The sequence below is a fragment of the Cryptomeria japonica genome, chromosome 2 (genome assembly GCF_030272615.1).
Source record: "Cryptomeria japonica chromosome 2, Sugi_1.0, whole genome shotgun sequence".
NCBI classification, from domain to species: Eukaryota; Viridiplantae; Streptophyta; class Pinopsida; order Cupressales; family Cupressaceae; genus Cryptomeria; species Cryptomeria japonica.
The window spans coordinates 68,381,712-68,453,800 of NC_081406.1; the positions used below are offsets into that span (position 1 = coordinate 68,381,712).

At 36.8% G+C, this 72,089-nt stretch overlaps 1 protein-coding gene across 1 annotated transcript; it reads right to left on the reverse strand.

Moving 5' to 3' along the window:
- Window positions 1-3,331: 3,331 nt before the first annotated feature.
- LOC131060537 (dolichol-phosphate mannose synthase subunit 3) lies at window positions 3,332-58,208 on the reverse strand. Its single transcript, XM_057993788.2, has 4 exons — window positions 57,904-58,208; window positions 29,706-30,149; window positions 29,470-29,577; window positions 3,332-3,706 (listed from the first exon to the last, which is right to left on the reverse strand). Exons 2-4 carry the CDS (start codon window positions 29,805-29,807, stop codon window positions 3,641-3,643), a joined length of 276 nt encoding a protein of 91 aa, XP_057849771.1. The 5' UTR covers window positions 29,808-30,149; window positions 57,904-58,208; the 3' UTR covers window positions 3,332-3,640.
- Window positions 58,209-72,089: the final 13,881 nt, after the last annotated feature.

The following is a 72,089-nucleotide window of genomic DNA, read 5'->3' on the forward strand; positions in this document are numbered from 1 at the left end:
TCTATAGTGCCTATATTATTAGAGATCTATTTAGTAAAGAATTTAGTGGATATAGGAAATTCTATCATATATAGTTGCATATTGACATGTGAATCGGATATTATGTGCATGTTGATGATATACTTTTTAATGCAAGCATTTAGATAATCTTAATTAATGAATTTTATTATGGCTTGATCACCATCATGTTTCTTACACTTTATTAAAGAATCTTGTGTATACTTTCAAGGAACATTTTACTTTAATCCCTAATTAGTTTCAAGATGATACTAGTCTTTTAGCTTTGAGTAATTATAGTGAAGTTTCATATACTTACCATATCATCCAACATGAGCGACAATATAAGCATCATGTTCATACACTCTGATAATGATATTCACCATGGGCACTTAGATTGGGATAGCCTCCACATATAATATTGAAACATATTTTTCAAGTCCTTAACAAGTTGTTTCCCACAAAGCCCATTGATAAATTTAGAGAAGTCCAAAGAAATCTAATGTTGACTACTTCTATAACTATTATCGAATACGTGGACATAATACGAGTAGATGGATTTTAATAAAGCATAAATTCAAGATCTTGTTGATAAGAAGGTAAAACATGTTGACGATATGTATAGTTTTGGACACAATCTTTCACACCTCATTGTGATAGGAAGGATTCCTCCAAGGCTAGAGACAAAACTAAAAGTTGTGTGAACAATATGACATCTACATCTAGCACATCATATGCCACACATAAAGATGACCAAGACAAGGTATATGTAGAGGAACAACTAAATGGAACAATTTATAGTGGTATACTTACATTCAAAACAAAAGAACATAATGAGAATCAAAATGAGGAAAGACTACAAAATTAACATCTCCATATATATTTCCAAAGCAAGAAAAGGAGATCTGTCTAAAGACTGCATTAAAAGTGTCATCACTACATAACATCTTTATTCATAGATAAATATTAGCATATGACATTTCACTTACATTTAATGCATAAAAAATGGTGGTCTTATTGAAAGTAACATCTCAAATGACAGATCTTGTGTTTCCCTCTAACATAAAATTCTTTCAATTTCTTACCACGTGCATTATTTGATGTTTTTTTGTCCTTTTCACTTGACCTTATCCCTTGAAGCACAAGGTTGTTGATTACTTTTTGTAGGATGCATGCATTCATTTGTTCTAATTGGGAGAAAAGGTGGGGGCGTTTTCACCTTTCATTTACAGCCATGATGATCATACACAAGTACCTTAGATATGCATCTTTGTTTTATTGCATCTGATTTTCTTATTTATATTCAAAAATTTCATACTTAGTATATCAAGCTCATTATTAATTTTTTATACTTAGAACATCACATTTGTACTCAATTTAAGTTAGAAAATCATGTCCATACTCTATCATGTGCTTATGCTCAACATTTTATAAACATTATCATGTTCTATTTTTTATTATTTTTTCTTTCCTTAATTTATGTACACCTTGTTGCAAGACACACAATCAAGGGGTTATATGATTACTAATTACACTCTCAAATAATAAGCAATTCACAAGTTCACTATCAATTATTACCTTTATAAAATCATAATTCAATTTTGCTTGCTTTTCTTTCAGTTTGGCATCCTTGCTCATGTAGATTCACATGGATACTAAGGGGGACAAAATGTAAATGCATCCATTTTCACTTTTCACTTTTCACCTTCATTTTACACCATTATGTGTGGCTATCATAAATAAATTGCCCTTGCACGTGATTAAGACTAACACAATTCTCCCACTAACAACAAACCTTGATTTGCATTAAGGAACAACATTTAATCTCTCATCATAACATTCCCCACTCATAGTTTTATATTATAGGTGCAAACTTCACCCACTTTATTTCAACCATCTTTAATCAACCCCTATATGAAAAGGTTTAAATTATGCACCTTGCACATGTATAAAAGGAAATCACCTTTAAATCAATCGTATACAATTACTAAAAGACCACCCTCAATGCACTGAAATACCTAAATTCTGTCACAACCCAAATTTGCATCATCAAATTGCATTAGTTCTTATACTAAGATATACAATGCACTGAAATACCTAAATTCTGTCACAACCCAAATTTGCATCATCAAATTGCATTAGTTCTTATACTAAGATATACAAAACTTGCACTAGGTAATTCTAATATTGATTACATTATTCATCGTATATAGTCTCAAACTTTCATTATCATTGTATCACATTATTGCTAATTACTCATGCATTTCTTGTATACATTGTAGCGTGTCTTCCAACTCTTCACAAAATTGTTGGATCATTCACTAAAGTTTGACCAAAGCAAAAGGGGAAATTTGGTACACTTCACACTCTAGCTTACCAAACTTCAACAATATTTCTCGACAAGGTTTTCATTTTTAAGTGCAAGTACATGTAAACATTTATCACGGGTGCCAAAGTTTTGAGGATTCAAGGTTCAGTGTTGCATATATAGTTCGATATCAATCTATTTGGGTCAAGGTTGTAGATCTAAAGACCAAGGTCACAAGCGCAAGTTTGATCCAAGTTTACATAGAATTCCATATTTCATACAGCGTAATTATCATAGTTCAATCATTCTAAATACAATCTTAAATTCAAATACTAGGCCTCTATCATAACCAATTCAATCTCCTTTCGGATATCAAAATACATTTTTTTTTATAATTTAATTTCTGTTTCAATTTCTTAGCCGAATATGCATGTCAAGATTTAACTCATCGTTATCAAAATTAATAGTAATACTGACTGTTCTATAAATCTATTTTTATTTCCTTACACGGTTAGAATTCTACGCTATATGCCCTGCAATATTCTTGTATATTCTTTAAATGTTACGAGTGAAGCTTGCCATATTAATGGTCTTTATTTTCTCAACAATGAGATTGTGTAGGGATTTGCCCAAAAAAAAAACCATCTTAAAACATGCTAGCATTTGCATTATGAATAGAATGGAACCTCCCTTCTTGTTTCTTAATTACAATTCGGCTCATTCTAGTTAAGCACGTGAAAGCGATCTGTAAAAAGTAAGTCGAGCTTCTAATGAAGATGAACCCTCTTCAGCCCTACTGCCTAATTCATTGCACTCTTCGCCAATGCTTTAAAAAATCGCATCATACTGACTGAACAAAGCACACACACCCTAATAATAAAAGTATCCTTTAAGGTTCCAAAATTTCATAATGTCATCAAGAAAGATAGTGATCAATGCTACCAAATATTTAAGCATCTTGGACCCTTGTTAAGCATGATAGCAACTCACTAAAAACGAAAATTTCAATAAGCAATTATATAATGGTTGATTCAAACATAAGGAACGACTTTAGATTAAGGAAAAACTGTTTATCGATTCAGATGCATCAAGCAATAAGCAAGCTTGACCACCCAGCCTAAATATTTGGGTAGCTAAAAGAATAAACAAAATTCTAGTCCCGAGTAGAAAAGTCAAAGATGTGCTATACAAAAACGACATAATGAAATTGAAGTCTTATTGTCAATCAATAATCACATCTTCCTCCTGCTCACTCATCAATATAGAAACAGTACTTTTGTTATATGAAATCACATCAACTCTCATTTTAACATGATATCTGTTGTTGTGGCTTTGTCAACTGTCGGAAGAACTAACATCAACTCCTTGTTGCTCTAAAAATGCCTTGGCCTCAGCAATATCCTATATTTGATGCACAAAACATACAAATAGAAAAATAAAATAAGTAGGATTACAGAAAAAAATGTAATTTATATCACGTGCACATCTATGATAAACTGTGAACAGCTCCAATGGTAGAAAATTCGTAAAATCAAAAGCTTTATCATCTCTTGCCATGCAAACCACGCTAGTTTTCACCCTACACAACTTCAACCTTCAATAATCATGAGGCAAGGAATAAATGCGTTTGTGCACAAAAAGAACTAAATATTATGAAATAATGCAAACAATTAAGCATTAAAGGGAATTCAAGCGAAAAATATCCTATCTCTCAAACATAAAAAAGGCTCTCACTTGTTATTGAAATACACAAGGATACGTATTATGTGTCAATGAACATCAACCAACTAACATCAACATGGATATCCTTGATGTATAGTTCCCTGAACAGGAGTTTCAGAGGAGACTTGCAACACTTCTTTTGTAAATCAGTAATTAGTTGTACTAACATTTACTCTTACGTTAACCTGTGAAAATCTAAAATCTTTAATTAACATGAATTGTTTAGCAGTGAACATCAACATTTTATGTGCTTGTGAACATCGGCATATGACATCACACTTGTCATTCATAGAAATCAGCAACAATTTATATTACAATCTTTGCAGAATGGAGCTTTCACAAATATTTTTAACAGGAAACTCCTTAAACAGTTGATTAGTTAGAAATATTATATATTAAATATAACAAAATATATCAGAAATTGTGAACATGTCATTCATTCAGCATAATATAGCAAGGTCGAAACCCTATCGTGATACTGACTCTGTAGCTTCCCCTCCCCTGTTCTTCAAAAGCAATACCAAATTTTGCACTTCAGATCTAGCTCTTGCTCTTCCTTCTCTTTCCTCCTGACTGCTGCTGTTGAGCCCAATACTGTCTTTGGAGGGCAATAAGATAGAAAGTGATGCTGCATGTTCAGAATCTGGCACTTAAATCTGTGAATTTAATGGATTCAGGCCCCACTTTGCAGATTTCGGAAGATGGATCTCTGCCAAATAAAATACATATTGCAACAGGCATTATGGGCTGCTCCGTGATTTGTTCACTGTTGCATTTGATTTTCCAGAATTCTGAGCACCGAAAGGACCTTGAATTCTGATAATCCTCCATCCTCCCGTGAAAGCAATTTCTATGCCAATGAAAAAGGGAGAAGCCAACAAAGGCATGGATGTTAAAAGTGCAACGAATACCAAGGCTATAAGCTAAAATTGCTGATTCTCAAACAAGTCTCCAGGACAGTTTTTCCCACTGGCTCCACAAAGAGATGTCAACTTTGAACTTAAGTTTTTCAAATTTATTTGATTTTTATCCAAAGACACTCTTTCAACAACCATGGATGACAGAAGCTTAAAGTCTCTGGCTTTGATCCTGTTCAGAATAAATTTGAGCCAAAACTAGAAACTGCGGATTTGAAGATCTTGGATGGTGATACAATCCCAATGACCTGCACTGGCGGTTCTGCTTTGAAGCCCATAAAATGTATCCCTCCTTTCTTACATGGATCTTATGAAGAAATGCAATAAAGAGAATACAGAAAAGCTAATGTTTCTCCAAGTTTCTGGAATGGGAAGGTTGAGGGACATGAGGGCAGTAAAAAGTTTCCTAAATTCTCGGGACAGCAAGGAGGCAGCTACTTATAATTTTTCTCAAAGTTAATTGTTTGATAAAGGCCTTGCATCTATCACACACAGGAGGAATCAATCTGGCAACATACAGCTGCTGGGCAAAATGAATTTGTGATAGAACTTTACAATCGTGTTAAATCTGTATGCATTACACAATCAGCTATGTGCCCAAAAGGGGTCAATCTTGCGACATTCAAATCTGCACACATCAAATAAAATTGCATTCCACCTTTACGATTCTCACACCAGCAAAAAGGAATTTATCCTAGACTAAAATTTAGGTCCTATATATCAAATCAATATACATGGAATTGACAGATTTTTTCTCTGAAATTAACCATGTAAGCTGTGCTAGAAATCATCAACCTCTCTGCAAAGAGTGAGGTATTGCTTGTATCATACCTAAATTCCTTGTGCACCTCCACCAGCAGCTCGGTATAGGGGATGATATAAACAAGTATGGGAACCACATAATTAATTTTAACAATCCCAGAAATATAATGTCTAAAACTATATATCAGAGTCTCTATAAGAACCTTATGGACTCCAAGGGTTTTTGATTTGAAGTTGTTCAAGGGTTTTTCATTTCTCTTGACCGTTCATATAATTGGTTTCTGTCATACCCCGTCACATATGGATAATACATAAGAATATATATATATGGGCTGCCAGATTATACCATCCTAATAGGCAATTTATCTTGAGGATATTGTAATATCCGTCATGACCTGCCAAAGTCTTTCAAAATGCAGTAATTGGCAATAAATTAACCCAGCAAAGGAGATGACAATTAGGTGTTAAACATGCCATCCCCTAACATACCCAGGGACATTTTAGTTACTTTTTACAAAAATATTACTAAATTAATTGCAGTATTCCAAGTTAATTGCTTGTGCTACTAAATTATAGTAATGCCTGATTTGCATTTGCAACTTTTTCTTTTAGTAACAAAGTATAGAATACGGGAATTCTCAATAGGTATTAAAATTTACAAAAAAATGCCTTTAAGATTATCCATCCATTGTCAAGGCAATCAAAGATTCAAAAGTATCCCCCCATTGTTGACAATATAGATTAAGATTGTCCAATACAATGAAGAAAGAGCATAATATTAAATAATTAATTTTAACAATCCCAGAAATATAATGTCTAAAACTATGGATCAGAGTTTCTCCAAGAACCTTGTGGATTCCGAGGGATTTTGATTTGAAGTTGTTCAAGGGTTTTTCATTTCTCTTGACCATTCATAATTCATATAATTAGTTTCTGTCATGCCCCGTCACATATGGATAATAAATAATATATATATATATATAGGCTGCCAGATTATACCATCCTAATCAGCAATTTATCTTGAGGAAATATCCGTCATGAACTGCCATAGTCTTTCAAAATGGAGTAATTGGTAATTAATTAACCCAGCAAAGGAGATGACAATTAGGTGTTAAACATGAATAATGATTCTTCAAAGAAAGGGTGTGTAACTTTCAAAGTAGAATTAAGGAGGCAACGATTGGTATGGTAGCAATTTGCATGAAAGGAAGGAACACATCACTTGAGGGAGATGTATCCTTTGTAAAGAATCCCGACTCCTCATCCTTTCATGAGGGATATAAAAAAGAGTGGGTTCATTGATTGAGAACATCAGGCAGAGAATGGAAAATAAGAAATGGGTATACATAAGAAATTGGTATACATATAACTTCCATATACGAGGAAAATAGAAATATAAGGAAGAAATCTAATGAGACCGGATATGCAGAAAATTGTCTTATCAATAAGACTTGACAATTTTCTATGATCAAGCAATCATTTCAAAAGAAAGTCAATCGATCAAGGACAGATCTGATATAAGTGAATCAGATTCAGGCATACGGCCATTGTGCATTATACAAGTGATTGAATGAAGTCTAGACTCTAAATGTTTTATACAATCAATCTTCCTATATGTATTCATAGACATTGATTAGAATAAGAGTGATATTATATTTCTTCAAATAAATAGATCATATATGTATATATATTTATCCCATAATCAACCAGATGTAAAGTTAGGGGAAATAAGCTAGGGAGATGTGGTTTACCACCTCCCCCCAACTAAGTAGACCACCCCAAGGGATGGAACTGATCATAGATGGATGTTCCTGCTGCTTGTGGGCCGAGGGGTGAGTTGCCATAATTGGATGCTGCGCACTCTCAAGCTTAGTTAGGCTGGGCAGTTTACTGGCACCCTTTCGAGTTTTCCTACCAGACTAAACTATGATTGACTATGAGGTAGTGAGATAGTTATAATGTTTAACATTCCATATGATATACTTATCCACTAATCTATGTAATTGATCATTATTTCTTAGGTTACTAATGATTGAATGAATTTAATTTAATATGTTATTATTAAGAATAAATTATATTGTTGGAATTGTTAATTTTGGGCACAAATAGGTTAATCCCAATTTGGGGACATTAGAGTTTCCTAAATTATAACTTATTTTGAATTTTGAATTTTCAGCGATGAGTAACTACAGGTTGTGTTGTGATTGTCACAATTTTACAGCTTTTTGTCCTGGATTTGCCTTGAGATTACCCCCTAAAAGTCATTAGGACATGTTAAAAATTTTGCCTAAGTCTAAAGTCCTAAACCCTTTGTCTTTGCATTGTAACATAAATATTTCCTCGTTGACTTGTCTACTCGATAGAACCCCTGTTAAGTCATGTCCCGTGGGGGGTGACCCTTAATTGTCTTGATCCCTGCGGGATGGCGGGGTGACAACTAAAAGCTAAGGGAAGAAAGGACTGGTGTAAGCAAATAAGTTAGACCGTGAGATGGCAAGGTGTTGTGACCATTTCACACATCGCCCCATCGCAAATGGGGACCCCCTCTTTTTGCTCGTTTTTCGCTCGCTTTTGCTTTCGTTTTTTAGGGTTTTGTTAGTCGGTTAGTCGTCTGGATTTAGGGTCAAGCCTTAGGGTTTTAATTTTTGTCTTTTCAGGCCAAAATCCAATCGTTTTTGAGAGCTTTTGAGCTTCCTTTTCTAGGATGCAAATTTTGAATGCAATGAATTCGCCAAATTGGTCTAATTTTCAATTGGAATGTTAATGCAGAGCTTAAATTTGTCTAAGTATTGAAGGTGAAATGTGAATTTTTTGTCCGATTGAATATTTTGACCAAATTTTGACTTTTTTTTTATTTTGATCCTGGGCATTGGAATTGATTTGTTTCCACCTCGTGAAGTGTTAGAATGTGAAAAATCATGTTATTTTGGCCTGTAGGAGCAAAATCGCTCCTGTCCCTCAGTGAAGGACGGGAGCTCATTTTCAAATATCTCATCATCCCTGCAAAGTCCAGACAAATTTCAAGTTGGAAGTGATGGAGAACGGCGATATCTTTCCATTGAATATAAATTGAAGATTTTCATGAGCACAGAAATGCCTCCAGGAGGAAAATCGCTCCTGTCCCTCAGTGAAGGACCGGAGCTACAATTCAAATTTCGCCTTGTCCTTGCAAGATTTTGAAAACTTAACAATTTGAAACGGTCCGAAGGAAGATGCTTTGCCAAATGAATATAATTTGAGATGCAAAAACGAAGGAGAATGACCTATATTGACTAAATCGCTCCTGTCCCTCTCCAAGGGACCAGGGCGAGGTACCTTGTAGCTCTCGTCCCTCTCCAAGGGACCAGAGCGATTTCCTTCATTATGCAAAATCCAGACAAAGGTCAAGGCAAGTTTACGTTCAAAAACAAGGGAAAACATGAGATAAATGCGTTGAATATAAATTGAAGATTTTTGGGACGTCCATAACAGTGTTAAATGCCTAGTTCGCTCCTGTCCCTCAGGAAGGGACCAGAGCGATTTTTGATATAATTGCTTTTCTTGCAAAGTTACAGATGATGTCAAGGCATGGACGAATAGAGTGAAGAGGGACGAGTCCGTTGAATATAAACTTGGAACCTGGCAAAGTGAGATAGTGGCCACAAGGGAAGGATCGCTCCTGTCCCTCTCCAAGGGACCAGGGCGATACAATGGTGATGATACGTCCTACGCAAGTTCAAGGTCGTTCCTCCAAAGTTCAAGGTCGACACAAGTCAAGACAAGGTGGCGAGGGACATTTCAAGGCGTCTTCATCATGCGCAAACACTCAAAGGACGTTAAAATGAAGAGATTGACACCCTATAGCCTAGTTCGCTCCTGTCCCTCAGGAAGGGACCAGGGCGATGTTGAATGCATTGGTCATTTCATGCAAAATTTACGTAAGGACAAGATGTTGCAATGTTTTAGAGGGTCCATGGTATGATAAAAGGATGATATACAAGGGTTTTGAACGTAAAATGATCATCATTTTGAGCATGGAGACTATATCGCTCCTGTCCCTCTCCAAGGGACCAGGGCGATTTGCTTCGGATTCCTCGTTTTGCTTCAAATTCAAACTAAGTCAAGACGTCATAAGATAGCATATGGTCCAAGGCATCGTTTGAAGATAATTCGCAAGAGTGTTGAACGTCCAAACATGGCCAATCAAGGTAAAAGCTCACATCGCTCCTGTCCTTTGGGCAAGGACCAGGGCGATATCATCAAAAGCACGCATATTCTTTCAAAAACGAGGCAAGGCGAGGTTAAGCAAGGTAAGGGACATCGTTTGGAAGACATCACAACGAAGATTGAAGTTTAAACTTGCCAAGGTTAAGGAGAAAACGTGGATCGCTCCTGTCCCTCTCCAAGGGACAAGGGCGATGATCCCTTTAATGCATCCAAACACATAATGAAGACAAATGGAATAAGCGCAAAAGACACGAACAAAGGATGGTATTCGCCAATAATGAAAGATCGAGGAACAAAGATGCAGATGGACGTGGAAACAAGAAGATCGCTCATGTCCTTTGGACAAGGACCAGGGCGATGAGCATTAAAGAGGCCCTTAAGCACACATGCAAGATGATCAAATTCGAAGAACCTATCATGATGATCAATATTGAACGTGGAGATGAAGGAGTTAGACGTAAAAAATGCAAAAATCCAGACCAAATAATGGATCGCTCCTGTCCCTCTCCAAGGGACCAGGGCGATGAGGTACGTCCCCTTTGTTTTCATAGTTTTGGCGCCAAGTAAGCAATTCGAACTTTCCTCAAATGCTAAATCAATTTAAAATTTGAATATCCATTTTATTTAGCATTTAATATGGCGTTATCTTTTATTAATTATTTTTTGCCTTTATTTAAAATCGAAATTAACATTTAAAAAACGCAAGGCATTAATAATTAATTAATTAATTAATATAAAATCGATTTGGAGCGCCCAATTAAGCAAGTCGGCCTTGTTATTTTATTGCAAATCATTTAAAAAATGGTTTTATTAAGCAAGTCGGCCTAAGGGGTGAAAGGATGAGCGCGCTATATATGAAGGGTGAAAGATTTCATTTTCACATAATCATTTTTACCTTTCTTCATGCGAATTAAGAGGAGGCGAATATAGTGCGAAGTGTGTTCAAAGGTGTTGCGATTTCAAACCAAAGGTGGCGCTAATATCATCTTGTGTGGAGTGCGAATTACGTTGAAGACCAAGGGTGGCGCTTAGTTATCAAGGGTAATGCGAATTTGAAGACCACATCAAATGCGAACTTGAGGATACATTAAGACGAATTTGCTAAAGACTTGGAGGATTTGTTTGAGCGATTTGTCAAAGGCAAATTTGAAGATCATTTAAGACCACGTCTAAGGCGATACTTGAAGATCACGTTCACTCCAGAGGTGGCAAAGTCAATTTTGAGGAGACCACATTGAAGACTATTTTATACCTCAAATTTTGCCTAGGCGAATTTTGTTTTTGCATTCTAGAGTTAGCTCTCTATTGAGGTATGGCGATTTATTATTATTGCTTTATTTATTCATCGTCATATTCCAAATTTTGAAATTTTGAATTTTGAATCTCTTAGCTCAATCGTTGTTTTTAGGAAATGATAACTCTAGAGACTTATCATGAGGTTTCCTAAAAACTTTGTCTCTCTTATTCACCGTTATTTATTGCAAAATCTATTTCTTATAATGAAACGTTGTGTAGGTATGGCGACCCCAAAGGCGGGAGCATCCACCAGCCGCTCAGCTCTCATGAAAGAAGATCAGAAGACCGAAGAAGTGGAGACCAAGATCGTGTCCAAGTGGAGCAACATTGGAGATACCAACTTGGGGAACTTTAGCACGAAGAAGTTTCGAGAGGTCCCTTACATTGGCAAGCCATCACCTGTCGCCCGGAGAATTATAGAGAGTGGCATCATCAAGGCGGCCGGTTTTCCTCCAGCTATTCAGTGCCACGAGTTGATGATCGAGTGTGCCCGTCACTACAATCCACAGTCCAGGACAATTGTGTCCAATGAGGGAAACACTTTGGCGTACCTTTCAGAGGAAGCTATAAGTGAAGCCTTCCATCTTCCAGAGCACAGGGACATGATATACAAGAGCATTGAAGGAGCCAGATCAGTGTACGATGATGATCCAGATGCTTGCCTAAGCATAATCAACAAGAACTGGCTACTCAAGAGTCGTCCCCGTCTGAGCAAAGTACCGAACACACCGCACCGGATTGATTTCCAGGAGGAATACAGAGATTTGATTACCATGCTCAACAGAGTTACAGGAGCACCTCATGCTTTCTATTTTGAGAAGTGGATGTTTTACTTCATCCAGGTGATTGTTCAAGGAAAGGGTACAATACATTGGGCTAGAATAATTAGCCATTGCTTAGACGTACAGTTGAGAAGACTCAGGGCTACTAAGTCCTTCCACATGAGTTCATACGTCATCTATGCCTTAATCAGGAGCGTTGAGTACGCAGGACTACCCCACAGAGGAGTGATTGGAAGAGGACCCGGCGAGGTCAGAGCTTGTGAATCCTATACCTACTTGCATCATCCACCAGGGAAGAACTACAAGTTAGTCAATGATACTTTCACGATGAACATCACAAGGACGTTGCAAGGAGGGATTCACATCAGATTATCTCAGGATGCCCAGGAGTTCATCAAGAGGTATGGTGCTTGGTTCATTCAGTTTCCCAAGTTCACTTACATTAGAGTGCATGGATGTCCTTTACCTCCATACATGTTGCCGAGGTACCCGACAGACAGAATTGTGTTACTTGAAGTAACAAGGCAGTTGGCAGCATATGTGAAGGCATTCAGACACAGACATCAGAATGGAGTCCAGGTACCTATTATTTTGGGTAATTCGGTTGAGGTATGTCCTAATGTCTTAGCCATGGATGACGCAGAGAAGGAGTTAGCCTTGTATTCTTTTTCATCTTTTGCTTGGAGGAATAGTTTTGATCCACATGGACATTTAGAGGAGACGGTCGGTAGAAGATTTAAACATGAGCACCAAATTGAAGATTTTGTGATGAACCTCTTAGATGATCTCGAAGTGAAACAAAAGATACATTCTAGATTGCCTTTGGATTTCATCAGGAAATGCAGGATTTACAGAGTGGCCGACCAAGCTCAGGACAATGGCAGGCACATCCAGTCTTCACATGATAGAGAAAGCAAAACAATAAGTTTAAATTGGAATGAGCCCGAGGCCGTGGATTTAGATGATTTGATGGCACCGGTCTTGTCTTGTACTCGCAGATGGGTAGACGTTCAGCATCAGAAGTTGAGGGAACAAGGCATAGCTATGTCTTTTACTTTGGAAGAGAAACCAGCCGAAGGTGGAGCAAGTGTTAGTGAAGGCAATCCTAATCCTAGGAATTCAGGTGAAGGTAACCTTCGATGTGCCAGTGAGGGCAATCTCCATTCAAGAGGTTCGAAGAGAAAGGAAAGATCGGAAAAGAAAGAGTCTTCCAAGAAAAAGCAAGGTGCCAACAAAGATCAAGCACCAGGTACTTCTTCCAGACCAGAGAATAGAACAGTTCGAGTGGAAGAGTCCATGGAGTCGATGGTACAGAATGACAGACAGGAAGAAGGACAGGCACAGCATGTTTCGTCAGATGGATCTCTCCAAGACTATGATTTAGAAGAAGATAATGAAGTAACATCTCCTCCCAGACAAGAAGAAATAGTACATAAAGAAATTCAAGTTCAAGAGACAAGATCGAATATCCCAGATTGGTTGAAGGAAAGATTGACTAGGGTGATCGTAATTGAGGACGAGGACAGTGCAATTGATTTAGAGAGCCTTGTTGGACGTTCACATATGACAACAGAGAAGAAGAAGGCTACAAAGATGTCCAAGATGATTCGAGATGAGACTGGATCTAGAAAACTGCAGATAGCTACACCGGCAGCAGACAAATATGAGGGTGAGATCCTAGCAGAAGACTATCATATACAGACTATTGAGTTAGGACCATCCACAGCAGAGCAGACTTTAGATGATGCCACCGACACATTTGAGGCATTGAAGGACAAGCTTAGAGAAGAGGTAGAAAAGAATAGAAAGCTTGAGAGAGAGGTCGGTGCATGGAGGACTTATTTCAGTCACATCAATGAACCTTTGGGACGTCAGGATCCAGTTAGATCACCAGTGCAAGCATTGCCCCTTCAATCGATCAATGAAGCAGAAAGATTCAGGAACCTGGTCCAGCGTACATGTAGTTGGATGGATAGATCTCATACAATGGCCATAGAGTTTGTTACAAGGATGTCGAAGATCATTCATCAGGCTATCCAAGTTTTTGAGATTATTCACAGATTGATGGCAACAGTAGCTGCATTTGCCCATACCAAGGACGTTGTCATCCCTGTCTTGAAGGTAATAAGACACACATCCAGAAGAATTTTAACGCAGGAGAGGATCTTAGAAGGTGATTCTCACAGTTTGTTTCAGTGGTCAACCTTACTTCATATAAAGAGTGTTCTCTTCGAGGACATCAGTGTTAGATGTGGTCAAGTTGAGGAGGTGATCAATCCGATCCAGGACAGAGTATTTGAGGTACTTCGTACCATTCTTGGCAGAAGGATCGAGGTCGAGACAGATGTAGATATACAAGAATTTGAGGATAGAATCAAGATCATCTTTCGCAAAGACGCAGATGTTACAGATGAACAGTATGATCAGATGTATGCCACCATGCTCCTGATTGATAGAACGAAGGAACTTGAACCTACTTGGGACGCAGCTCTTCTAGATGCATTCGATCAGGTCATCCACTTAGAAGAGAGTATCAAGAATCTTCCCGAGATTCCAATCACAGAAATCGAAGGAATCGTGACAAAATTCATTGCATATGCTAAGAAAGAGAATTGGAAAGGGAATAAGATTCTAGATGAAAGGTTGTTACAGATGACATGACATCTTATTTCTCATTGGTTGATACCTCCTAGATTTTTGTGCCGAATTTAATATTTGGCTATGTATTTAATATTGTTCAGTAAAAAGGAGGTCATTTGTAACAAACCCTAATTAGGGTTTAGGTGTCATGATCTTGTCCGTTGATTTACTTTCAATCTGGACCTTTCATTGTAACTGGGGATGCTATTTATACCCCCATTTTTCATTTCATTTGGTAATAGTTAATAGTCGAATAGTCAGATAAGAGTGAAATAGAGAGATTAAAGTTAGAAGTAATTCTTATTTTGTAGCAAGATTGAGTCTTGAAGAGAGAAACTCAAGCAATTGTTGTATATGATGACTTGGAAATCAATAAAATATTGAAGTTATGGTGTTTTGTTGCAAATTTCTTAAGTTATCTTCATGGTTGTTGGATGTACTTGAATCACGCTCAATCAAAGTAGTTTGTTAATTTGAAAGACTAAGTGTGAGATTTGATATTTGGTAAGATTCGCAATCCAAACCACTAGCTTCTTGCTGATTGTAGGAAAGCCTTGCGTGGTCGACTGGAGAACATTTTGAGTCTTTAACCTTCAAGCATTGTCGTATCTAGGATATGTACCTTCGTAGTAGTGTCCTTGGTCTTTGATGCATTGAACATTATTATTACCTTAGAAGATCGCACTAATTTCAATTGAGTTGTTATCTTATGGCAAAATTGAAGTTGGTTGAGTCTTGCCAAATCTCATTCATGCTAAGTCGTTCATAGGGTTAGGCTAGATTAGACCTCTTAAACCCTATCTTTTGCTTTTTTTGAAAGTTCCTTTAGTTTAGTAAAATCTTCGAGCTTTGAATACGTAAGACCCCTTGGAGGAAACAGCAAATCACATCATACCACTAAAAAGCTTGTCCACACGTGGAGACCCCACTAAAAGAACCTTGGAGTCCATCTAACTGATCCTTTTTGCAGATCTTCAGCAGTTAGAGACTATTTTCTCAAGAGAGGATAAGATGCCTAATGGTATTTTATTCTGTGTATGATTGTGTATAAAATACACGTCAACACAAGGCCATGAAGGAAAGGCATAGTGTAAGCTGCCTCACTGTCTCGAAGGCTAGTGGTCGATGTTTGAGGTAGACTGTGGGATAGTGGGGTAGCCACAAAAGTTGGTGAGCCTGATGGTTTCAAAGGAAAGTCACACCTCACAGCCCCACGAGGGTAGTGACTAAGACAAGGAGTGGACCACGGGATAGAGGAGTGGTGCCACGTATGTGCGTGGGCCCAGCCGTAGACGAAGAAGGGTGCCCCACAGCCCCGCAAGGAGAACCATGTGCGACCCAACTTGCCTGCAAGCTTACAGGGTAAGCTAAAATGTAAAAAGTATTGCCAACTCATTCAATCAAATAGGGGATGACCAATCTCTGTCGTTCACTATTAAAAGATCAACGGTCAAGATTTGAAGTTATGCATGGTTATTCAATTCAAACTTTCGCATGACTTCAAAGTTAATGTGACAAGAAAAGGTTATACTAGCATATCAAGGCTCATTGCATTCATCAAATTCAAGTGAAGGAGCTCTGCAACAGCGAAGGTGTTCAAGCGACCAGTTAGGGTTTTTAATAGCAAAAATTCAGTAAGTCTACACTACTTTTATGTCAGAAATATAAGAAAATTGTGGGTGTTCCTTTGTGCTCTATTACAATTGTAACTAAATTTTCAAGAATTTGCAAGCAAACCCCTAGTTCTTCTTGAGTAAAATAATTAAGTAATCATGCCGCCAAAGAAGGGTGAATCCTCAATAAAGAAGGGGGAATCCTCTAGAGCTAAAGAAAAGAAACCTAGAGGACTACATCAAGACATGTTAAATATCATACCAGGTTCTGCAATGGAGAATAGCCTCAAGAATACTTTCCAGGGTTCTTGTGCAAATTGTAGAGATGCTATAATTCCAATTTCAGGGTGAGAATTGTTTTCATTCTTTTATGGCAATAGAGATAAGCCTATCTGAACATCAAACCCTCGGTTCTTTGATGTGGGTAGATTGATTGTCCCTAATGTATTTGTAGAGGTGTACTTAATTAGGGTTTTGGTTAAATGGTTTGAACCCATAAGCAAAACAATCAAGAGAATTGATGGTTTTGTCCTAGTAGATATAAGTGTATATGCAATCATTGATCGCTTTGACCTAAATAGGCAAGCCCTAGCAGCCATTGATTTTGATTAGCTTGAAGAAGACTACAAGGCGCATAGGCAAACCTTAAGATGCAATGAAGTCCCTAGATACAAGAAAAAGATTTTCAAAAATAGAATAACTAGGATTTCAAACTTTGAATGGTAACCCTTAGAGCTCACATCTTTTGAAGGTTATTTTGTCAAGTCATATTATGCCTTGTGTCAAATATTGGGAAAGGATGCTAACACAAAAAATGCCAATTAACATGATGATGATAGCTATACATATTCAGAACCCTAATGTTAATGTTGAGTAAAACTTCGCCTCATACATCTTCACTGAAATCTATGAAGGGTTGATAAGGGTTAGAGAGTTTGACAATGTAATTAATTTCAGATATTATTCTCTCGTGTTAATCTTATTTCAAAATAAGTCCAGTTGGTATAAGAGAATGAGATTGGAAATGGTGGATAAATTTGGAAAGCCGCAACCTATACAATGTTGGACTTATGTGTGAGACAGACAATGTATCAATTCAAATTATCTAGTGTTTCATGAGCACTTTGTGTTGAGGATAATGGGGTGGTTTGGATCGTCTTTCACTAGATTGCCACCAAAAATCATACATTTGTGGAGAGCAAGAGATGAAAGGCCAAAGGACAAGGGACCTAATGATGGTCGTAATCACAATTTTGGTGATTGGTCTTCTTCTCAGATTACACTATTATCAGTAAGATTAGCTTGCTAAGGGTTGTATCCCCAAGATTAATCTAGAGTTTATGCGGCAATTTATGTGTATGGAAAAAGAGCTTATGGAAAAGGACAGAAAAGGCTCACACATGCCACGGTGCACAAAGTTTATTGATTTTACAATTGGATGTGACACACTTGAACAGGTCCAGCAACACATTAAGACCATGTATAATTTGAGATGTGCCAAATTGAGGCCTTTTGACCCTGAAAAATATATTGATACGTTAAAGAATGACAAGCTGAAAAGGGGACACTATTTTCATGAAATGCATTATGAGGATGTGGTTAGAAATTGCCGTAACACATCAGAGGCATCGCAAAGGAGAAAGAAAAGGGCAATGCTTCTAAGGATTGAGGAAGAAAGGAAGAAGTTAAACCACATTTCCCTGGTTACTTTTATGAGGAGAAAGATGAAATCAAAAGGATGAATCTTATGTTTGATATCTTTGAAAAGGTATATGGAAAAGCTCGAGCTACAACACCTCAACCTTCAAGTCTGCAAGCTCCTAAAGCAAAAGGAATTAAAATTGTTGAACCAGCAACTCAACCAGCACGGGAGCCACCACATAAGAGGCAAAGGGTTGGTGATCAGCCTCCCTTAGTGCCATATGAGGAAACTGGAGAGCAGGTGGGAGATGCGGAGGAAGTTGCACAGATAAAGTATGATCGATTTTGACAAAGAAGTTGATCAACCTCTGCCATCACCTCATAGAGAGGATATTATTGCACAAATGCCACAAGACTTGGTAGATATGCACAAAACTACCCCTATTGATCAAGTAGATGATGAAAGAATGATAGCAGCCTGCCAATTCATGGAGGATGATGATTTTATCAAAAGTCTAGAGTTTAAGGGCTTTTGGTTAAAAATGAAGATGAATGAGTCTGAGTATGAAGAAATGGCTGCCTCTACTCTCAATGAAGTGAACCTGGATAACATTGATATAAGCCCGGATGAGGCACGAAGAATGGTTCAAGAGAGTGGCATGTTACTAGTTCCAAACTGGGATTTGAAGGAAATTTTCTTACTTGACAGATCAAGAAACAAGATGACCCAATGTTTGTTGCAGAATTTGATAACGAGCATGGTGTTAGAGAAACAGGGTATCACCCTAGGCTTAAATCATAAGCTCAATGGGCCAAAGCTCCAAGGACAGATAAGCCTACGTTGCTACATTGTGTAGAAGAAACGAAGGCTAATACAATTGTCTAAACACTGAAAAATACATCAGCTTTGGAGGCTAGTACCATCAGTTTGCATTCAGCAATGTTTGCCAAAGCTGTAGCAAAGAGCCAACAACAAGAGTTGGATTAAATAAAGAAAGAACAAGTTGTATCAAATGATGCATACAACAAGTTGTATATGGAATATTTGAGGTTAAAAAAAGGGAATGACAAATCCTCCCCCAATTCCCTCAGGTGCAATGATTGTCTGTCAGCCCTATATTGCCACAAGAGATGTTTCCCCTGCAGATGAAATAGCAAAGCTTAAGGCAAAAATTGAAGACTATGCAGGAAGACTGGAATCTTCAGAAGAGTTTCTAATCAGGGCTAGAGCAATGGCCAAGGATAAAGCTTTGGAGGTCATGCAGATTACTCTTAAGAACATGCTAAAAGAGGTTATAAATAAGATAGATAATGTTTACGATTGCTACCAATCCTTGTTACAGGCTGCCCAACAATGTAAAGACATCTTGCCTATTTTGAAAACTATGTATGATAGGTGGCAGCCACAGGCTCATACATTCCAAACATTGCTTCTAGCTACACAACACTTAAAATGCTCCCCCTTCAATCAAACCCATAGGGAAAATGATCAAGATGTTGATTAAATTAAGTTCAATTTGTAGAAGCGAAGGAGCAGGCAATCAAAGGAAGAATTGATTCTTTCCACACATTGCAGCATTGGTCAATTCCTGACTTATTTAATAAGCAAAATGAAATGAAAAGCTTAGAGGAATGGAAAGAGGAATTTGATATGAGTGTGCCTATAATTCTGCTAGCAATTGATGATGGTAATAAATTGCAGATGGCAACATACCATGTTGTCCTGGACAATATTATTGCAAATAATATTGGATATGGCAAATTTACAATGGATGCTAGGGCTGTACTAGATAGTAAATGCAGAGAAAGTCTAGACCATGTGCAACAATTGCAGACATACAAACAGCCATTAGATCTTTCCATAGCATAGTGGCAGGAGGAGTATTGTTGTATTTATGATTAGAACAGGCACTTCATGGTAGGAGAGGAACGACTACAATTTCAATTACATTTCAGTCATCTACATAAGGGCCTTGCCAGATCTAGGATACGATCACAGGTACCTTAAAGTTAATAAATAGAACTGAATGTATTTTGATGTGTAGATCAATCGGTCATCATATTTCAATGCCTTGGTGGTTCCCAGCCATTCACTACCACCTGTCAATTTGTTTCTTTGCTATATTCTCTGGAAAAGTTCAGTTTGAAAACTTTCCACATCGTCCAAGCAGTTGAAGGGAGAAGAGTCATCATCAAATATCGTGCTTCAAAGCTTCAAAATGATTCTTCCCCAACCATTTCAGTTAATGATTATGCAGCATCAACCTCGAAGTCTATGATTCTCATACAGTTTCAAACTCCTTTTGGTTCCTTCAGGCAGTGCTCCTTTTTTGTCTCATATGGTTATCAAAGATGTCTTTAGGCATATTCTTCAGTTGTAAAGGTTTGTCAAATAAAAATGTGACATGTACATTGATGTGAAGCTTGTTTTGCTCCCTTGTTTCTATAAAAGAGAATTCAGGATCATTTGCATGGGTTTTGAAATTTTGATCTGAGTGGGTAGACATAATCGGTGTTTAGCTTTGAGTCTTAGAGAATAGTTGCAAAAATTAGTGTACCTATGTAATAGCTTCAGTCATTTTGAATAGAAATGGACATACTACAAAATTGTCTCCAAATTGTACTCACATTTCTCATATGAATCAAAATATCAAGCATATCTTGATTTGTCATTCCAATTTATTTGTAACTGTTTAACGTGTTCATGGGTTTCTTTTAATGAAATAATTAAATTTTGCTAACAAATTATTGTGGTTTTGTGAGAGCAATTAGGATCGGTAAGTAGAATTTTGTCGTTAAAATTGCTGACACATTTATGTAATGCATAAATGAAAAGGGTCAAATGATTTGAGTTTATGCTATTATGTGGATATGTTTCTAATTTGCGTATGGACTCCATTTCCCAAGGATTCAGGCACCAATCATGTTTAAAAGTTAATTTCATGTTCAAAAACATTCAAAATCAAAATACCTTTTAATTTCCTATTTGTAGGAGTAGGTTTACCTTAAAATTTGTTCCCAATTGCTGAGTGAATTGAAAATACCAAGAATATAGCCAGATTCAAGGTTTGATAGACTTTCCTTGGTATATTTCATTGGGAAATTTCTACTATAAATTGCAATGTCTGTGCATATTTTGAAATAAGTCTTTAGGCATTGTAAAAGGAGACCCACCTTGGTTTTGCAGAGCCAAAAGCGCAGAGGACTTCAACAAATAGCTGAATCTTGTTTGTTGGTCACTGACCTTAGAACCTATAGATTGAAAGATTGGTTAATTCATAGGTGTTCTAGGACAATCAGTTGAAATAACCAACAGGTTGAAGAGTTTCTAAACTATGCTCATGACACATTTTAAATACATTTTCCAGTGTAGATATACAAAAGCTTGTTTTCAACCTAAATACAAACCAGGATTGTAAATATAAAATTAAATTAAACAAAAAAACAAAAACTAGTGATGACTTCCATAAAAGGATGCCAAAAGGGAACTCCATCTACTTGGACTTACAAGACACTTTGTAAGAATTATCCTTCAAAGAGTTGCTTTCTTAACATTGAATTAGAAGAGTTCAAAATGCTTTTGCTACCATCTTTTAGAACATCCAAATTATGAAAGCACTTATCTATAAAAGCTAAGGAGAAGTGAGGGGTTGTATGACCTTATCGAGGACAAATATGGCTACTTTTGCTACTGCCTCTTGTGGGAAATACCAGTAACCTGATTGCCCTAGGACTTTAGATTATGTGATCAAATTAGAGTTTAATGTGTTGTTATCAATTCATCTAGAAACATTACGGATGAACATGGAATTTACACACGAACAACACAACACATGAGACATGGAGTTTAACCTAGGAAACCCTTTCAAGGGAAAAAACAACAAAAGAGAGCCAACAATTGTATTCATCTGTAAACACATAATCCAAATACAATACAGTCATCCCCTTATGTTGCCTTCCTCAATCTACATACAACTAGCATATAGCCTCTATGCTTTTGCACTTCACAAATCACTTTCTCATCAATCAAGCATCAACCTATCCTTCCATGTTGCAGATTAGATGTATATCATCTTGGTTCCCAAAATCCCAACAAACTCCACATTCTAATTATGCCATATTTGCCACATGTCACTCCCACAAGGAATCTCCAAAGAAACAAAACATTCATCATTCTGGATACTCCCACAAATGATCCAAGTCATCAATTGATGACCAAATACCCAATATATAGAAGAATAGTAATTGTCTTTTGCAATACTGCCAAGACCATTCCCATAGCTTACACTAGCAAAGACAACAGTCTCATGAATTGCACTTATCCAAAGCATCTTCCAAAATATTCACCTGTCCTCTACTATTGATGCATGCACACCAAAAATGACACACATACACCAACTATGTTGCACATACTCCAACAATGTACTTTATAACAAATGTAGTAACCATAACACAACCAAACCTCAAGCAATTGCTAACATCGCTTCAGTAAGGTATAAGACACCTCCAAACCAAACCACAATGTCTAACTCCTACAGCAATTTACCACAAAAGCAAATAACACTTTTCTGTTGTCTGCAATAATCCTCTGCATAATAGGAACACTTTGCAAGGGAATAGCACACCAAATACCCAAAATTATCCCACTTGCTAATTAAACTGAGAAAAAACTAGGCACAAGAAAGGGATAAACTTATTGCACCCTAATCAGATAAACAAACTTTGTTCTTCTGATACAATCATGAAAACAAAATCTGAAAGACAAACAAATAGTACTACTAGCTTTCTTATCTAGTTTAACCTAGTCCTCATCTAACATAACAAAAGATTTTGTTGGCAAAAATATCAGTCTGCTGATCTCTCTCCACCAAGAGATCTTCAACTTCCACAATTCTAAATTCTAACAAGTGGATCTTTTAATATCAGATCTCAATGTGCGAGACATGAATCCAATGACATGAAGTTTGAACTCTCACATAATCACCAAAAGATCGTAGTACAACAAAAAACACACAATGACTAGAAAAGGTGTCCTCTTTCCATCTAACAAACCCTCAACATCTACCACAATCCCTCAAACATTTGGTTCTAACACTAAAAGACATACAACTCTGATGCCAAATATGGGAAATATCAGTAACACAATTGCCCTATAACTCTAGATTATGTCATCAAATTACAGTTTTATGCATTGTTGTCAATTCATCTAGCAAATCATTATGAAAGAACATTAAATTCAAACACAATCCACGAAGCACATAAGACACAAGATTTAACTTGGGAAACCCTTTTGAGAAAAAACCCAACAACAAAAGAGAGACAAATATTGTATTAATCTGTAAACACATAATCCAAATACAGTATAGTCATCTCCTTATGTTGCCTTCCTCAATCTGCAAACATCCAGTGTACAGCCTCTGTGCATATCCACTTCACAAATCACTTTATCATCAATCAAGCATCACTCAAGCATCAACCTATTCCTTCCCTATCACAAACTAGATTTAGACAGAATCGTTTCCAGGAATCACAAGTGACTCCACATTCTAACTGCATGTGGAATGTCAACTGTCATGAACTGGGACCTTACAGTCACACTATAGCTACCACATGTCACTCCCACAAGGAATCTCTGAATGAACAAAATAATAATTACTTTGGATATTCTCGCAATTGTTCGGAGTCATGAATTGTTTCCAAGCATCCACGGTATAGAAGAATAGTGCAATGTACCTTCTGCAGTACTGCCAAGACCATTCTCATGGCTTGTGGTAGCAAAGACAACACTCTCATGAGCTATGGTATTTCAAAGCACCTTTCAAAATATCTACCTATCCTTTGTTGTCACCACATGCACTCTAGCAATGTTGCATGTAATTCAGCAATGTACTCAGTACAAGATGCGGTAAACATAACACAGCCAAACCTCATGTTATTGCTATCATGGCTTCAATAAGGTATGAGATACCTCCATACCAAACCACCAAGTCTAACTCCCAACGAATTTTACCCCACAGGGAAATAATACCATTCTATTGCCTGTGATCAAACCTCTGCATAACAGGAACTCTCTGCAGGCAAATAGCAGATCAAAGTCCCAACACCTCTCAAGGAGTAATTTAGCATTTCCTTACCATTTTAAAAACCTATTGAGAAATGTATTTAACTATGCAGAAGTTGGAGAGATGTACAATTGAAATGTACAATTGAGAAAGTAAAACATAGAAAATTTGTAACCAAATGTAAACCCTAGTCTAAATTTACATTTTATAGCAGAGGTTCAAACTCTTGATTGTTGCGTATTAAAAAGGAAAAATGCATTTTTCACTCTCAATTTATTTCTTCCATCTTGTAATTTGCATATGTTTTATTGTATTGTTGAACTTCGTAGTCCTGAGTGCCTTCCATGATGTATATTATATTTGCTATAGCTTGCAGGAAGGACGATGTCACAGCTGGAGTTCAAAACTTATGTTTTGTATACAATGATTTGAATGCCTGTCATTTATCGCTCTGTAGGGTTGTGAAAATAAGAACTTCTGTGCTTTAAATTGATTTTTATTTCTAATATTATCAATTCCTGCTGTAGGAAAAAGGGAACGAGCATATTAAGATGGGAAGAAGCATCATGCTGATGCAATTGATTGCTACTCCAAGGCAATCAACCAGAAGATATCAGACTACATTGAGTATAGAATTGTTTTGGCAAACAGGGTCCATGCCAATCTTTTTGGAAACTACAGGCATGCATTTGGTGGATGCTGAAGACACAATGAAGATTAATCCAAAAAATATTAAGGTTGCCAGGAATGATAGGTGCTTATATGTTTATGAATTTAGTTAGATCCTATGAGTTCAATTTATTCATGTTTTAAGCAAAGAAAGATACTAATGTTAGACAGATGGTTTAGGATTCAGATGTAAGGGACATAATTTTTATTTTTTTTTCTTTCTTCTTATTCAATTATTTTAGGCACATTATTTTGGTTTTTTCATTTCTTCTTTTCATTTAAATATTTGGAGAGAATTAATTTTTACTCGGAATTTATTTGTCTATTCACCTTAAGCTATAGATTTTGAATAATTTCAAATTTTCCTTTACAATTATTGTTGCACAATGCAAAAAATTGTTCTAATGTGCTGATCTATGATTGTTATATTGACATCATAGACCCTTTATCTGTTTACTTATGTAACTGTTTAACTAGGCCTATTATTGAGGGGCAAAAGCTGCTCTTGCTTTAGAATTATTCACAGAAGCAGGGAGGTTTTGCATAACTGGCCTTGAACATTTTCAGTCTAATGATGAACTCAAAAAAGTTAAGATGAGCAAGTTAATGTTAAGGAGGAGGAAATTGATGAGCAAGTTAATGTGAAGGAGGCAGAAATTGACAATCTTAAGCTTCAAGCATCATAAGCATTATCTACTGCATAGGTTGGTAAAGTACAGATTGAAAAGATGCTAGAATTTATCTTTAATTCAATTGGTGTAAAGTTATATTCACTGGGATCTTACGGGATATCCTTTCTGGAATTTCACAGGCTCTTGTTTTTGCATTAGACAGTGTAGGTTTGCAGCTGAGAGAGGCCATGTATATGGAGCTTATTGGAGTAACGAAGCCTAGGTTGGATGAAACTGGCCAGTTCTCTTCCTTTATGGAGAGGTTATGTCTAGTGACTTTATTGATGTCTTCTGTGAGATTGACATGTTCACATTACATCTTGATATGATATCCTTGCAAATCATTTTTCTCTGCCTGCAAATTTACTTTGTGCTATTCATGTTGCCCACAAACATGTGAATAATTACAAGTTGCCTTGTCCTTAGCTTACTGTTTTGGAAAAGATGCACCTCAGCTGCCATGGTATGAACCCATGCATACAGTCATGTAGCAATAGAACTCTACCATCAGGTACATTTTTACAAATGAATCCAATCTTTTTATTTCTAAGTTTGGAGGGAAAATTAAAGATAAATGTATAGGCTCCAAGAGAAGAAATTGTAGCAAAAGTGAAACACTTTCATGATTTTTATGTTTAGACTAAATGGAAACAAACTAATGTATAACTAAGATTGATTCAAGGGTGCCCTCAATGTTTCCTCTCATGGTTTAGGTCATATTCAGATTAAACTTGTAATCTGATCGGTAGCCACCTTCAATAGAAAATGAAATAATAATAATCTTTATGGCTATGTTTGTATGTTATCTTTAGTGCTTGTTAATTTCCTCTTTCATTAAAGATTATTACTATCTCCTAAGTTGCATTAATGGATTCACTTGATAATGTCAATTAGACATCAGTCAAATGTGAGGAGGACCTTACCCAATAAAAAAGTTCTTGAGTACTTTTTGAAGGATACTGCTGATATCATAGCCAACGATTTTGAGGAAGAAACAGACGATGGAAACATAGATGATCATGTTGATAGTATGTAAAGTATGATATATCGAGTTAACACCCATGTTGCAGAGCTATATATATATATATATCAAAAGAGAGGAAAAAAGAGAGAAAGTTCTTATATATAAGTGCACGCTTGTATACAAATCATAGCATTGGCAAGTTTGATTTGTTAATGATTAATAAATATGGGCATTGTGATTTATTCTTACCAATATGCTTTCTAAAATCAAGATTATAATGAAGTTCTGTATGCTGTCATAATCCTATTTTTAGCTTTAGACTAATTATGTAGATCTTCCAACATGAATAGCTCAAAAGAGCATTTGCCAAGACAGGGTAGATTATTCTGCTTGGATTTCCTAGCTAAGATCAGCTTGTTGGAACCTCAAAATTTTGGCATTGCTTGTTAGAATATGGTATCTTTCTGTATTCTTGATTAATAAGATCAATTGGCCTTGTTGTCCAAAATACACAATTTTGTATGTTTAAAACTTTAAAACTAAATTATTAGCAGTCATTGATGCCTTGAAGAAGAAATTGTTTTGAGGATTAGGTAGCACAAAAACAAAGAAATAGGTATTAATATGATTTCTCTTTTTTTCTAAAAGTTTAAAAAATGATGGACATAGTAAGGGATTGATAGAGCAGTGCATGTGTGAAGATATTTTTAATTAAGAAAAAGGGTTAAAAATATAAAATAATGCTACAATTGTAAATATGGCCCCAGAACAAAATATGAAAAGCTATTACAATATCATGAACAAAGACTCCAAGTTATTTATCATTATGAAATTTCAATGTAGTCAGGTTGGATTCTTCCACCTCCATTTCCTGCAATCTGGAATATCAGTATGTATTAATTTGTATGACATTTGATTCTGACTCAGCAACAGAAAATTCCTTACTTCCCTCTTAATGGTTAGAAACTTTGTAAGCAGGAGAACCATTCTGCGCGGTGGAGGATAGTCAGCCCATCCAACCTAAAAAATTGAATCATCCTTGGGTTCTGTAGACCAATTCTTCAAACAGGATGAGTAATAATTCCCCAGTACACCAACCAGCTGAATCACAAGCCTGAGATGCCCAAATGCTCCATTTTAGTGGCTGAACATGTCGTAAATTCTGCATTGCTCTCAGCTATCCGATCCCTGACACCAATGTGTCTTCTTACATGTCTTCTCGATGTTAGACTTTTATCTTTACCTCTTCCTCCAACATCATATTAATCCTGAATTTAAGAGCCTTTACCTCTAACATAACTTCTTTCAGTGGTTCCATATCAATTCCAAACACAAACCTTTTTAAATCTGCAATGGAATTGAAATCTTTACCTAAGGTAATATATGAATTTTATATCAAAGGTAGCTGACCGTTGCATCTTGCCACAGAACCCTACTTTTTGTTTTATTTTCCAGATAACCCATAGCATTCCAAATGAAAACAGTAACCAAAACTGCATTCTTAAATTTGAGATTATAACTTCAGAGAGTCTAACCAAATATCCAGCCAGTAAATGTCTCTATCAATAATTCTTATCTAACCTTAGAGCATGTTTCTCCAAACTAAACTAGTATAGAAAATCTCACAGAACATATGCTTTATGGTTTTAGGTGCATGACAAGCTTCACAACAAATCCTGATTTGGTTAAAAACTTAAAACAGTGTGAACACGTATCTTGTTCCAAATAAAGAACTATTAGATATACAATCTCTTTAGGTTTTGAAACATGGGAGCAAGAAAGATAAAAAAAATCAAAGCTATCGGACCATATTGACTTTGAGTCATCATCATTCCTAAACTGGAAGGAGTTGAACTTATGAAAAAACAGGAGCTTCCATCTAAAGCCTCTTTGTCCTTGTCCGTGCTCTCCAAACTCACACAAAACCTCACATATCACCCTAACCAGTATGATGATGTCTCAACCAGCCAAAAAACACCACCCTAAAGGAAGGTTGTATCATCCCCACAAAGCCAACCCTTAATCAGGCTCTAATTTAAGATCTACAGTTTCTAATGAGAAAATTTTGATCAGAAAAAACACTTCCTTCAGTCTATTGACCACAATGCTCACAGACAATTAACTTGTCAATATTTTCCTACCAAAAAAGAATATGTTACTAACTAAGGATGGGAAACTCATCCCAGGCGAAAATTTCTGTACTTAATATGGAGAACAGGCTATGTCTGCCCAAGGAGAGGCCTTGATATGCCAACTCATTGGAATTTTTCTTGGACCTGAAACAAAGGTTATGGGTATGAGATAATTGGAAACGTGCTAGTTCTATTGACATCCTCATGATGCGGAAAGGGTATTTAATAGCAATCTTCTCCTCAAAACAAGAGAAAGATAAGGCCCCCCAAGATGAGCGACTGTTCATGAAGAAAGCAGGTGATTTATGAAACTGTGTTTCCTGCATTTCAACCCAGCACAAGGTCTTCCATGTACACTTCCAGTTTGGTTAAGATTTCTACTTCTCCCAAGTGATTACTGGCAAGAGTTTTCTCCCAAGAAAGTAGACAATGGTATTGCATAATACATCACACCATCTGATTTTACAAAGCCAACACCAGAATATGTGTCAACATTTACTTGGAGAAGCAAATTACTAGACTAAATAATTTCACTTATAAATCTTGCAATATTTTTATTTTATAAAGTTTATATACAATTGAAACAATTTCTATTGCAGTGCTTCCCAGGGACCCATGTATCCTATTTTTCTGAAAAACTATACATTTACTTGGAGAAGCAAATTACTAGACTAAATAGTTTCGCTTATAAATCTTGCAATATTTTTAATTTTAATTTTATGAAGTTTATATGCAATTGAAAAAAATTCTATTGCGGTGCTTCCCAAGAACCCATGTATCCTATTTTTCTGACAATCTATGTGTCCACATCTGCCAGACGTCTCCCATCTCCAAATACTATCTTAATAACTTTTGTGCATGCATAAAACCCTATTAAAAAGTCGTACATGTATTAACAAAACCCCAAATTGTTATTTTCTTCTCACAACCTCAAAATACCTTGAATCGAACCAGTTTCTTATTTCTAGTAACACAGTTCAGAATTATAAATAACACATCATTTGTCTATTTCACAACAAAATCAATACACCATTGCTAAGAAACCTAAAAGCATGCAAATTACCAAAAAAGAAAAAAAGAAATTTACCTTTTGCAATAAAAGCGACTCATTTGGACATGTAGGAAACACCATGAGCCCAATACCTACCATTGATAATCCATAGCAACCCAATGCTACAATAAAATATATTGGCAACTGGAAAAAGAGAATAAAAAAACCCAATTCATGTAGTTAGAAATAATGCAAGTCAACATAAGTCTCCTAAAGTCAATATTATAGCAATCGTAGTTAATATGCAAAAGAGATAAATAAGAAGAGCTTACCAATAGAGCATTTTCTTGTGCAATAATAGATGAGCGCAGCAAAGCAATCCAAACAGATAGAAGAGCTACTAGAATTCCAATGATTTTGAGAATATGCCTCATTTCTATGTACTTTAATTAAATATTGGGATTTCAATTTTGTTTCACCTCAAATATCTCGATATCTTTTTACATTGAAAGTGAAAAAACCAATAGAGCTCAAAAGATGGTTCAACCTCTGATCCACACCCTACTACAACTGAAGGCAATTTGGTGTTCTGTCCCCTTAAAGTCTATTTGTATGTCAAAATTTAAAACTAATACTGGCAACTTAGGGGGTGCAAGGGATGTGCCAATAGAAAATTCAAGGGAATGTCATCATCGTCTTCTCCCTACACCCAACAATTGTAATCTTCACCCTTAATTTCTTCAAGATTTTCCACAAGCCAAAGTATTTTGTTACACCTGAAAAATAAGCACATGCAAGTACAACATAATTAGAACCCTATAAATATAGAAACTAAAAAATATCATTCAATGTAATGAAATACATAAAATACCAGGGCATGTCAACATATACAAATATTAATCACCCAAAAAAATTAAAACCACAAAATTGAGTTGTAAATGTATCAAGCATGAGACTCGAAAAAATCTAGAATAAAGTAATTAAGTTCTAGATTAATATTCTATCCAACCTACATAACAAGATCTATTGAAAAAAGTGAATTAAGCCTTGCGGTCCCATGGAGAAACAATTTTATGTGCAAGTCCAATCACTGGATTGTATTTTACATACAGAATAAACAAATTAACTTATCTGAAGTTGCTACAAAGTTACAAACTCTTGGTACCCCACTGCTAGCTAGGGCTGAGATTACTCTTCCTAAGCAATCACTACTCCACAATTTATTTTTTCTATATTTTATTATTTACAGTTTTGAATGCAAAAGGTTGCATATATTTGTATTTAAGATATATATATATACTAGTAATATATTATTTGACTCCTTTCCACAAAGTAATCAGATCAAATTATTAGGTCATACCAAAACCTTTTTATGTGAACAAGTTATTTCTGCAGAGTAAGGAGAATGCACTGACTAGTGAGGAGCAACTATAGGCCCTTTTAGGGCTTTATAAATAAAAATCGCAGCATTAATAATAAACCTAGGGCACAAAACGAGGACCAACCTGGGCAGAAAAGAAATCAGGGCCGTCTTAAATAAATTGAGGGCCAGCCTAAGGATAAAGCCACGAATTTATTAAATAGGTAATAATTTTAATTAGGCCTACCTACTGGAAGGGTGAACCCCTCCAATCAAAGAGATATAGCCCCAGCTGTGAAAGGTATATAAAGGGGAATTGGCTGAGAGGAGGAGGGCAGACGATTATATCAGTCTGTCTTGAACACAAAAATAAAGATCGAATCATCTGACTTGAAATTGGATAATACATGAAACACTTAGCAGTTCGATTGAGCATTACAGTTTTTGTTGTGAGTCTCGTATGCATAATATAGTCAATTTTGTATCGATATACATAAATCTCTACATGCTAATAGTTACAATGCACTGCTATTATGATTATATATTATATCTGATTAATGATTTTCCTGCAGTTTACTGATTATATGTTAAATGTCTGTATGATACTGATCCTTCATATTGCAAGAGAGGTACGGTGATGGGGCACTCTCCTATGTATGCCACCTCAAGGTGGGGACCAGATAGTCCCATGAGGCCAAGGGGCTACAGAGGGTACTGTCTTTGGGCTTAGGAGAGATGGGCTTCTGGGGCACCCTGTTGTAACGTCATCCCCCTATCATGGTGAATCAACGCAAGAAGTCCAATCATAAGGAGAGGGAAATGGTTGGCAAGATAAGGGGAATGGAAAGTAGACACCTCACTGGGTACACCACCTCATATGGATGGCATGGGCTACATGAGGCCAAAAGGGATGGTATATACGCTCTTGGGCCTAGGGTAGAGGATCCAAGACACCCCATCAAAATCACTTTCTCCCATGCTCTCCTATGGTTGAGCCTTCCAAATATATTTAAATGCTTTAAAATTGAATTGATAATTCTGCCATGAATTTACTGATGCCTAATTATGATAATCTGCTTATGAAATTATTGCTGTAAATCGTTTCTAATCTGTTTGCAGGGTTTCAATAAGTTGAAAAGTGTTTTCTAACCCTGCTTGTTGTTATAGAAATTGAGAATTAGGGCAAATTTATGGCATTCCCAACTAGGGGACATTACAAATTGTTTTAGAGCATGATCCCACCAACTTGCAGAGCAAATCAATAGATGCATTTGTTGGAGATTGTTAGCATGAGCTTGTATGGTTGTCATTGATGTCAAACCTGATTATCCGGATGGAAATTGGTCCGGATATGCTTTGTCAAACCTTGGTCATCTGGATAGAGTTTGGTCTGGATACTCTTTTGGTGTTGGTTGTGTCATCCTATATTCAGGGTGGTTCAGAATGCTTTTGGTGCCCTCCGGATATGTTGTTAATTGCATTGCAGTTTAGTGGATCAAGTTCTTTTGGTCCGCATATGTATTGGAAGATGTGTTGAGATGATTATTTGGGTCTCACTTTGGTTTGTGGAGATCTGCATGGAGTATTTTGCATTGGAAGTGGTTATTTGGCCGACTAGTTGATTAAATCTACATGTTATGCTTTGTAATGTCTTTTGGGATACATGTTAACATGTGTGCTTTGTTGGATCTTTCATGGGATGATGTATTTTGGTTCCCTCTTTCTCCTGGAGTGGACCAATCCAAGTATTTTTGGTTTGGGTGGCTTAATTTGTGTAATATTGCCTATTTTGTTTTGGCTGAACCTTGATTAGGGTTTCAATGTTGTATCCCATATATAAGATGTGCAGAAGGATGAAATGAGTATGGATGAGAAGTGAATTGTGTGAGAAGTGCATGCGAATGAATTGCAAGCAAATTTGAGTTTGTGGTGATGTGAAAGTCAAATTGGGAAGAGCTTTGAAGCTGATATATTCTGCCAGACAAAATGTTGTGACAGTGGAGATTATCAAAGATGTTTGCCATGTTATTGGTCACTTAATTATTATTCAAGGACAATTTCATGATCAAGAGAATCCTTCTCATTTTCAGTTCAGCTATTTCATTTGTTGTTGATTGATAGTGAGTCCTTCAGCAGCAGTTTGTATCTTGTCCTAAAGAAGTGTTCTTCAGCTGCACAAGTCCTTTTTGTATCTTGCCTAAGGCAGTGCGCCTTAGTTTTGCAAGTCCTTCAAGTGCTGGTACTCCTTGGCTACAAGCCTAAATTGTTGTTAACATTGTTATTCATATTGTGAGTTATGATTCTCACCATGGTTTTTCCCTATTTGGGCTTTCCACATAAATCTGATTTTCATGTGTTTATGTGTTTTTGTTTGTTGTGCTGATGGTTAAAGTGTTGATATTGAATTAGTTAATTAATAATTGTTTTGAAGTTCTGGACTGATTCACCCCCCCTCTCAGTCCTGCTAGGTGTTCAACAATTGGTATCAAAGCAAGGTTCTGTTGATGTGTTTTTTAGGCACATGCGAACGCAGAATAAAATACCATAAGTATCTTATCCTCTCTTGAACAAAATCTCTCAAATGTTGAAGATTAGCTTAAGGATCACTTGAGAAGACTCCAAAATTCATGAGTGGAGGAATTTCGCTTGGGTTGCTCAACTCATGAAACTGTTGTTGCTCCATCGAGAAATCTTTCTTTTTGATTTTCTGATTTTTTGGATTTTTTATTTTTCACTTTTTTGGGGGGGGGGATTTTCTAAAATAAAGAGAGATCTTGCAAATCTCAAATTTAGCTTGAAAGCTCGACTGGTTCCAGCTGTGCAAACTGCTTCCTTTCTTAGCAAGTCTACCAAAGGGTGACTTATAGCATCAACTGCTTCACTCATGTATCCACAATCATTCCTTCCTTGTGCTTTGATTTAGTTGAGCGTGGAGAATGACTCTCCACTAATCTTCCTTGGATTCACCTATTCAAGAATTTGCATTTGCTGTCTTGCTCTCTTAATTCTGGTGAGTGTGGGAGAAGGATGAAAAAGTCCTTAAAATTACTCCCTCAAACATAAATTAATAGAATCTGGATATGAACCGTTCAGGCGTTCATTGCAATCATGCCCTCCTTCTAGCACCAATTCTGTTGATATGTTTTTTAGGCACATGCGAACACAGAATAAAATACCATAAGTATCTTATCCTCTCTTGAACAAAATCTCTCAAATGCTGAAGATTAGCTTAAGGATCACTTGAGAAGACTCCAAGGTTCATGAATGTAGGGTCACTACAAGTGGATAAGCTCAGTTGGTTGATGTGATTATGCTGGAATCGCAAAGGAACTTACATTTGAATGCCTGAATGCTTGATTCGAAGGAACTTAGATCATTTGATGTTACAATATGGTGATGCTTTTGATCCTAAACTAGTTGGAGTTTTAAAAAAATGGCAAAAGATGAGGGGTTGAGAGAGTCTATTCTAATCCTAAGAATGTAGGAAGATGAGTGAATGACTAGATGGAATCCTACTGAGCGAGGTCTCACCATCAAATTGAACAATTTGACACAAGCTCAGTGCCAATCTTCTAAGGACGTTTCAAGGATGTTTGAATCATTTCAGTTGACCACACAAGGCGCACTTGAAAGCAGCAAGAGGCTAGTGGTATGGATTAGGCGGATTCCACATGAGTACATTCAACAAATTCCTCCACTCAATCTAATTACATGAAAGCAAATTGAGAAGCAACGACCATGAGAGTTGTTGAAGTAACGAATCAAATTCACCATAACTTCAATGAAATCAATTGTTCTCTACAACAAGGTTTGGCAACAATCTTTGCCTTCTCCTAATCTAAATTCTATTCTAATTGCTATTCTAGCTATTCACTATTCTACTCCCTATTAGCCAACTATTAACTATTAACCTTTACAAATGAAGAGTCTGAGCTTTATATAGACAGCTCATTTACAATGAATGGCCAAGATTGAATCTCCATCAATGGCCAAGATTTTACAATGAAACCCTAATTAGGGTTTGTTACAACAAACTCAATTCAGCCAATAAAATGATTACAACACTTTGGCATGATCAATAGATAACAAGGGTAGGTCCTCGGAGTTTGTGCCATCACTAATGAGTCAGGTACGTTGCATCTAGACATGATGTGGAACTTCTTCGATTGGCAAAGATAGTGACTGGGATGATGACTAGGATCCCACCTTTAACTTGCACTTTGTGCTTGATAGATCATCATGAAGGAATATTTCTTGATACTCAACATTATCCAACTTCAGTGATGATGATGATGATCTTCTAACTTTGATTAACTCTTCTGAAACTATCTTCTCGAATGCCTTGATCATGTTTGATGCAGGCCTTGTGATGACTCTCATTGATTCTTCCTTGTTCTTGATATACTTGATGAAGGGTGCACTTGGTTGAATGTAGCTCTTTAACATACAGACTTTGATTCTTGGATTCTCGAAGGGAATTCAAGATTGTAAAATATCCTTCCATCATGTAGGTTATTCTTCTTTGATGCTCTTGTGTTTGCTGATGAAGTTTCATGAAGAGGTTCTCCTTTGTATATTGTTTCGTTTCTTGCAAAACAAACAAGTATCAAATACACTTGATATAAAGGTTTAATAAGAGCATATAAAGAGAATTTGCCCTCATGAAGGAGCACTTTGAAGTTGCTTTTCGCTTGTGGTGAGGAGCTCTTGAAGTGTATTCCATCCTTGATGTTCATTAAGTTTCCCTCGTCTTGCCTTTGAATTTACTTTTCATTCTTGAAATTCACTTTTGCAGCTCAAAACATGAAGTTCACTCCCCTCTATCCATTCATGAAGTTCACTCTTGTAGAAATTCGCTCCAAATCCTCAACTCCTGAAGTTTGCTTGAATGAAATTCGCTTCATCTCTTCAAAACGTGAAGTTTGCTCTAGATCCTTCATAGGAAATTCACTCCATTTTCTCAAATCATGAAATTCGCCCTCAACCTATAACTCATGAAGTGCATTTTGTATAAAGTTTGCTCCTTTTTATTGATTCATGAAGTTCATTTGAATGGAATTTGCTCCAAGATGGCAACTCATGAAGTTGCAAAATCTGCTCCAAAGTGGCAACTCATGAAGTTGTGATTTCACTCCACTCTTGCAACTCATGAAGTTTGCTCTAAAGGTTGAATTAATGAAGTTCGTGTTCTCAAATTTGTTTCATTCATTTATTCCCAACTTTGCTCATGAAAGCTTGAAGATATAATTCGCTCCAAGTTCCTTATTCATGAATTTCGCTCCAAAACCCCATCATGAAGTAGGAATTTCACTCCAAGAAGTGAAATCATGAAGTTCGCTCCAAACTAGAAAGTCATGAAGTTCGCTCCAAAACACAAAGTCATGAAGTTCACTTGGCATCGAATCAATTCAAGGCGATCATCCTTCCTTTCTCATTCAACTTCGCTCATGTAGGCTTGCTTGTGTATGCTCATTGATGAAATTCGCTCCAAGGAGGCAAGTCATGAAGTTCGCTCCAAGAAGGCAAGTCATGAAGTTGTAAATTTCGCTCCAAAACATGAAGTCATGAAGTTCGCTTGCAATTGCTTGAACATGGAGTGAGTGATTCCAAATTTCTTTCATCTCCTTTCTTCAATTTCGCTTGTGAAGCCTTGAAGGTGAAATTCGCTCCAATACCCCAACTCATGAAGTTCGCTTGAGATCATCAACTCATGAAGTTAGAAATTCGCTCCAAAAGGTGAACTCATGAAAGTGTGAATTTTGCTCCACTTGCTCAATTCATGAAGTAGGAATTTCGCTTCAAATGGTGAACTCATGAAGCTTGCTCTTGAGTGTTTGATCATGAAGTAGGCAATTTCCTTCATTCTTCCACTTCCAACATGACGAAGCTCGCTCCAAATCTCCCAAGCATGAAGTCCGCTCCAAAAGTCTCACTCATGAAGTTCACTCCAAGAAGTGAAGTCATGAAGTTCATTTTGTGCAAAGTTCGCTCCAATCCTCTCAAGCATGAAATTCGCTCCAATCCCTAAGTTCATGAAGGTTTGAAGATGAAATTCACTCCTGTGGCTTTGAAGATGAAGTTCACTTCTGAGGTTAAGTTCATGAAGTGGATTTCAAACCAAGACCAAACTCCCCTTTGCTCGTTTTCGTTTATGCTCTCAGCTTCAATACCCTGCAACTTGCTCAACATGAGATCCTAGAGTGAGTCTTCACTCTATGGGAGAAGTGTAAGAAATTCACTACACAAGGAGTGTTCATGAAGTGAAGTTCGCTCATCAAGAGTGGCACTTGAAGTGACCCTTTAATTAACAGACTTTCCTTACTCATGGTTGAACTTTTGATATCTAGACCTTACAAACTTACTTTCTTCACACTCATGCAAGACTATCTACCTAACTCCTTAACCATTCTTGACAACCTACACTCTTCGAATGCAAAGGCTAATAGCAAAAGACCCAACTAACAACTAAGCAAGCAGGAAAAAAGTGGGGGTACCCATTTGCAATGGGGCGATGTGTGAATACCTCACAATAGGTTCCTCTATGGAAAGCTTAACCACTTGAGGTAGATCTAGAAATGGCGCAGGACCTTCATGTTAAAGCTCTGATGTTTGATGGAACAAACTACAATTATTGGAAGGAAAATAATGGAATCTTATTTGGAAGCATTACAAAATGGAATTTGGGAGATTATCTAGACTAGTTATCAACGAACTCCAAATGGAGCATCAACTCCGGACAAGATTAAGGCCCAAGAGACAAATGCGAAGGCTAGAACAATTCTTATCAATTGTCTTAGTGATGAAGTTTTTGGCAATGTCAAAGGAATGAAAGCTAAGGGAATCTAGAACAAGTTGTGTTATGCATATGAAGGTGATTCGTAGACTTAGCAAGCAAGACTTTTTAACCTGAAGCAGAAATTTGAAGGTTTCGGAATGGTTGATGATGAAAGCGTTGAAAACTACATACATAGAGTGAATGATACTGCGGAAGCTATCTGTTGTTGGAGTGCTTAAAGAAAGTGATGTTATCATAAAGATCATGTTTACATTAACAAAACCCTACAAACCGAAGAAGTGTGCAATTGAAAAATGTCATGACTTGAACAACTACATAATTAATCAGCTTATTGGTACATTGTCTACCTATGAGATTGAAGAGATGGAAGATAAAAAGTCCTATCGAAGAGAAGCCACATTCAATGTTTCAAGGGTATCAAGAGATGAATCGAAAACTAGTGAGAACCTAGATGAGATTGAAGCAAACTTTGTAAGAAGACTAAAGCGAGGAATTGGAAATAAAGGTAATTGCCCTTGAAATGTTTTAATTGTGGAAGAATTGGTCATTATGCTTCTGAATGTACATATAAATAACATTACCGAAAGTTTGAGGATGATGAAAAAAAAAGTAGGTATTGAAGAAATGACTTTAAGAGAAGAACGGATGATAGAGATAAAGCGAAAAGGAGTTTATATTCTACGGAGGCACATTAATCTGAAGAAGAAGATGTTGAAGACTCAAATGAAGAATTCTGATTTCTGGCTATAGAAGAGAAGTATCAGGAATGTACCGTGTTAGTGTTTTTTTAGTAGTTGCGGGAGGTATTTCTCAAAAGAATCAATTCATAAGGCTTGTCGGCCTAATTATTATAAACAAAATATTGAATTTTTCACTGTTCCACGGAAACGTGTTTCCCCCTCCCAGGCCCAAGTCCTCCCATCCCCAAAACCCGTCCCTAAAACTTTTTCCCTTTGTCCCTCCGTCCCCGAAGCCCATCCCCCCGTCTCCCCATCCCCAACGACTGTGGAGCACTAGAATTTTTTAGGTCGGCTCAAGAGAAGAGCAACGCCTAGACATGTATATATTGGAAAAAGAGTTTCCTCATTCATTCATTTCATTTTTCATTCAAGACAATTTGATTTTCTGATCTGCAGAAGCATGTTCGCATTCAAGAAGGAGATTCGCATTTAAGAAGGAGATTCGATTATTCTTTGTTACTAAGAATTTCGCACTATCTACAGTGCTCGACTATTTTGTTATATTTTGCCTTTCTAGGCCTGATTCTAGAGTGCTTCTTCTGCACTATCGTATCTGATCTATAAGTGATCAATTTGCTACTGGGTTTTTCCCTTGAGTAGAAGGGTTTTCCCAAGATGAATTGCTATGTCTTTGAATCTGTGTTGTGACTTTCTGCTTATTGTAAATATCTGATTTGAAACTAACATGGTATCAACGCGGGTTTAGGAAAATCTGTTCAGATTTGGCTAAGCAGTGTGTGGAAGACAATTCCTTGTTTAAGGTAGTTTCTCAGAAAAAAAAGATGGCGACCGGTGTCAAGGTAGACGATAGGCTTGATGGAGCTTCAAACTTCAACTCTTGGAAATTTAGGGTAGTCATTGCCTTAGAAGAGAATGATCTTCTAGAATTCATAGAAAATGACATGCCTGAGCCATCAGATGACAGAGAAAATCAAGTGGAAGAAAAATGGCACGAAGGCTAGAAAGATCATGATAGACTCCGTGAAGGATCACCTAGTACCGATCATCTCCAAGATGAAGACAACTAAACAAATGTTTGATGCTCTAAAAGGACTATACGAGATCAACAATACCAACAGAGCCCTTGCTCTGACACAGCAGCTCCATCATGTAAAAATGGCTAAAGGAGATTCAGCCATTTCATTCTTTATGAAGATCTCTGAGTTGAGAGATCAGCTAAGCACTATTGAAGATATAGTTGCAAATAGAGATCTTGTTATGTTGGCTCTAAATGGTCTTCCCCAATCTTGGGAGCCTTTTATTCAGAGCATCAGTGGGAGATCCAAGTTGCCCAAGTTTGATCGTCTTTGAGCTGACTGTATTCAAAAAGAAACTAGATTGGCAGCAAGAGGAAATGGGCGAAACTCCCATAATGAAGAAAATCAAGTTCTTGTTGCACATGCTACTAGAAAAAGAGGCACCTTCAAATGGAATAGAGACAGAAAATCATATTTTGTTCCAGAACCGCAAAAGAAGGATCTCTCTCATATTCAGTGCTACAGGTGTGACAAGTATGGACACTATGCCCGAGATTGCAAATTAAAGCTGAAGCAGCATGTTTCTATTGCAAACATTGATGAAGAGTCACCTCAGAAGGAATCAAGGCATTCAAAAGACAATTCAGAGGGATTTTTATTCATCTCCGGAATTTCAAGTAATGTACCAACTAACAGTAATACTTGGTTGATAGATAGCGGTGCCTCACGTCACATTACAGGCTACAGAGAGCATCTTACAAACTTAGTAGAGAAAGAGTCTAACTTACAAGTGATAATTGGAGATGATGCTAGTTATGCCCTAAAGGGAGCTAGGGCCACTTCTTTCCAGCTAGATTCAGGTATCCCTCTACATTTGAGTGATGTCTTGTTCGTACCAGGGATCAAAAGAAACCTTGTCTCCATTTCAGCCTTGGATGACAAAGGGTACAAGGATGCTTTTTCTGAAGGAAAAGTTCGAACTCTAGCATAAAATCAGCTCATGTGATTGGTATTCATCAAGAGAGCCTATACAGATTATCAATTCGTCTAGTTCAAGCATTGTTACATGACTATATCAATTTGAGTGAGCTATGACATAGGAAACTTGCTCACTTACATTTTGAAGCCCTTCCCTCTATGGAGAAGGTGGTTACTAGTCTTTTGAAGCATAGTTTAGAGCACGATGGTATCTGCAGAGGATGCACACTTGGTAAAAATATCAAGAGTACCTTCCATAGCAGTGATAGTAGATCCAAGGGGATCTTAGATCTTATTCATTCAGATTTATGTGGACCAATGTCTGTGGCATCATTGAATGGATTCTGGTAATATGTGACTTTCATTGATGATTATTCTCGAAAGACTTGGATTTACTTCTTGAAATCCAAGGAGTCGAAGGAAGTCCTTGATAGATTCTAAGAATTCAAGGCACAAGTTGAGAACATGTCCGGGAAAAGGATTAAGGTTTTGAGATCAGATAATGTAGGGGAGTACACTTTCGGAGGACTTCGTAATTTTTGCATCGAGGCAGGGATCAAAAGGGAGTTATGTGTTCCGTACAACCCTCAGCAAAATGGAGTTGCCAAAAGAAAAAACAGGTCCATAGTAGAGGCAACTAAGGCTATGATTCATGATCAGAGTTTACAGAGTTTCCTATGGGTAGAAGCTTCCAGAACTGCAGTATATGTTCAGAATAGAAGCCCTCATCGGATACTAGGAAACATGACTCCAGAGGAGGCCTTCACAAGTGTGAAGCTTGAGGTTTGTCACTTAAGAATATTTGGTTGCCCTGTGCACATTCATGTGCCCAAGGACAAAAGATCAAAACTAGAACCTTCAGGTAGGAAGGGTATATTTGTAGGATATAGCAAGTCTTCAAAGGCTTACAGAATATATATTCCAGGGCAGAACCAGATTGAGATCAGCAGGGATGTCTCCTTCGAAGAAGAAGTAGCCTTCAGAAGATCTAAAGGATCTTACATGGAGATAGATAGTGAGGAGCAGGAGACTTCACACAATATGGATTTATCTCTTGATCATATTCCTGACATTCAAAGGGAGTCCAATGAACTGGCTAAGACTATTGATCCAATTGTTTCTATAGAACCAACTGATGGGCCTAGAGATATTGTCGTAGGTCGGAAGAGGCCTCTATGGGCTCGACAAACCATGCAAGAGGCGGAAAAATATGCAACTCCTCAAGGCACTATTAGGGAGAGCAAGAGACCTCAGAAGTTCCCAGGTTATGTGGCATTGATGAGTCACATCATTGATTCTGAGCCTTCCAGTTTTGAGGAGGCATCTAACCAGTAGGTATGGAGAGATGCAATGACAGAAGAGTATCAGTCCATCATTAAAAATGATGTATGGGATGTTGTTCCAAGACCTGAAGGGAAGTCGCACCTGACTTCCGAATGGCTCTACAAAAGCAAGCATGCAGTTGATGGCAACATTAAGAAACACAAGGCGAGATTTGTGGCAAGAGGATTCTCTTAGAAGGAGGGAATAGATTATGAGAAGACATTTGCTCATGTTGCTCGATACACTTCCATCAGGACAATTATTGCTATTGCCTCCGTAAAGGGCTGGAAGTTACATCAAATGGACGTAAAGACTACATTTCTTAATGGTGTGATTGAGGAAGAAGTGTACATCGAGCAGCCAAACGGTTTTGTGATTCATGGGAAGGAGTCTCATGTATGCAGATTGAAGAAGGCCTTGTACGGTCTTAAACAAGCACCTCGTGCATGGTATGAAAGGATTGATAGTTACTTGATGAGTTTGGGTTTCTCCAAGAAAGATGCAGATTCCAACCTTTATTTCAAGATAGTTGATGGTGAGGCCTTGATCTTGGTCCTTTATGTTGATGATCTTTTTCTCACTAGAGCAGAGAAGCTCATTGTCAAATGTAAGAAAGCGTTAGCCTCCGAGTTTGAGATGAAGAACCTTGGCCTTATGCATTACTTCCTAGGACTAGAAGTATGGCAAAGATCTGATGAGATCTTTCTAAGTCAAGGGAAATACACTATAGATATACTAAGAAGATATAGGATGATGGACTGTAAGTCCATGTCTACACCTATGGAGACAAATTTGAAGAAGTTGAGTGACTCAGCATCCGATACATATTTGGTAGATCCCACCATGTATAGACAATTGATCGGATCATTGATGTACCTAGTCAACACCAGACCAAACATTTGTTACGCAGTGAGCGCTCTCAGCCAGTTCATGTGGGAGCCAAGACAAATACATCTAGTTGCAAGAAAGCATATACTGAGATACTTGCATGGTACTGTGGGACATGGCTTGAGGTATACTTCCAGTGAGGATATGAGATTACAAGGCTATTATGATTCTGATTGGGCTAGGAGTGTAGCTGATAGGAAGAGCACTTCTGGATGTTGCTTCAGTTTGGGGTCTGCCATAATTTCTTGGTGTAGCAAGAAGCAAACCTTTGTGGCACTAAGCACAGCAGAGGCTGCATATATTGCAGCATGTGTAGCAGCCTGTGAAGCAATATGGCTTCGAAAGCTCCTTGCAAGATTGTTTGGTCAGATGTTAGAGCCAACATTGATTCACTGTGATAACCGAAGCTGTGTAAAGTTCTTAGTAAATCCTGCATTTCATGATAGGACAAAGCATGTGGAGATCAAGTATCATTACATCAGAGACACGGTGTTGAGGAAAACAATCTAACTCAAGTATATTTGTACTGATGATCAGATGGCTGATATCCTCACCAAGCCTCTTTCCAGGGTAAAGTTTGCACAATTCCGAGACAAGCTTGGGGTGGTAGAGAATGTCACCCTTGCTAAGAGGGAGTCACGGCATAAGAGTTGTTGAAGTGTATATTTCTCTGAGACGGAGAAATATGAGGTGAAAGCCCTTGTAGTGTATATTTCTCTGAGACGGAGAAATATGAGGTGAAAGCTCGTGTAGTGTATATTTCTCTGGGATTGAGAAATATGAGGTGAAAGCCCTTGTACAGATCACATCTCCGAGACTAAGCTGATTTTTTTTTTTCACAATTGGGTGTAGCCATTGTGGACGTCATGTTGAGAGAATCCATGACCAGATATTTCAGAATACCTCCCTAGCTAAGAGGGAGTGTTAGTGTTTTTTGAGTAGCTGCGGGAGGTATTTCCCAAAAAAATCAATTCATCTAGTCGGCCTAATTATTATAAACAAAATATTGAATTTTTTAGGTCGGCTCAAGAGGAGAGCAATGCCTTGACATGTATATATTGGAAAAAGAGTTTTCTCATTCATTCATTTCATTTTTCATTCAAGACAATTCGATTTTCTGATCTCCAGAAGCAAGTTCGCATTCAAGAAGGAGATTCGCATTTAAGACGGAGATTCGATTATTCTTTGTTACCAAGAATTTCGCATTATCTACAGTGCTGGACTATTTTGTTATATTCTGCCTCTCTAGGCCTGATTCTAGAGTGCTTCAACTGCACTATTGTATCTGATCTATAAGTGATTAATTTGCTACTGGGTTTTTCCCTTGAGTAGAAGGGTTTTCCCAAGATAAATTGCCGTGTCTTCTGTTCTGTGTTGTGATTTTCTGCTTATTGTACATATCTGATCTGAAACTAACATACCGGATGATGATCACACAAGCAATACTAAAAGGGGGGGATGAATCAGTATTGCAATTTTTAAAACCAACTAATAACTCTTGAAACAAACTGAAACAAAGATGAAGAAATGCAAGCAAAGCTCAAAAACAACACCATAAATTTTCTCGTGGAAAACCCTTTCGGGTGAAAAACCACGGCATAAAAGTTTCTTCCATTAGATAAAAAGGGCACCAACCCAAAGGGCTACAACCCTGAATACAAACTAAGCACCAACTCAGTGAAAATGAGACACCAATCTCAATACAGCCAAAAAAAATTTCAGCAAAGGCTCCAACCTCTATAAGAGCACCAACTCTCATACACTAAGAATTATATCAACTATCCAGATTCCAACCAGCACTCAGAAAGATGAGCATATCTCAGATTCAACAATAGCACTCAGCACTTAAAGAAAACAAAGGTATTTTAACACTCCATTCCACACCATTAAACACTTTTCTTCACACACAACCTTCCAACTATTGCCTTTATAATATTTTAATCCAAACCTTATGTTATCTTCCAACCAAAACTGAACTAGATATGTTTTTAAGCCTTTTCAAAAACTCTGTTCATCTTCAAAATCTCCCAAAAAGGACCCAGCACTATTCTCAGCATCGAGTCACACATAAACCATTTGAAACGGCACCATCATTGCATCTTAATCACCAGGCACAGAAAGCCGAACTAGCCCATAAAGTTCTATTCACTTCAAAATTCTGAGACACGGCCCAGCCATATCAAAAAGAAATTCCTGAGTTCATATTTTTAATTGAATATTCCCCCCTCAATGATACCATCAATTGAAAGCATATATCAACCTTTTTTTAAAACAAAAGAAATCACACACTCTGGAAAACAGCGCTCCTTCATCCAAAGCTTTACTTAAAAAAAAAATCAATTTATCTCTATCTGCCACAATACACACAAAAAACTGAGTTCGTGTATTCTAGAGATAACCTGCCACTTACAAAAAGACTTAAATGCACACCACTATCACTGCAAGGCAATTAATTTTGGGAGACCACGAACTCTGAAGGAAAAACGTCTGACTGCATCATGTCTTATACACAGCATCGAATAGAAAGGAAATCGTGCTAGATCTTTTAAAAGAAGCGGCCCCTGGTATAAATGCCACGACTATATTTCCAACGCCCAGAAACATAAGGTCGACACTATAAAAAGTAACGTACGTTCCAAAAAGAGCCGCCACATATCCATGAAGAGTATTAATAAATACGAACTCAGAAGAAAACGCCAGACATGAATTTCTCATAATTCGAACATTAAAGCCAATAAAAAATGCATCACCAACCAGAGCCTTTTGGAAAAAAAATATTCTTCAGGTCATAAAAAAAACCCTCTTCCGTTACCATATGTGCTATCGAAAAAGACTCCTTTTGCACTACCATGCTCAAAAAAATAAACTCTGAATAAAATATTTGACCCATGATATGGTTTGAAAAGTAAACATGGTCATTTAAGGCGCTGACCATACACAAAATAGAATCAAACCAAATAGAGAAGTGGGGCCCTTAGAATATTCAATCCACATCTTAGCAAATTAATGATGTGAAAAGTTTGCTTACTTGGCAAAAACCTTTGATGTCGCGGCTAACATATGCCAAGTAGACACAAAAGCTAGACAAGCAAGCACACGGACTACTCAAGCAAACACACAGGGAGGTCAAGCTGGTCAAGCTCCTCAAGTAGGTCAAGCTAGTCAAGCAGGCAAACAAGTAGACAGCTTAACCAAAAATGCATACAGCTTTTGACATCAATAACAAATAATTCAACACCAGAAGACCAGAAGAGAAGACTACACTGCACGCTAAAGTTGAACCTACATCATGGATCATTGATTCTGGATGCTCAAATCACATGACCAAAGACAAAGACAAGTTTATTACTATGAAGAAGTATGATGGTGGATCTGTAAAACTTGCAAGAGGAAGTTGCACCGATCTGCGAGATAGGAAGCATCCCAATTGATGGGAAGCATAAAACTGATAGTGTTTATTATGTAGAGAGATTGAGACATAGTTTGTTGAGCGTTAGATGTGCAATAGAGGTTATGAAGTTGTGTTTATAGAAACTGGTTGTATGATTAGAAAAGGTAGAACCAAAAAGCTGGTAGCAGAAGGAATCAAGACAAGTGGGAATGTTTACTACATAAAGGACAGAAGTAGAAACGGATGTTACCTGAGTCAGAGTAATGAATGTTGGTTATGGCATAAGAGGATGGGACATGTTAACTTTGATAACATGATAACGATCAATAACTCTAAAGCAATGATAGAATTACCAAGGATTCTCAAACCTATTGACATTGTGTGCAGGGAATATCAATTAGGAAAGCAAACAAGGAGAAGTTTCAAGAATAAGGAGTATTCTACAACACATCCGTTGGAGATAATTCACACAGGCTTATGTCCTACAAGGACATGCGGACTCAATGGTGAAAGGTATTTTATGTTACTCATTGATGATTACTCTAGAATGACATCGGTTACATTTTTTAGGGAAAAATCTGAAGCTTTTGAAAGATTTAATGTTTTCAAGTCAATGGTAGAGAATCAGGTTGATGCTAGAATCAAATGTTTGAGATTTGATAGAGGTGGAGAATTTACTTCAAATGAATTTGACAATTCATGTGAAAAATATGGCATTAGGAGACATCTTTCTGCTCCGAGAACCCCTTAGCAAAATGGTGTGGTAGAAAGGAAGAATAGAATTGTTATTGAGATTGCTAGACCTATGATGAAAGAAGCTAACTTGGCTAATGTTTATTGGAAAGAAGCTGTGCATACTGTTGTTTACATTCTTAGCAAGGTTCAAATAAAGATAAATCGTACAAAGACACCTTATGAGTTGTGATATGGAAGACCACCTACTGTGAAATATTTCAAAATCTTCGGAAGCAAGTGCTATATCAAAGAGATGAGAATGATCTTGGAAAGTTTGATACCAGAGCTAATGAAAGAATATTCTTGGGATATGCTACAAACAGCTAGGCTTACTAGTGTTACAATAAAAGATTGAACAAGATAGTGGAGAGTACAAATGTGAAAGTAGGCGAAGCATAGGATTAGATTGTCCCGGAACCAATTCATGAGACTGAATTTGAGATCATACCTGCTGTTGTAGAAGAAAAGACACCTCCAAAAGGAAGCAACAAGATGAGGCAGAAAAAGAGGACAAAAAACAAGTGGAACAAACAATTAAGACCCCAAAATATGTGCATAAGAATCATTTGAAAGATCAAATAATTGGAGACAAGAATAAAGAGTTCAGATAAGAAGTGTTACAGACGTAAATGAACAAACTAATTGTTGTTTTCTTTCACTCATTAAACCTAAATCATATGAAGAAGCAAGCAAAGAAGAAAGTTGGGTTAAAGCTCTAGAAGAAGAACTAAATCAAATACAAAAGAATTAGACTTGGGAAATGGTACCTAGGCCGGTGGATAAGAATGTGATAGGAACAAAGTGGGTGTTCCAAAAAAAAACTAAATGAACAAGGACAAGTCACAAGAAACAAGGCAAGATTGATATGTAAAGGTTGTTCTCAGGTACAAGGCATTGATTTTGAAGAAACTTTTACCCTTGTTGATAGGATTGAAGCTATCATAATGTTTCTTGCATTAACTGCCTACAAGAACTTTAGAGCATATCAAATGGATGTCAAATCAGCGTTTCGTAATCGAGAACTGGAAGAAGTGTACAGTGAAAAACCGGATGGATTCAGATTGTCAAATAATCCAAACATGGTTTGCAGATTAAAGAAGGCATTGTATGGACTTAAACAAGCAGCGTAGTATGCAAGACTGGACAAATATTTGTTATAACAGAATTTTTGGAAAGGTACTGCTGACAGCAATCTTTATTTTAAAGTTGAAAGCATTAAGTTGTTGATTGTTGTTGTTGTCTGTGTTGATGATATTATCTTTGAAGAAGTGATAGTTCGTGCAAAGAATTTGAGATGTCTACGTTTGGAGAAATGTTATTTTTCTTTGGGCTTCAAGTTACTCAATTGGATGATGGAATTTTTATTTCTCAAGCTAAGTATGTTAAAGAGATGCTGAATAAGTTTGATATGGAGAATTGTAAACCTGTTACTACCCCTTTAGCTATTCGATGCAAGTTGGGCAAAGATGATGCATCTTCGGATATTGATCAAAAGGAGTACAAATCTATGATTGGAGGACTATTGTATCTTACCGCTTCTAGACTAGATATTATGCACGTTGTATGTTTGGTTGCAAGATTTCAAGCTAGTCCAAAACAAACTCATGATCAAGCAGTGAGAAAGATCTTCATATATTTGAAAGGGGCTCGAGATTTTGGTTTATGGTACAAGAGAGATGGAGATTTCATGTTGAAGTATTGATGACAGAAAGAGTACAAGTGGTGGAGCATTCTTTTTGGGAGACAGATTGGTTTCATAGATGAGTAAGAAACAAGAATCCGTATCATTATCTACTACTAAAGCTGAATATATTGCTGCAGCATCTTGTTGTACCCAAGTTTTACGGATGAAGCAAACTCTTAAGGTTATCAAAGTTGTATATGATGAAGCTATTCATATTATGTGTCATAATACCAGTGCTATAAAGTATAAACATTTCAAAGAATCCAATTATGCATTCAAGGACTAAACATATTTCAATCTGTTATCATTTCTTGAGAGAGAAGGTTGTTGAAAAAGAAGTCAGATTGGAATACATTTCTACATCAAAGCAAATAGCTGACATTTTTACGAAGGCATTGGCGAAGGATACTTTTCAGTATCTCAAACAAAAGTTAGGGGTTACTGCCCCTCCTTCCAACTAGATGCAGTTTTGGTGGTGCATCTTTCCAAGGGGAGACTCAGTGCTTATTTTTGTTTCTTGGATTGATGTTATTGTTGCTCTCAGGGGAAGTAGTGGTGTGAGTGGTCAGTATGTTTATGTTTATCTTTATGCGCCCTTTGTCATCGTTGTCAAAGGGGGAGAGAGTTGTTTTGAGATTATGGGAGAGAGTTGATGATTGCTGGTTTATTGGTGTTGCCATCAATGACAAAGGGGGAGATTGTTAGCATGAGCTTGTATGGTTGTCATTGATGTCAAACCTAGTTATCCAGATGGATATTGGTCCAGATTTGCTTTGTCAGACCTAGGTTATATGGATAGAATTTGCTTTAGATACTCTTTTGGAGTTGATTGTGTCAAAATGTATTTAGAATGGTCCGGAATACTTTTGGTGCCCTCCGGATATGTTGTTAATTGCATTGCGGTTTAGTGGATCATGTTCTTTTGGTTGACATATGTATTGGAAGATGTGTTGAGATGATTATTTGAGTCTCACTTTGGTTTGTGGAGATCTGCATGGAGTATTTTGCATTGGAAGTGGTTATTTGGCCGACTAATTGATTAAATCCTCAGATACCAGTTCTTGCAAAAAATGGCCAAGTCCGGGTCCTGGTTCTTGCCCGGTCCTGGTCTGAGCCTGGGTTCCACCCGGGTCCTGCCCAGCCACCTGGACAGGATCCAAGTCGAACCCAAGCCCGTGGGTTTCCAAAAATGGGGCCCACGAGTCAGAAAATAAATAAAAAACGATTTTTTTAATGCTTTTTTAACATCTAAACCCTAATCCGCCCCTTTATGATGCATTTCATGCATCAAAACATTCATTCAACTCGTTCTATTTGCATTTTTGAAGATTTTTTCTCTACAACCAGGTTTCTTAGTTTTTGCATTTTTCTTCAAAGGTGATGACTACAAAGGTGTGAGACACGCATCAAAGGCGTAGGAATCACTGGAGAAGGAAGATTTAGCCATCAAAGGTAAGTGAATCTGAATTTTTTTCAAGTTTGCAAGAATTTTTTCAAGTTTTTTTTTAAATTTTCAAATTTTTTTTTAAGTTTTTTTAATTTTTTTTAAATAAGTCTTGTATATTTTTTTACACTTTGTATGCATAGTACGAGGTTATAATGCCGAAAATTTCAATAATGTTGTGCCTTCTCTTTTTCTTTTAGGTGCATTATTCATATAATCATACATAATGGCTGGAACTGGAAGTGCAAGTGCAAGCTCTAGTTCAGTTCCAAATGTCTAAACAGCAAATAACCCCATTAAAATTGATCAAGATTCACCACTTTGGCATCATACAACAATGATCAAGCAAGTGTCTAGTGGTGGGGGTTTTGTTTGGCAATGTAACCATTGTGGCACTAAGTATACTAGCTCATACTTTTGAGTGAAAGGCCACCTTTATTTCATCCCCAGGCATGGAATAAAATTTTGTAAGAGATCGGATGGCAAGGAATTGTCAAAAGCTCTAGTTTTGGAATATATTAGAGAACAAGAAGAAGCTGATAGGAGAAGTGGCAAAGCAAAGACTAATCATCCTCTTGTCCAGCCAAGCTCAAATTCTAAGAGGCCTTCTAGTAGCATTGGCTCCACAAGACTAGTTGGTTCACATCCTTTCATGCAAAACCCACCAGTTGATGCAGTAGAGAATCAAAATGTTGTGGCTTCACGGAAAAGAGGCCCATTGGATTTTGCCTTCAAGAATGAACTGAGAGAGATTGCAGATTCCAAAATTGGGCGTTGCCTTTATGGCAATGGGCTTCCTTTCAACCTTGTTAGATCACCTTACTTTCGGAACATGGTGCATACTCTTTGCAATACACCTTCTAATTATGTTTGTCGAAGGTATGAAAAGGTGAAAACCACCTTATTGGCAAAAGAGAAAGCATCTGTAGAGTCACAGTTGAAAGTCATCAAAGATACATGGCCGGAAACAGGTGTGACCATTGTTTCTGATGGATGGAAAGATTGTCAAAATAGGCCATTGATCAATGTTATAGCAGTGTGCCTTAAAGGGGCAATGTTTTTGAAAGCAGTGGATTGTGAGGGGCAAGTGAAAGATGCAAGTTTCATTGCCAATATCCTGATAGAATGCATTGACATGGTGGGGCCTCAAAATGTTGTCCAAGTTGTAACGGACAATGCTAAAAATTGTAGGGCAGCAGGGACTATAGTGGAGGCTACATATGGTCACATCTTTTGGACACCATGCGCAATCCACTCACTCAATTTAATCATGCAAAAGATTGGCACACAAATTGATTAGGTGAAAAAACCGTATGCGGAGGGCGAGGAGATTCAAATGTTTGTGACTAATCATCATATGTCACAAGCCATCTTTAGGACCTTCTCCAAGTTGGAGTTGTTGAAGGTAATTTATAATTACTAATTTTAAATTTTATTTTTTAACTTTTTAGTTTTAAATTTTTATTTTTTATAGACTTACAGTTGATATATGTTGTGCCTTTTGTTATGTCATGTTAGGTTGCTGAAACACAATTTGCATCTCACACGCTCGTCTTAAGATGACTTGTGCAGGTGCGAGACGCCTTGCGTTCTATAGTCATCAACACCTTGTGGAGTGTATGGAAGCAGTCCCACACAAAAAGAGCTCTAAAAGTAAGAGCATTGATCCTTAGTGAGAAATGGTGGGATGATGTGGAATATGTTTTGAATTTCACTAAGCCCATCATGAGCATGATCAGGTATGTTGATACTATTCGCCCATGTTTGGGTGAGATTTATGATGGCATGGATTGCATGGTGGAAAAAATAAAATAAGTAATAAATAGAAGAGAAAATGACCCAACAGAAACATTTTTCAAAGTTGTGGAGAAAATTGTTGTTGACCGTTGGAACAAGATGACCACCCCCTTACATCTCTTAGCATTTGCTTTGACGCCAAAATTTTATAGTGCAAAGATGCTTGCAACACCAAGGAGGGTGCCACCAAATAGAGATGCAGAGGTTGCTTCTGGCTATAGAGCTGACATTAAAAAGATATATCAAGATGAGGAGACAAGAAATATTGTCTTGAGGGAGTTTGGCCAATTTGTATCCGTAAAAAATCATGATGTTGTAGCTCTTAATGCTAGATATGGGATGGATGCTGATGAGTGGTGGTATGTACATGGTCAAGGCTCCATTTACTTGCAGCCTCTTGCAATTAAACTTAACTCCCAAGTATGTATCTTTTTATTTTTTATTTTTATAGTTTTCCAATTCCATTTGATGCTATCATATTTTTATTTTATAATTTATAAATTTATAAATTTCTAATTATGTTTTAACTTTTAATAGGTTGCAAGTTCTTCTTCGGCTGAGTGGAATTGGAGTACATACTCCTTCATCCACTCAGTCAAACGTAATCGTTTGGGTGCAAAGAAAGCTGAGGATTTGGTCTATGTACACTCCAACCTTCGTTTGTTGTCACATAAGGACCCTGGATATAGGGAGGGTGTAACAAGGAATTGGGATCTAGCCCTTGAGTGTGCTGATTTAGATGCTACAGTTGCACAACTTGCCCAAGTCTCTATAGACGAGGCAGCTATGGAATTTGAAAGAGACATAGCTAGTGAGAGTGGCATTCCATTCGATATTGGTTCAATTGATGTTGAATTTGAACCACTTGATGACCTTGGGCTTGGGTTGGATGCTTCAGATGAAGATGAATATGGAATTTAAATCCCATAGATGGCTTGTAATTTGAATGTTTGACTTTATACTTTATTGTGTCATGACATTTTCACATTTTGAAACTTGAATCAGTTGAAACTTGAAACTTGAATATTATCTTTTTTGCAAATTATGAATATGATATTACATTTACAATATATGAATATCAGAATATTTATTGGCATTGGCAATTATGGATTTATAATTTATAATTTATCTGTTATCTTTTGACATTTGTGTATCATTGTATGAAAAAAGTTACATTGTATGTTTCATATTTGTATGTTTGAACTGTGAACATATATAATTTTGATGTTTGAACATATATATAATATATGACATGTATATATATAATATATGTGTGTGTGTGTGTGTGTGTGTACACACCAACCCGTACCCATACCCAAGAAAGAAAAAAAAATTGCCGAATCCGCGAATCTGTACCTGAATCCGAACCTGAATCCAAACCCGAACCGATAACTTAGATTGAATCTACACGTTATGCTTTGTAATGTCTTTTGGGATACATGTTAGCGAGTGCATTTTGTTGGATCTTTCATAGGATGATGTATTTTGGCTTACTCTTTCTCCTCGAGTGGACCAACCCAAGTATTTTTGGCCCGGGTGGCTTATTTTGTGTAATATTGCCTACTCTATTTTGGCCGACCCTTGATTAGGATTTCGATCTTGTATCTCATATATAAGATGTGTGGAAGGATGAATTGAATATGGATGAGAAGTGAATTGTGTGAGAAGTGCATGTGAATAATTTGCAAGCAGATTTGAGTTTGTGGTGATGGAAAATTTAGTTTGGGAAGAGCCTTGAAGCTGATATATTCTACCAAACAGAGTGTTGTGACAATGGAGATTATCAGAAATGTTTGTCGCTTGATTATTGTTCACATCAGTTTATTGGTCAGTTTATTGGTCGCTTGATTATTGTTCAAGGACAATTTCATGATCAAGAGAATCTTTCTCATTTTCAGTTCAGCTATTTCATTTGTTGTTGATTGACAGTGAGTCTTTCAGCAGCAGTTTGTATCTTGTCCTGAAGAAGTGTTCTCCAGCTGCACAAGTCCTTTTTGTATCTTGCCTAAGGCAGTGTACCTTAGTTCTGCAAGTCCTTCAAGCATTGGTGCTCCTTGGCTACAAGCGTTGGTGCTCCTTTGCTACAAGCTTAAAATGTTGTAAACATTGATATTCATATTGTGAGTTAGATTCTCACCGTGGTTTTTCCCTGTTTGGGTTTTCCACGTAAATCTAGTGTTCATGTGTTTATGTTTGTTTTGCTGATGGTTAAAGCGCTGATATTAAATAAGTTAATTAATAATTGTTTTTGAAGTCCCGGATTGATTCACCCCCCCTCTCAGTCATGTTGGGTGTTCAACAGCATTCTAGTCAATAAGAAGGAATTTAACAATATGTGTATGCTCCATGTTTTCATGTGTAAGCTCTATGTTTGGTTCATGCCTAATGTGTTGTAAACATGTTCCTATCAGCAAAAGATTTCTATTTTGGTTGATCTAGAATATAAGAATAACAAGAGTAAACCAAAAGATATGAAATTATTTAGGAAAGAACATTGCATTTGAGCTCATAGATGTGTATCATGCTTCTAATCCTCATATATACGTTCTTGCTTTGATAATAAAAGATATCTATAATATTACGCAAACATCGTGACAGCCTAATTGACACTAATTATATCACAAGGATCTAAAAGATTACAAATCTTCAAGGGTGGGTTAGAGATCCCTGTGTTGAAAAAGATTTAGATAAAATTGACATTGCTTGAGGACAAGCTTTGGGAAGGGCAGACTGTCGTGTCCTGCCAAAAGTGAGGGCTTTGTAAATACAAATTGCAGCATTAATACTAAACCTAGGGCACAAAACAAGGGCCGACCTGGGCAGAAAAGAAATTAGAGCCCACTCAATAAAATAATAATAAATGTATGAAATATATAGGAGGGCCAACCCAAGAAAGCCACGAATTTATTAAATAGATACTTATTTTAATTAGGCCAACCTACTGAAAGGGTGCACCCCTCCAAACAAAGAGACATAGCCCCAGCTGTGAAAGGTATATAAAGGGGAATCGACTGAGGGGAGGAGGGCAGAAGGATATATCAGTCTGTCTTAAAAGCAGAAATAAGTAATAACCATCGAATCATCTGACTTGAAATTGGATAATACATGAAACACTCAGCAATTCAACTGAACATTACAGTTTTGTAAGAGTATAATATGCATAATATAGTCAATTCTGTATCAATATACATAAATCTCTGCATGCTAATAGTTACAATGTGCTGCTGTTATGATTATAAATTATATCTGATTCATGATTTTCCTGCAGTTTACTGATTATATTTAAAATATCTGAATAATATTGATCCTTCATATGTTATGAATGTTTGCAGCCATGGTAGAGGAAGTGAGGATTGCAATAGGGATACAGTGATGGGGCGCTCTCCTAGGTACGCCACCTCAAGGTGGGGACCAGATAGTCCCATGAGGCCAAGGGCGTACAGAGGGTACTACCTTTGGACTTAGGAGAGATGGGCTTCCGGGGCACCCTGTTGTAACATCATCCACCTATCCTAGTGAATCAACACAAGAAGTCCAATCATAGGGAGAGGGAAATGGTTGGCAAGATGAGGGGGAACGGAAAGTGGACACCTCATTGGGTATACCACCTCATATGGATGGCATGGGCCACATGAGGCCAAGCGGAATTGTATATCCGCCCTTGGGCCTAAGGTAGAGGATCTGAGACACCCCATCGAAGTCACTTTCTCCCATGCTCTCCTATGGTTGAGCCTTCCAAAAATATATTTAAATGCTTTATGATTGAATTGATAATTCTACCGTGAATTTACTGATGCCTAATTATGATAATCTGCTTATTAAAATTATTGTTGTGATGGTTTCGAATCTGTTTGCAAGGTTTCAATTAGGTGAAAGGTATTTTCTAACCCCGCTTTTTTATTTGGAAATTTGAGAAATCGAGCAAATTTAGGGCATTCCCGATTAGGGAACATTACACCTTTACTAAAGTATAAAGTTATTTCAAATTATTTTTATTAAGTAGCAAATATGTATTGTTGTAAATAAGGAGGCTTTATTTTCCACTCTTATCAAGTGGATAGTTTGTCATATAGAGCATGAATATGGGTTTGTGACTAGGAAGGTACTATTGTGTTGCACGCACACACACACCCTGTCCGACAGGGACTCCCTCTATTTTTGCCTACTTCATTGGTGTCTTGTAGGGATTAAAGTGAGAGAGAGAATGTGTCTTGTAGAATGTTGAATCAACAATTATTCCTGCTGTTAGCTCATTTGGTTTAAAGGTGTACTCATTTTAAAAATGTCATTACTCATTGTGTCTTATTACCAATATTGAGATTATTGCACATTTTACATTTAATTATTTGCTTAAGTTTGTTTTAGTCATTAAAAGGAAATTGTGTCAAGTGAAAAAATTTCCTCAAAATACAAAGACAAACCTGCCAGACTTAGGACTATGCCCTTTGCCTTGTTATTATTGTACATTCCGAAAAATCATTCAGGGATAGGGGTTCACACAGGTAGTCCGAGACTTGTGTAGATAGTTAAGTTAGTTTGCTTTCAATTTCTTAGTTAGCTTGCAATCTGTTCATTTAGTTTAGATGTGTTTTCTGTTCTTAGCTTAGATTTTTTTGCTTTCTACTTTAGATTAGGTGCCCTTTCCATCTTTCAAAATGTTTGCTTTCGTTTAGAACTGCTTTTGTTTGCCTTACAGGGGCTATATCTTTGTCATTCAGCTTTGGTGCATGATGTCAAGGACATGTTTCTGTCGTTTCTTTGATACCAAGTCTGGTAGAACGCTGAATCAATGATTATTCCTGCTGTTAGATCATTTGGTTTTATGTTGCACTCATTTTAAAAATGTCATTACTCATTGTCTCTTATCACCAATATTGTGATTATTGCACATTTTACATTTAATTATTTGCTTAAGTTTGTTGTAGTCATCAAAGGGAAATTGTGTCAAGCAAAAAATCTAAAGCTTTGCTTCAGTGACCATTGTAATTCTCACACCCGTGATAAGCTTCATTGCTTATGAATACAAAATGCAGAATCAAAAAAGCAATGCATTAAGTTGTGCTCTCAAAGGAAAAAGGATTTATGATCTAGTAAAGGGAAGATTTGAGCAATTTTACCGGGGCTATAGATGCCCAACCGGCAGTAAAACAATGTTCACGAGAATTGCAGCGATAACCTCATCAAGGCTCTAGACGCCACTGGCAGCAAGGCAATGTCCAGGTACTTTTGGAGTAAGTGTCATCTACGTAGCTTGCCATAATTGAACAATTATGTCCTAACTTTCTTTAAGCCGGAATGAACTTCACTGCACACACTCAAATAATCCAAAGGAGGATGCTTAACCCATTTTGTAATTTCATTTTCACCTTGAGTGTGTCTTTTTGTCATTTGTTCTAGTCTGTGGAAGATTAACCAGATTTTTGTCATTTGTTCTAGTCTGTGGAGGATTAACCAGATATTCTAGGTTTGATCTGGATTGTCAACCTTGAAATGTTCATGAACATTTCCCAGTGGAGTCGCCATTTGTTGTGTTGCACACACACGCCCGGTCTCCAACAGGGACCCCCTCTGTTTTGGCCTACTTCACTGGTGTCTTCTAGCAATTTTTATCTTGTAGAGCTTAAAGTAAGAGAGAGAATGTTTGCGCCTTTTAAGTGTCTTGTAGCACCCTTGTTTTTGTTAAAGTAACTTAGACACATGATTTCAGAATTGAATGTAATAATATCAAAGAATGTTGATACCTAATTCTATCACTGAGTCCTGACCAAGTTACCAACCATTTGAGAGGATATACCCATCTGGAAAGCCAAGCTGTTTGTCACTTATCAACAGAATCTTTTAAAATTTTAGTCATTTTGTGTCGCTCCAATCCCTTGCCTTGTGACATTTGGTCTTTATAGTCCAAGAGCCAGTATAGTGGCACAAAACTGTGAAAAAATATGTTGTACAATGTACAACGTTTGTGAGGAATAATGTAATAAGTTTAACATATGAAGATGGTCCGATCTCTTCTAGTCACTCTATGTGGAAATAGTTCCGGCAACCATGGCAATTACAGCATCAACATAGCTGGTACCGATTCACTGCTAACTTGGTAATTCTGTCAGGAAAATGGGCACAAAAATAATCTCAAGAAAGAAAACAAAATAATATAAAAAAAAAACCACCAAATAAATGTAAAATTCATTTCAAAGTTCAAAATATCTCTACGCGAAGAATCAAATAGGGATCTAACACAAGGTATTACACTAATATCATATATGAAAACAGACATAGGTAAAATCACAGAACCAATATCTTCATTTAACAGATAACAACAGAATTGTTTTAGAATGAAATAAAATTCAACAGAAAATGATCCGGCCCCGTACGAATTTTAAAAAAAAAAACTTAATGAAACCATGGCAAGTGACTTACCTTAAGATTCTGCACAAATTGTACCGCGCTGTCAACGATGCCGATGAGAAAAAATAGGTAGAGCTTGGGGGAACAATAATACGAAACCCTACCCAAGCAGAATTCTTTTTAAAACGAGACGAACCAAAACCAATCTCCCTACAGCTGCTGCTTCAATTTATCCAATATACCCGAAATCTTGAATGCGAGTTAAATTTTGTTTTCAGGCAAGTCAGGAACGTTTCATTTGACGGAAAAACGTTTTCTCGGTGTTAGACAAACTTTCCGGGTGAAAGCTGCTGCAAAATATAGCCCTTATCGGCTAATAACTAATAAATAAAAATGTAATATACTAGCGTCCCCGTGTTGTGTAGTTCCAAATTTCCAATATCATGGCGCTACTTTTCATAATGTCCGTTTTCTTTTTATTAATTTATTGAGTCTTCTATTAAAAATAAATAAATAATGTTGTTTAATGGTAGGCTTTGTAGACTGATTGGTTGAGTTCAATTCGTGTATGTTTCTTTACTTCATTATGTACAAACTTTTAAATTCTTTGAAGGTGTGATTGGATTAAGTTTAACTCTCAAATAGCTAAAAGATTTTTGTTTTAGATAGATACATCTTTATAATGTTGCAAACTATTATACAAAGACAAAAAAAGACTAATAATTGTAATAGTGAAATTTGCAAATTCATGTCATTCTTATTTATTTTTGTGTTAATATTAGAACATGCAAGCGTACACACATGCACACACAGGGTGTAATCATATACGAAGTTGGGCTCGACCTTCACCTATCCCCATATGCATGACTTGCCATATATTTGTCCACATATACCAATACATCTCTTATTTATCATGAGATTTATGACACCAGACATAACTAGATACTTATTCTTATGTGACCTACCCTGGAGATCGTATTATAAATCTCTCAACCATCTCCATCTTGAATCTCATCCTAAATTCTTCTATTATTTATATCCATGATCTCATTGGCCATTTCCATCTTCCATCCTTTTATCATTACATTCCCTCTATCCATGTAGCTAGAGTAGGATTTTCCTTGTGTTTCACTACTTCCTTGTCAATTAAATAATTAGTTATTGCCAATGATAGCAAAATAATCCAGCAATCCATATCTAAATATCCAACTCTAAAAGTCTCAAATCAAAATCCCCATCCCAGATCCTAGATACTTAAGTTTTGATGATTGTAATCCCCAATCCATATTCAAAATATAATGTCCAAAAATTTGATCTACCAATTTAAACCTTAGATATCCAAACATCCAAAATAATCCAAAGAAGTCCAACCAATTCAAATCCAAAAGAAATTGATCATAACTACCATAGAAAAGAAGGCAAATATGGCCACAAGCAATAGATAAAGCATCACATATCCACCATACACAACAATCAAAGAGAGATTAAACATCCATAGGTTTTGTCCATGGTCTTGTTGAAATCCTTAATTAATCTTAAATGCATCATTACATCATCTTCCTGATATATTTTCCCCAACCAACAACAACTTTGAGAGGGTATATCATTCTCAATTAGATCCTCTACATATATTATTTTTCAAGGGTACAACAAAGCTATCGTTGTCATCATCCAAATCTATTAATCATTTTTTGTTGATGTTGTATACATGTGTTGCTTGCTCATTTATTTTCTTCTTTTGTTTGTTTCTATGTTGTCCTTGTGGAATATCATTGGAATCATGTATCCCATATCATGGTGTCTCATACTACATGTTTGATCATGTCCTTACAACATATGATAACATTGTCATCGTGGTTTTTGTAGTACCCTTACTCGTTTGAACTGATATTTTGTTCTTGTTATTCTCAGTGGATACATTATCATTTGTTATTTAGAATTATATAACATTGTTCCATGTTTTATCTGATTATGAGACATATGATTTATTTGCAGTATTTATGTACTTACGTTTTATGGCATTATATGGTTCATTGCTATGTACTGACGCTTTACTTCATCTATGCACTGTGTGTTGTGTATCTGCGAGTGTATGGGATGCATGGGGACGATTTTCCTTCACTCATCTCGGTGAGACAGGGAACGTCGCGAATCTCCTTCATCGGTGTGTATGTTGAAATTTCTATATATGTATATATGCATGTGTGGTCGGTGATGCAGGATGTTGAAGGTACAAGTACCGGGTAGGTACGGGGTATCGTCTCCACCTGGCTACACAGGTCTGAGCGTGCCTTATATTTTCCGATGGAAGTGAAGGAGATAGTAGTTGACCCTATTTTTAGTCAGTTACACTCGGGTGAGTGCCTTCAGTTAGTCGTTCTGTCAATTGGTTTGGTCTTCATATTTTATTATTTGATCTTTATAAAAGTTGCATGATGCTTGCTCAGTTTGTGTGTCCAGTGTTCCCAATTTTTGTATGTCATTGGTAATTGTTACGTTTATTACGTCTATAAGAGTAAAGAGTAGTTTTGGTAATTGGAGGAAAAAGAATCAAGTGATCTAGTGACTTAGTATTGTTTATAAAGGACGAGTTAATATCTTGGTATGAGTTGATATGAATTTTATCAACTTGTTAGCTCGATAGTTGCAATTTGATCGTTTGAATATATGTAAGGACATAATATCCTCGGAAGGCAATAGTCACTTATAAGTAGTTATTGGAGTTAAGATAAGGTGATCGTATTATCCGTAGTTGATATCGCCCATCGAGTTATTGTGTTTTTGGATTATGCATGTATAAGTTAGAATTATAGATATGTTATATTTAATAAGCTTTTCGAACGAGTTATATATATATATATATATATATATATATATATATATATATATATAATTCGATTGTTCGAATATAAATTTATATGAAAAAAAGGGGTCATTAGTTATAAGTATTTGAAAACAAGTATATATTTATATATTTAAACGTAAAGTTGCTAGGAAGATTAATGTGTAAATATTAAAATGAAAGTTATTAATTAATTATTAAAATATAATAATGAAATTATATTAAAACAAATAAAACAGATTTGATTTTATTGGAGGTGGCGGGAGTTATAGTTTGTAATAGGTAAACGATGGTCGATGGTAATATCGACCACCCCCCTTAATATAGGGAGGAGTCGGTATTACCACCGACTACCCTCCTCCTTCTTAGACCACGTACTCCCTCTTCCTCCATTAATACTGCAGTCAGCGAGCAATGGGAGGTTTCCTCCATTAACACTGCAGTCAGCAATGACACCTCTCGCCCCTCTCGTTGTTCAAAGCGATAATCAACCACTTCTCCACGTCCAAACTCTTCCACGAGCTGCAGTTCATTGCATCTAACTGCAAATTAGCCGATTGAGGAGGGGAATAGACTGGCACGTAAGGTGAAGACTGAAACATAAACCTTAGATGACTCAAGACCTTGCAGATTAAACACACAATTCGCTGAATGCAAAACACATAAGTGTTTGAAGTAATGAACCGATCTCTCCACCCAGCCGATAATTGTTATATCCACGATCAAGGAGTGCAAATAACTGTAGTTAACTGGAGATGGACTCCTTACGTGGAGGAACAAGAAGAGTTGGAGGTAAAAGACTCTTAGTTAATAACTATTACTAAGCCCCAGATTTAGGAGGAGCGATGAGTAATTTTTAGTATAAATAGGGGTGTGAGTAGAGAGGAAAGGGAGGGGAAGTCATTTTTGGCATCCAAGGAAGGACGGTGGATTGTAGAAAGAAGAATAGAGTTAGAGAGGATAGTGTTTTTATAGTATCAAGAGAGTTGTTTAGAGAGGATAGTGTTTTGATAGTATCAAGAGAGTTGTTTGTTTGTTTTTGATAGAGTTGGAAAGTATTGGTGAAAAGGATCGCAAGCAAGGCGCATTTATCGGCGAGAGGGCGTTAAGGTCTTGCATATTGATCAACACTTCAAATAGGTCAGGAATTTCTTAGTTTACAATCATTAATATTTACAATCTCTTTTGTATGTCATGTTTATTGTCTTGCTTGTTAAATAGTTATGGTTATGTTTTATTTATCGTTAGGGATTGTTAAATAAAATCATATAATAGAAGTTGTGATTACGTTATGACTATAGAAGTGGAATAGTGTTTAAGTTCAAATTGCACACTTGTTAATATATGGAAGAAATGTATGGTTGCGTTCAAAACCTAGTTATTAAGATTTATTAGACATAGCTCTAGGAGAGTCTAGGAAGTAATAGTTTACTATTGATACGTTACAGAGATGGTACGAGTCAAACAGACAGCTCGCAAATCCGTAGCAGGTTATGCTCACTACTTAAAAGTCAAGAAAGATTCTTTGACACCTGTGAAGCCTGTTGTGGAGGACAACCCAGCTCCTAAAGAGAGCAAAGAGATAGAAAAAGGTCCTACTCAGAGTCCAACTAAAGAAGTTACTGTTGGAAAAGGGAAAGAACCCAAGCTAGAGTGCTCGCCAGAAAAGCCGATAGTTATAAGATCTGACTCGTCGGAGGGGTATACCCCCTTAAGTGATAATGAGTCTGTGGGGTACTTTCCCCTGAGTGAAAGCAAATATGAAGGATATACTCCTTTAGATCATGTAGAGTCTGACGAGTGCACTTCTCCGTATTTTCCAGAAGAATGACGTAACACTCTAGTGTAAAAAAAATAAAAATAAATAAATAAAATTAAAGACATTATTCTTTGAAGAAATGTATTATGTCTTATTGTAAGACTTCCTTGATGAAATAAATATATCTATTTTAATCTTCGTCTATGGTATAAATGGAAATTATTAAGGTGGCGTACCTATAGTAGTTAACAGGAGTAATTGAACTCTTAAACTTGTCAATAAGTGTAAAATTTTGTGTTATACCGACCATATTGTTCTTCGTGTCTTGACAACGTATATTCGTATCACAAGTTAATTTTGTGATAGGTGTTGGTACATAAGATTACCTTGTTTTATATGGTGGTCGCAACTAAGTACATTAAGTCATGTTGTCAGTATGTCTTGTGTACTATGTCTTGCCCAGTTATTTAGATGTATAACCTTAAGGAAATGAGCCACTGTGAGTTGTTCGTAATGGTCAACCTTAGGTTAGTAATTATGTATCTTTCATTCGAGGTAGGTCAAGATTGGGAATGGCTGTCTGTGTCGCCATAGAGTTCTGTAGATAGAACTAACCCGTAGTGTCCTAAGAGAGAGAGTGGCTTTCGAGCGGGGGCCGTGCCCAAAGTGGTGACAAGATAACCCGTTGGAAGTTGGTTAAGAAAGTGAAAATCTAATAAATGACTAGGGAAGGGTAGAATAAACGTTAAATAAAACAATGTGCCTCGCACATAGGTGAGTGCTAGTACGGGACTCATAATGTAGCAAGAAGGCCTGGAATGGCAAACTTACCACCTTGTCTTCGTGAGAGGATTGGTAAGGTCCGCATGAGTCTTAGTTGGAATCGGAGGTTCGGGAGAGGTTACCAGGATAACCCAGGATGGGGGTCGGGACCTATGGAGGCTGTACCATGGTATCCACTGTAAGACATGCGATGACACTTTCTCCTTAGAGTCACTAGTGTTTTGTGAGTTGGGTCACATGATTGTAAGTGGAATCTTGTAGTCCTTTCGTTCTTGTTTCATTTTGCTTGCTTGAGGGTTATCTACTATCTCCAGCACGGTGGGGTGGTTCCCTTTCAGAATCACATGGTCAGGTGGTAGTGTCACTTCCCATCGGATGTTCTGGTATGTATCTTCAGGCGAGGAAGGACTTTGCTGATGTTCTTGGATCGTGATTCATGTACCGACTCTTGTTCCTATCCATTATTCAGTTGAAAACTAGAGGTTTTGAAAAGAAACTTTATGTAACTTTCATTTTATAACATTTTAGCTCATGATGTAATTTCTTTTCTGAAAATACGTATTTTCGAATATCGAAAGCAAAGAAATATTGTAATGTATGCTACTTCAATTACTTAATTCTGTTGTATATAATATATGATTGCTTGAAGTAGTTTAGATTCTTTCATTGTGGTAATTTTATCTTAAATGTTTAATTTACGAAGTAATATTCGTTGGTAACCCTTAGGAAATTCAGATGTTAGACTTCCGCCATGTTATTAGATGTTCTAAGGTTTAATTCATGTTCTTAATAATATATATATATGTATATATATATATATATATATATATATATATATATATATATATATATATATATATATATATATATATATATATATATATATATATATATATATATATATATATATATATAATTTCACCCTTAGATGCATAGATTATGATGTTTTCCTTTAGGGTTCCTGACAGGGCATTACAATTTTTCCATATCATGGTGCATCATGTCTTAGACTAAATCAAACATTAGGTTGCTTAAAATAGTTAAAATTTAGTGCAAGCTTCATAATATGTACCACAAACAAACAAAATATAATGGTGTCTCATATTATATGTTTGATCATGTCCTTACAACATATGATAACATTGTCATCGTGGTTTTTCCATATCATGGTGCATCATGTCTTTTGCTAAAACAAACATTGGGTTGCCTAAAATAGTTAAAATTTAGTGCAAGATTCATAATAACTACCACAAACAAACAACATATCATGGTGTCTCATATTATATGTTTGATCATGTCCTTACAGCATATGATAACATTGTCATTATGGTTTTTCCATATCATGGTGCATCATGTCTTGTGCTAAAACAAACATCAGGTTGCTTAGAATAGTTAAAATTTAGTGCAAGATTCATAATATGTACCACAAACAAACAACGTATCATCATTCCAAACCTTCCATCATTCATATTAGTGTTTACCATCTAATTAACATGCATATATTCATTTCTAACCCTTGTTTTCATCTTTCAACTTTTCCCCAATTATTCATCTTATACATTTGTCTTTTTGCAATGTCTCTCGTGATTGTGTTCTGATAGTTTTTTTCTTTTTGTATCGGTATCAATGTTAGATGCACTTTATGAGACATTTATAGTATTATATTATGATGGATTATGTTGCTATCTTTTCATTTCTTACGCACGTGTTTTACTATATGATTGCTTTCATAATTATGATGCTATGTACCCATTTGTATATTTATGTCCTTCAGCTATTATGTATATATGTAGTGCCATAAATTGTACACCTTTGCTAGGGTATCCAATTCCACACTTGTTTAGAGCTCATTTTAGTGTGTCTCGCTCTCGTATGCATTATAGGACTTTTTTTTATCGATAATATTATTTTTTATTAATATAGTAAAAGGAAAGTTACATCTTCAAAATACGGAAACAGTTTCTGCCAAAAAGCTGCCACCAACCAACCAAACCACCCACCCAAAGCCATCATTATAGACCACCAACCCACAAAGTTTCTACAGTATCACTTCGCACAAAATTGCATCTAGTTGAAACAGAACATGATTAAACAAAATGTTTATGGCATAATCCAAAAAACACAGAGACATGAAATAAACTCCCAAACAGAACCAACACAAAAAATGCAATTCACATAGAGCTACCTGAAGAGATTGCCAAGGTATGCTCCCTGCCCGCCAACTCAACCCTCACGCTTCTGGTACTCGGCCTTAGCCTTCATCCTGTCACTTCCCCATCCTTAGCCTCTACTCAAGCTTGATGAATCACCTCCTCCAACTCCCTAATTTATGCGAACATCTTCAACGCCTCCCACCCTCTCCTTGCCACTGCTCTGATTCTTGCCTTCATCGCCTCTCGCCACCTTAGAAAGGGGATAAGCTTGCCTCTCAAATCTTGGTGGACCTCCAGCACCCCTTCAAAAATGTCAAATCCAATGCCCGGTACAACCCACACCGGGAGCGACTCCATGTTGTCAAGGAACTCCTATGGAATTATAGCCTTCATTACCCTACGAACCTACTCACATGAGGAATCCAGCTCAAGTCCCCACGCCATAATAAGGGAATATATATCCATACGGGTCCGATATCGGTGCCCAATCACACCCACTTCTTCATCGAGGACCAACTGCACACTCCTAATCAACAAAAGGGCCCTTAGAGATGAACATGCTCTTCAACCTGCACACCGAGACCGATCCCCAAAATGTAGTGAGGAGTTTGGAGGTCTTCAATGTGAAATTGGCCTCCATTGCAAACTGGAAAGCCAGAGTGCCAACCACAAACTGTTCCATGAGAAAACCACATGCATAGATCAAAAATCTTGTTGAAGACGCAAAGAAAGTCACACACAACCCCACTCTCTCCATAAAAGCACTCACGTCAAGCTTCATTGTCACTGTAGCAAAAAATGGGCATTAATTGCCCACTTCAGTCAAGCTAGCCGATGCACATGGTAAGAGAACTAAATATCCTCATCACACGCATCGCATTAAACAATCAAGGATGAAAGACGTTTAGGTCGCATAAGAATGCCATTGGACAACTACACCATCAACCCCCCCCCATCTTGTCACACATCTATCCAATTCACATGCCACATTGGACAATGAGTCTGCCACCTCATTCCCCCCCTCTGAATATGAGAAATACAAAAAATCCTAAAAAGCGTTGAGTTTTGAAGAAAAAATTGAAATGAATTTATTAATCCGCTAGCTCAGAGACACTCCTTTCACAATTGCATCCACCACCACTTTCAAATCACCTTCTAAATGCACTCTTGGGATATTGATGTTATTGGCCAATTCCATTTCTAATAAGGTAGCTTGCACCTCAGCTTCATTGTTCATCTCATCTTGCACCTTTGCGCCCCTTTAAAGAGGACATTCCCCTCATCATCCCAAGCAACACATCCAGCACCCAAGATGCCCGAGTTACCTCTCAATGCACCATTAGAGTTAATCTTAATCCATCCCTACTCTTGTTAGGATTCCCACAGATACTGAGAGGGGGGGGTGAATCAGTATCTAACTGGTTATAAGATTTTCTTAACTTAAAACATGTAGAGCATATTAATACTATGTATCGGTAAACAAAAAGTAACCATAACACAATATTTTAACGAGGAAACCCGGTGTGGGAAAAACCTCGGTGGGATTTGTGACCCACAATATTCGCTTACTGGCCAATAAGAGAATATTACCACTACAAGAGGGGTCTGCACATGCAGGAAGGCCAAGTGCCTAGAGCTCACTGCTCGATTACAAAATGGGAAGTCTCACCGACTTACAAAATGGATTATATAAATCCAGTGTCTTGTACTGCTTCAAAATAGCATCTATAATGCCAGATCCAGTACCGGTTTCTGCTCTGCTTCTTACATAAACCCTTAACCTATATTTTGCATAATAGGTCTGCCTTATTTCACCTAATTATATTCCTCTTCTATCCTTCTCTAAGTATTATACAATGATCTCTCTTATATAAGAGTCGTTTTACAAATTGCCAAGTCGGCTTACAATGATTTTTCAATAATAAATAAAATATATTAACAATAAAATTCATGTCGGCTTTTGTGTCGGTATGCTTCCTTTCACTGCAGGTGCCGGTGGTCTAAGTGTCGGTGTAGATTCTGATCTTGCTAGTGCTGGTGGAATGCCTTGTCGATGTCAAAGGATTGTAAGGTTGCCATCAATGACAAAACCTTCAATCACCTACAATGTCTCATTGGAGTGTGCATATGCCAACAATCTCCCCCTTTGGCACTGCTAGCAACACTCATGAGAAAATTCAAAAAGTGTATCCAAAACTTGTAATCCAAAAATTGTGTACCAAAAATATGTGAGCTCCCCCTAAGCAGATAAGTCTTTTGCTGATTATTTTCTCATACTACTACTCCCCCTTTGGCATCAATGACAAAGGTTGTCAAAGTGTCAATAGAGTTGTAGTTTTCTGTCTCAACCTTGTAATTGGGTGGTTACAATTTGAAAAAGATCCGCCAAAACCAAATTTATGCTTTCCAAAAACTTCTTACTGTCTTTTATTGTTGCCTCTGTTCTTTGAACTGTACCAGTGAGGTGCTGCATATGCTCTACTGGTGTTTTCTATCCTTGTACTAGTGCCTCATATATTTCCTTCCTCAGGGATGCTAGATAGTCCAGCCTTGTTACAAGCATAACAAGTCAGGTTGCCATCAATGACAAAACCTTCAATCACCTACAATGTCTCATTGGAGTGTGCATATGCCAACAGCTCCGGCCTCGCCCACACCTCTTCAACTCTCTTAAACACCTTACCCAAAGGATGAACCCTGGAAAAACCCATGAACGGGTCATACATTATAGGACTTCATTATGCATTTATTTAATGATTAATTCAAGGATATGGGTCCTCTCTTAATTCAAATCTCAATAAAATATTACATGGGCCCCTAAATCATAGGCATGCCCTTTAATATTTTCATCTCCTCATTTCTCAATTTCCTAGGCCCTATTTTTACATTGAAGTGGACTGGGCAAAGCGCCTAGATCGACCTACTCCTAGGACATACAAAAATCCAGCCCTGATTTTTAAATTTGCCTCGATTATCATGCCACAAGTTGTTTGATCACTAATGATAACTTGGTTTTGCCATATCTTTTGCATACAACCTCAAATCAAGATGATTCTTTTTTGAAAGTGCATATTTTTTCGAGTACTTCACAGTGTTGATGTTTATTTCAACTGGTTTAGTGTCTAAATTTGTAATATAAATATACTCATTTTGTGAGAACATGTGAAGACATTGAAATCAAGTCCACTTAGACTTCTATAGCTAGTGGTCATTGTAATTGCACTACTTATAAAGTGTCAAATCATTATGCTTTGGGGGGACTTCTTGATTGAGTAGTTCAAGGGGGGTTCCTTGGTGGGATTGTGTTTTTTTGTTTCTACTCGTGTTCTCCCTTCATTTTACAACACCATATAACTTCATTGTGTTTTTTTTTGTTTCTACTTGTGTTTTTTTGTTTCTACTCGCATTCTCCCTTGATTAAGTTTCCATTGCTAACACCATAGAACTACAACACTAGACAAAAAAAATACATGGAACTTCTTAATGCAACAAGGTTATACACCATATGTTAAACAAAATATAAATAAAACCCACAGATGCTAAGGATAAAATACTTTAGATGATTAAACAAACAAAAGCTCTAGGTTGTCTTAGGAGTTTAGTGTTCCTTGATATAATGTTCTAACTTGATGGTTGTAATAATTCACATGATGCATGGCAAAAAAAAAAAAATTTGTATTGGACAACTAATGAAGTTAGGGGATATCAACTTGATAATCAAATAATGGCACTTGGTCCTAATTCTTTTGACAACATCCAAGAGTTTGTAACAAAAGTTAATGATTTGAGAGCACAATGTAAAGCATGTGGCATAGAGAAAAAGGACATTCAACCTGTCTTAAGTACTCTTAACAAACTTGGATCTAAATATGTGGATTTACTTTCTAGTTTTCATACTCATAGATTGATTATGGACTCTGCTTATGCAATTCTAGCTTTTGCTTCTTTTTCTAAATTGTTGATGCAAGAATAAGGCAGGCTTTTATCCATGGATCTCTTAAAGCTAGATCTCAATCTCAAGCTTTATTGGCTAGTCAATCAAAGGGATATAAGGAGTAAGAGAAACCTGACAAGAAATTGAAGAAGCCAAAAAAAGATCAAGCACACACACAATCTACCCCAAAAACATGCATCTATTCCTCTTCTCAACAAGGAGATTCTACATCCTCTCCTAAAAGAGAATCATCTAAGAAGGAGAATCCATACCTGCTATGTCCATACATATCCCAGGTGATGAGTAGCCCTTTTTGTTATATTATATGGACTTATGTTATGTTAGATTTATCATTTTGTGACTTAGACATTTCGGTTGTGATGGGTATAAGCCTTTTTGTGTTTAAAGTTGTGAACTTTTCCATCCATTAAACAACCTTATAAATGATATGATAAATCTCTTTTAATGATATGGAAATGCTTGATTAAATGTTCGTTAGAAGTAATATTGTTCGAATATGTGTTGTGCATTTTAACTTCTATGTATGCAGTTGGAGGAGAGACTAAGTCAACACAGAGACATTTGTTGTTGTTTCAGAGAGTTACAATCCTACTCAAATAGGATTGTTGAACCTGTCGAGTCGGTAGTTGATGACTCTAACAGAGATCCATGTTGTGGTTGATGTAGTTATTGTTTGAGAACATGTGTCAATCTGTTGAGGAGATCTAGAGGATGACATGGCCTATATTTATGCATTAGACTAAGTCCTAGAATGATTCACCCTTCTATGCTTTTATTTCTAATAAAATTCATCCTCCCAGTTTGTTGGGAGTAGATTGGTTGTGTAGTTAGTTAGTTGTTAAATCTCCTATAAATCCATCAGTTAGGGATGGAGTATGTAATTCAGTTTTTATCTTTTCAAGTATTCATGGTACTTTGCTTTCACGGTTTAATAATACAAGAGATTTCAGTTTTGTCATCTTAGCTGCTCAAAATTTCAATGTGTATGTGATGTTGTCATAATCTTTAGATCTGGTTAAGGTTTTGGAGGCTCAACCAAGGGGGCCCACTTGGGGAGCATCCACGTTCATTCACTTTCATGTTTTTCTAACTAAGTTTATTATCGAGCTTATGTTTATTGTTTAGAATCCTTTTATTGACTATCCTACAGCCACAAAAATTCCATTTTGTGACTGTTCCTTTAGTCAAAGGAAAAATAGAGTTTATAGTTACCAGATGGTTAGTTTATTTCCTACATAGAGTTACAAGCTTCATGTTAAGTATGTTAAATTGATGTCAGTAGAATCAATGTTAGAATCTAATGCTTTCCATTAATTCCTAGCTTAGTTGCTTTAAGTTTGAGTTAGTATTCCTCACGAGTCTCTTGGTGCACATGTAGTGCAAACCTATTTCAAGTATACGTTCCTGGGTTGACAATTGAATGAATTTCTTATTGATGAGTTAGTAGTCCAATGATAATAGAGAATTGAACCCCTTTGGTCGAGGAAACGAGTCTTTACTACTAGGGCATTATAAGGAATCAACATTTTTGGCGTCATTGTTGGGGATGGTGTCAAACTAAGAACTTATTGGGAATCCAGAATCTAGAATCTTTAAGCCTCTATTTCATGTCATTAGAGTTAGAAAAACCTTTGAATCATTTGACAAACACAACACAAACCCATTGCCTAACATTTTTTGTAGGCATATTGGCAATTAAGACAAAATTTGCATGCATAGGGGACAAAGAAGGGATGCATTAGGAAGATTTATTCCCTCTCAGTCTAACCTTGAAATAAGTCCTTATCAAGCTCTAGATATATATCCTTTTGTTGAAGCTAGAAATTGAGGTATTTTTTATTATCAGAAGGAGACCTTGATTTCTTAAACGAACCCCCGGTAGAGAATATTTTACCCCTAGTTCTCTATCATCCACAAATGGTGGCTCCTGGTGGAGGAGGTCCTCCACCTCCTCATCCCACTTTTTAATTCTTTAATCCTAACCAACATGATAATGCAAATTTGAATAATATACCAACCTCCTCTCTTCCAAAGTTCTATGGCTTGGTCACAGAAGACCCATACACCTTTCTGTTTGAGTTTGATAATCTCTACATAAGATATGATTATACTACTGATGCCCATAAACTCAAGAAATTCCTTGCTACCATGAAAGATGTTGCTCTTAGGTGGTTTATGAGTTTAGATGGAGATGCAATAACTACCTGGGATGAAATGAAGGAAAATTTCTTGCAAAAGAATAAAGACTATTGCAGAGGAATTGATTGACATGGTGATGATATCTTCTGAATGACACAAAAAGAAGACGAAAGCCTGGAAGATTATCTTGAGAGGTTTTTGTTTAGTGTCAAGAAGTCCAGGCATAGCACCTTGAGTGAACAATCCCTAAAATTGATTTTTCTAAGGGGAATCAATGAGGATTGCATTGAAGCACTCGACCTTATGGGAGGAGGAGACATTACTCAAGCTGGATCTGATGACATAAGGAAGATTTGTCAGAAATACTCCAGAGCTTCTGCCAAGAAGGGTGGATATTATAGGCCTGGATCTATAGTAGCAAAAGCATCTTCAACAGTCTTCGGGATGGAGATAACTCATCTGTTAAAGGATTTCAAGGAAGACATTATCAATAACATGGCAACACAACTGGACACACTTCAGCCTAACAAGAAACATGTTGAAGCAAAAGCCATGTTGTCAAAATGTTACCCCCATTGCAAAAACAAGAAGAGGGATTGCAGATGCAGAAACATTTCAAGCATTGAG

Excerpts from the sequence above, each read along its gene's own strand:
- LOC131060537 (XM_057993788.2), bottom strand. The coding sequence starts at position 29,807 with ATGAGGCATATTCTCAAAATCATTGGAATTCTAGTAGCTCTTCTATCT. Across the intron at positions 29,578-29,705 it reads CACAAGAAAATGCTCTATTG|TTGCCAATATATTTTATTGT; the intron begins GTAAGCTCTTCT and ends CTCTTTTTCCAG. Across the intron at positions 3,707-29,469 it reads AGTCGCTTTTATTGCAAAAG|GATATTGCTGAGGCCAAGGC; the intron begins GTAAATTTCTTT and ends CATCAAATATAG.